The sequence below is a fragment of the Sceloporus occidentalis genome, unplaced genomic scaffold, assembly GCF_023333645.1.
Source record: "Sceloporus occidentalis isolate IW3139 unplaced genomic scaffold, rSceOcc1.0.p SCAF_1, whole genome shotgun sequence".
NCBI classification, from domain to species: domain Eukaryota; kingdom Metazoa; phylum Chordata; class Lepidosauria; order Squamata; family Phrynosomatidae; genus Sceloporus; species Sceloporus occidentalis.
In genome coordinates this window covers 124,895,619-124,967,707 of record NW_028316981.1, presented here as the reverse complement: position 1 = coordinate 124,967,707, position 72,089 = coordinate 124,895,619, and the positions used below count along the sequence as shown (strand labels likewise).

The 72,089-nt window shown below is 41.4% G+C and overlaps 1 protein-coding gene across 1 annotated transcript; it reads left to right on the top strand.

Moving 5' to 3' along the window:
• The first annotated feature begins 29,776 nt into the window (after positions 1-29,776).
• TRIM16 (tripartite motif containing 16) lies at positions 29,777-70,490 on the top strand. The gene is made up of 7 exons (XM_089534304.1): positions 29,777-29,823; positions 52,059-52,911; positions 58,538-58,633; positions 63,900-64,133; positions 66,442-66,613; positions 66,719-66,814; positions 69,747-70,490. The coding sequence occupies exons 2-7, from the start codon at positions 52,342-52,344 to the stop codon at positions 70,409-70,411; spliced, it is 1,833 nt and encodes a 610-aa protein (XP_089390430.1). The 5' UTR covers positions 29,777-29,823; positions 52,059-52,341; the 3' UTR covers positions 70,412-70,490.
• Positions 70,491-72,089: the final 1,599 nt, after the last annotated feature.

Below are 72,089 nucleotides of genomic sequence, written 5' to 3'. Positions count from 1 at the left end.
AACAGGTATCTGCAAATGAAATACATTCAGCAAACCAACATGTTTACTTGAGGGCATGTCAGGATTACTAGAAAAGATCCCAACCAACAAATTAGTTATTCAGTGGCTGTAGCCTCTGTGTAACTAGATCAGACAGTGTGCACCCCAAGAACTTGCTCCAGGTTTGCACAACATTAATTTCTGGTGTGTTCCGTCTCCCACCAGCAGCCCCATAATCTTCCAACACGTGATAGTTGAAAATTAGGATGGGTGTGGACAAGCAATATCAGTGTGTGTTCAAGATGGCAAAAGTTATTAATAAGGAAGAATACACAAGCTGGAAGAGGCTGCAGCAGTTTGCTTTTGCCTGAATCTTCTAGGAATTGTAAGATTGTGGCCCTCCTGTTCTTTCCATCCTGCTGAGTTGAATGAATACAAACTATTTTTGCACTTTCAACCCTGTTTTAGAGCAATTGAAGGAGGCTGAGCACAAAGGGAGGAACGGGGAGAAAAAGAAATGGGGACATTTTGAATGCAGCTGAAAAGTGGGAACCCAGAAGATTAATTGAGACTGTGCCTGCCAAATTGGGAGAGTTGGAGGTTATGTGGCCCATGGCACCCTTGGTGGGCAGCCACATTACTCCATGCAGCTTTGAGTGGCTAGGTTTTGCCACCATTTAAATACAATTGGTATTACTAATATTAATCTGATAGCACAAACAACAACACAAGCACAACCACAAAAACACATTTAAGGAAGTAAACATGATCTAGTCTGAAATAATGATTTAGGCAGAAACTATATATAAGGGGAAGGAAACATGTGGTCTTCCAGATGTTGTTGGACTGCAGGTATCAACAGCCCTAACTGACATAATGTTGAAGCATGCTGGAAACTGCAGTCCAACAACATCTGCAGGGCTGTATAGATCCTACCTTTGGTAAAGAGGGATGAAGAGCTTGAGCCCCAACACTATAATGGTATCTACATCATTATAGACTTCACAAAAGATTGGAGAAGTAAGGCATCCATATTTACTCTATTGCCAATTTCCCCAATGTCTTTCCTGTATAGACTTTTATTGCATTTAAAATAAACACAAATGCAGCTGTTCCCATGGGAAGCAGCTGGCCCTGTTGAAACAGGGGGAAATGCTATGCATTCATTAGTGCCAGGTGGTATGCTTCTTTGTAAGCGTGATGGGAAAATGCCCTAATTGGTAAGATTTACATGTGGCTTCACCCATCTTACTTTGGCACCGCCCCATGCTCTTAGCCTTGCTCAAGTGGGACGAGTAGGACTACTACTGTCAGATTGTCATTTATAAGGCAGTCTTTCTCAAACTGGTGTTCTCCATATATTTTGAACCAGAAACCCCAATTAATTCCAGCCAGTATGATGAATGACCTGGAATGGTGTTTGTAGCCCCAACAGATTAGGAGGTTATTAGTTTGAGGCTCAAAAATCCACATTGTCCTTGGGTATAATATTTACATGCTCCTGACAGCATTTGATGTCAATAGGGCAGATAGCATGTGATCCAGAAGTACAAACTAGAGACCAGCACTTCATATTATGGTAGCAGCAAATGTAAATTGTCACATGGAGTCCAGTTCTAATACATTAAGAAAACAGAATATAACCAGCTGTTGACTATTTTCTACACTATTCATCAACCCTATGACCTTTTAGCCATTACCATTTGTAAAGAAGATATTGTAACCATAAGACTGATTGTTTGTCCTTTTTTGTATCTTATTTGGACTAGTTTAATAGTTTTTGTCAATGCTATCACAAGATATTTGGCGCAAGATCCTATTTAAAGCTGGGGTAGTGCTGGAAGGAAAAGGACTTGTGGAAAAAACAGAGTGTACCTTTCTCCCTGCATATTTAAGTAGGAGTTCCAGGAGGAGGATGGCTGCCAGGTAGGTAATAGGGTGAGCAGGAACGTAGCCAGGATTTTGGAAAGGGGGGGCATACTACATATTTTGTGATTAGCTTAGGTTTGGTTGATATTGTTTTTAACATTAATTAATGGATGGGGGTTCCGGACTCCCCAGACCCCCTCTTGTCTACGTCACCAGGTGAGGGTGCTTTCTCTGCGCATCTTCTGACTAACCAGTAGTCCATCAGTTTGGAGAAGGTGTAGAGCTGCATTCCATTGCTGTCCAGTAGACATTGTGCCACTGGGAGACAAAAGAATTGTGTAAGTAGATACTTGATACCTCCTTGTACAATGACTGGGGGGATTAGCTTTGTTAGCATAAGCCCTGTTTCTTCCAGCATAACCCACCAAGAGGATTCTGGTCTTGGTTCTCAGAAGCAAAGCCCAAAGTTTTACCCTCCTCCCCTGGTGGTACTGCAGCCAGAAAAATGGGAGTTGGAACCTGCAGGGCTCCAGGTTGACTCAGCTTTCCACCCTTTCGTAGGTCAGTAAAATGAGTACCCAGCTTGTTGAGGGCAATGGCAACATTGTAAACTGCTTAGTTCATTATGCTTAGTTCATTATGAAGTGATATAGAAATGTAAAATGCTATTTCTATTGCTCTGGTCAACACTCTAGACAGTCTTCCTGCAAGATGCAAAAATCAGTGTCAGATTTGATCCATTTTACAGAAAACAAGTTGTTTTGTTTTGTTCTTTAGGAGGCTGGTCTTTTATTTTTCAGAAATCTACATGTTTATTGGATCTGCTGCAGGTATGTAGCTATTGGGGGGGGGGGATGTGAAGGCATGGCACCTCAAATAGGAATTTTGCTATCACAATCAATTTTCCTTTGGGCCTCAAATTTCCAGTGCTGCAGAGAGAGAGACTTGTGACCTCTCTATTCATGATGGCGCGTTACAGACCGCTGAAAAGCAGCAGCCTGCACCCGCCCCTTTCCCCGCCAGATCGGGGCCTCAGCGGCCAGAGCGGCAGCCGCTGAGGCCCCGATCCGCCGCTTTCCAGGCCGCGGGGAAGCAGCAAAAGGCCACTTCCCCGAGGCCTGGAAAGGGGTGTCCTTGGGGCTTCAAGCCCCAAGGACACCCCGCGGTGGTGGGGAGGAGGAGAAAGGGGCCACTTGGCCCCTTTCTCCTCTGCGTTGTTGGGCACAGCCATCTAAAGGCTGTGCCAGTGATGCAAGACCAGTAAGGAGCTCCTTCCTGAACCGACGAAAGGGCGCACTAAGCGCCCTCGTGCGGCGTGACGGTGTCACGTCCGTGCCGCCTCGTTTGGAGGCGGCGTCTTCGTGACGCCATCATGGCGGCCCCCATGTAGATGGGGCGCCACCATCTTGTATGTCCTCAGGACGTATTAGGCTTGGGGGCATCAAGAAGTGACACCCCTTTTAAACCTAGGACGTCCTGAGGACGTCCCTTATGCCTGTCTGTAACGCGCCATTGAAAATCTTCTATTTCTTCTGTAGACTCTTCCATTTCTTATGTTTATATTTCCTTGGTCACTTTCCCTGGCTCTTTTTTTTTGGATGCATAAACTGTATTGCTAAATGCTCAAATGTCATTTTATGTTGCTGCTAGGATAGAAATTTGGAGACTGAAGGGAAATTTAATTGAGGGCAGAATTCTTATTTGGGGGGGCAGTGCCTTCATTTTGCTCCCACTATTGCTACATTCCTATTTCATTGTATTGCTATTTGCATATTTCTCAACCACTGTTGATGTGAGTAGGTATTAGTGTGGCCAGATGTATCTCAACAGAAGCAAAGCTGATTTGGTCAATGTTCAGATTTTTAAAAAAGTCTTAATGTATAAATCAGATACCAATTCCATTTTTAAAAAATCTATTCCCAACTTCCCACAGTAGTGCCTAAAGCAAATTGCTTCACCCTGAGAAGCAGAAGATGAAGCTCTTGGGAGTTTGCCCATGGTGGTTCTCTCATGTTTGCTGGTGGGCATTTGTCCTCTGAATAGCTGTGGGTGGTAGGCACAGAGGCTGAATGACACCAAGTACTTCAACTATTTTTGCATTATTAATGTAGGAGAAACCACACCTGCTAATTCCTCCTTGCTATGCAAGAATGTGACTCTAGTAACTGGAGGCAATACCCTGTGGATGACAAACTGGCAAGCCAGACAGCCAGAAGGTGCTGAATGAGCTCCCAAAATACATTCAACGTATGCAGTTGCCTCTCTCAGCACATCTTCATTTTGTGATATCTATTCCTCTTTAGAGGCTATCTGTTGGGCTTGAACCTCCCTAAGTGAGCTTTGATAAGTTACTTTTTTGGACCACAGCTCCCAGAATTCCCCAGGGAGTGTGGCTGAGGACCATGTTGTCTAGGGGATTCTGGGAGCTGAAGTCCATACAAGTAGCACTGCATGGACCAGGGGTAGGCAACCTTTTTGAGCCGGGGGCCGGGTTGCTGTCCCTCAGACAACTGGGGGGCCGAATCCAGGGGGTGGAGCTTCCACCCTCCGGGGGCGGAGCCGCACACGGGGGTGGAGCTTCCACCCTCTGGGGGCGGAGCCGCATGCCAGGGCGGAGCTTCCAGTATCCAGGGGCGGAGCCACATGTCAGGGGTGGAGTTTCCACCCTCCAGGGGCGGAGCCTCATAATAATAATAATATTTGCAAGAAGCTACTAGGCAATGCCATAACACAGGAAAAATGCATGCACACTGTCTCAACCCAGAAAAGAGCAAGCAAGTCCATGTGGGGGGATTTTGCAAAGAGAATACCAAAGGATAACAACAACAATAATAATAGCAATATTTGCAAGAATGGAAGCGACTAGGCAAGGCCACAAAACAGCAAAAAATGCATGCCACTGTCTCAACCCAGAAAAAAGCAAGCAAGTCCATGTGGGGGGATTTTGCAAAGAGAATACCAAAGGATAACAACAACAATAATAATAGCAATATTTGCAAGAATGGAAGCGACTAGGCAAGGCCACAAAACAGCAAAAAACGCATGCCACTGTCTCAACCCAGAAAAGAGAAAGCAAGTCCATGTGGGGGGATTTTGCAAAGAGAATACGGGTTGCCGACCGCTACAACCACTTTTCTGTGCTTCTAGAAGCAATAATCCTACGCAGCCCCATTCCTCCCTAGAGGTGTCCGGGAAGGTCTCTGCCATCTGTGCATTTGCTCTAAGACTAAGACACACACTGAATAATCCTAACTTGTTTAGCAGGAAAGACAATTCCTCCATCAGGTAATTTGCCCTCCTGACTTTTGGCTTTTGGGCTGGGTGGGGCTAAAGAGGATTTAGCATGTATTCTGGTGACTGACAGTAATGAGGCGATGACGAAAGATGTGTGAAATCAGCCTGGTGATGGGTGGTGACAGATCCGGTTTCAGGTGAGTGGGGCAAAAGGGGAGACAATGTCTTTCCAAACAGGATCCATGTTTCATCGAAATGCAGATGCAAAATTTGGGGGGGGGGGGGGTGGTGGTGGCTGCCTTTCTCACCACACTGTGGGCAGGGTTCTCAGCAATGCCAGTGCTATCTATGGCTCTTATCACATGAGAGGTTTTGCAGCTCAGATCTGGAGTCACTTCTGGTCCAACCATGTGAATTCACGTTAAAACGTGATGTATTATCACACATGATTGCTTTCTATGGGGGGTTGTTCTGAGGCGGATCCACAGTCAATCCGAAGTGACTCCTCATTTTTTTGATTTCGGTAACAAGCAAATTCACAAAAATTGTTTCCAGGCTCACTTCGATTTCAATTTGAATTAGTCTGGTGTGGAATGCAACTTTGCTTCCTTCCTGGTACACCCCCCCCAAACCTCAAAGATCCCATATTTCCCATGATGCGGTGCTGCAGTTTTGCTCCATTTGCTTCCTGTACTCCATCTGCTTCAATTGCTGCCGAGGGGGAAATGCCGCTGGGGAAAGGGCAGAGAGCTACTGGGGAATGAATGTATTCATGTTTTACCATGGACAGAGCTAAGGGTGGGCAGTGGGTGCTGGTTTGAATGCAAAAATGGACTCCAGAGCCCATAGAAAAGGCTGCTGGTTAGGATGAAAAAACTGACTCCAAAGCCCATAGAAAGAGTGCTGGATGTTTCAGGGAAGAATGGAGGACTGTCAAGGAGGGCACATTTGGATGATGCTGGGAGGGTTTGGGGGGCTGGCAAGGATGGCACATTTGGATGTGTCAGGGAGGAATGAAGGACTGTCAAGGAGGGCATGTTTGGATGAAGCTGGGAGGATTTGGGGGGGCCAGCAAGGATGGCATATTTGGATGTTTCAGGGGGAATAAAATAGAAGGGAAGAGCAAACGTGAAGCTGTCCTTCACATGAGGCTAGCATTCATGTGAAACTGGAACCAGGAAGGGCCCCCTTCTTCACCCCGGAAGTGCAAAGGTTCTCGATGCATTCAGACCACCACTGAGCAGGTGCAAGGGTGCCAATTTGAATCGTTGAATCCGCTTGGTACCGGTGTGGTAATTCAATGTGCACTGGCTCCACTTTGACTCAGGAATCACCACAATTTCATTCTTTACGTGTGAGAATTCATCAGATGAATTGCCTTGGATTCGAACTGACTTTGCTTCTCCTTCACTTCAGATTGGCTCTGGATTTGAGTTCCAGTCTCACGTGTGAATAAGGGCCTATGACTTACTTATTTCTCCCCTCCCCCTCCCAGCTTTTCTTTCCCCACTGATATGTTTCAGCTGTGACTTTTTTAAATATTTAGAATGGCTTTATGATGTAATTTACACTGGAAAACCATGCTTGGTCTCAGGTCATGCCGAGCTTCATGCTTCAGGGCCAACTGGGAATAGAACAGTGGTTTCCAACCTTGGGTCCCCAGATTTTGCCCTACTGCAACACCCAGAAAACCTGACCACTGTCCATGCTGGCTGAGACTTCTAGAAGCTCAATAACACTTGGATATCCAAGACTGAGAGGCAACTGAATTAGATCCTGGTTCTCCTCAGTCCTACTCCAATAGTCTTTGAGCCTCTCTGCCACAATGGGTTTCTGCTAGTTTCTTCTTCTTCCTTGTTGCTGAAGCTACATGATGCTTTCTGGCAAAGCTGTTCTCTCTTCTCTGTGGCTGGAGTATTCACCTCATTTCAATGTAAATGACAGGCAAGGCCAGGAGAAGAGATCAAGGTGTGTCATTGTGGAAAAAGCCAGGGTTCAAAGCAGGTAAAGTAGCATCAGTTGTTAAGAAAATAATTCAGGGGCTCCTTTGTTTCATATTATATGTGGTTATTCTTCAGGAATGCATGCATTTCTGGTTAGTCCTCTGTTTCTGCCCAATCTCTTCTGAGTGTAGAAGGCATTTGCTTGCAAAAAACAACAACAGAACACTCTTCACTCTTCATTGCTCTGATCATTACAAGGTTTGTAGTGATTTTCTGAGCAGTAAGAGGCTTAGACTCTTATCATACACTCTGTACTCTCTTGTACTTTGGATATATCATGGGATGACATGATACATTAGAAAAGATGATAATGGCGCGTTCCGAATGGGCCCTATGAGGTGCCATCGTTATGTGCGAGGGGCGGCGCTTCCTGATGTGCCTTGCCCCTCGCGCGTAACGAGTGGCGGCGCCGCATACAGATGGGCGCTGCCATTTTGATGTCACAGACACACAGCGTCCAGACATCATGCACCAGAAGTGGCGCCGCGAGTGCACGCCTCACACCTTGCGGCGCCTCTTCCAGGGCGCAAGAAGAAGTGCCAGTTTGGCGCTTCTTTCTTGCTGCGCCCAGTAACCGCGCAGTTTGGCTGCTGCGGTTCCCGGACATAGCAACCGGCAGCGGCACGAGACCACCCGTTTTGGGCGGTCTGTAATGCGCCAAAGCCTGGCAAAGTGGAAGGCAGTAGGAAGAGGAAAACCATATCGCAGATGGATTCATTCAGTCAAGGAAGCCACAATTTTGAGTTTGCAAGATCTTAACAGGGCTGTTACCAACAGGGTTACTTGGAGGTCTCTCATTCATTGGGTCACCATAAGTTAAAGCCAACTTGACATCAATTAACTACAACAAGGAGAGAGATATATGCAGAGAATAGGTTTGTGAATGCTAATGATAAATGCAAAAATTCTACAATAAATTTCAAAAATCAAAACCAGTCTTTTTGTAAATATCCAATAGACTATACATTAATCAATTTCATATCTAATGAAACAAAACAATGAATGAATTGTACAAATAATGAGTTTGAGTAGGTGGTAAAGTTAGTGAACCCCAGGCTGTTTAAGCTCAATTAAAGCGAATAATTAGACTCAGGTGCTTTAAAAAATAAGTAGGTCTGTAGAAGTGAATTTGGGAGGTTCCACCGATAAAAGGATTAAGTTCTTTGTGAGTCTAGTCTTTACCATATGCTTCAGATGCCTTTTCAAACACGGAAAGTCACTGTTGAATCACTTGTAGGTAAATAAACTTTGAAAATCCATCATGTTTGTGTGTTGTTTGTTTAATCAGGCTATCTTTTGTTGATTATCTGGGTCAAGATCTCATAACATCTTTAAATTGGAAATATGTGACAGCTCTAAAGAGTCCACAAACTTTTCTTGCCACTGTATAAATCCCACTAAAGACTCTTGAAATATATTGTGAAAGTGATAGTGGCACATTTAATTTTATGATCTCAGACCTGCATTCAGCAGTGATAGGACTCCATGAGGGCTGTATACAAGCTTGTTCTCAAAGTGCAGATAATCAGTTTTTAATCTACTCTGAAGAGGAAAATAGGTAGCATGCTTAGCAAGTTTGGATACCACTTCCATAAGGGGAGAACTTAATTTAAGAACATCACATTCTGGTCCACTTTATCAATTTCTGTAGCATTCATATCCCATCTTGTTCAATTTGCCAAAACAGCCATTTTTTGGTAAAGACAACAGCAGTAATCTGGAGAATCTCTTAAATATTAGCATTAGAATTTGGAAAAGATACTGTCCCCTTCCCTACAGCTCAATGTAAGGCACAGTTGGGAAGCCCATGGCCCTCCAGATACTGTTGGACTCCGCAACACATCTGTGCAAACATGCATGAATGAACAGTTGTTTTTGGTGTGGGGTGGGTAACAACAGAGACTAAAGCAGAGAGAGCAAGCTGAAATCACCTTGTGGGATACATAGTGCCTCTATCTGTGGTTCTAACAGGTGGTGGTGGTGGTTATGAATCTTGTTCCCTATGCTAATGTCTCCACTTCTCTGTCTGTCCAGTAAGTAAACCAAATATTGTGCAAGTCTCTAGTGCTTTTTATCCAAAGGAAATCAAAACTGGAGCATTGCCACTAAGAAACATCTCTTCGGGAAGTGGAGAGCAAGCAACAATAAGAAGTAACTGGAATCCCATCTTATCGTGTGAATGGCAAAATGTGGCTGAACTACCATGAATTCTTTGTCTCTATTCCTGCCACCTCTGGAGCCTGTGCCATTACCACAAAAAAAAATGGTCCAAAAAAGGAGACTTATTCTGAAAGACTGGAGAAAATGCCCCCATGTGCCTTATTTACAGTGAAAGATACCTTCTGAAATGACCAGGAATGGACCAGGTCATTCCAGTTTGGCCAGAGGGAATGATACTGGTGTCAGGGATGATGGGAGTTGTTGCTCTACACCTCAGGCTGTAACTCACCACCTTGTTAATGAAGCTGAGCTGACCAGCTTTGGTCAGTGGTTATTGCTTTCTCCCAAAGCAGCAGAGTTTTCTGAGAATAGACTGAAGACCCTGACAAACTTCTCCAAGCCTTCTCACTCTTCTTCTTCAGATGTCACCAAACACCATCAGGATTCTGCTGGTTCTTGAATCTTCACTCAAGACACCAACACAACTCAGTAGTCTTAGATAAAAGATCTACTTTATTCTACTATATACAGTTACTATCTCTATATGCCCAACAATCCACAATATCTCTACACTCTACCAATACTCCACAACTACCCACAAGTTACATTAGCAAAACTGGCAATTATTATAGCAAATGTTTGTTACCACCCACTAGACAATTACCACCCAGTGGGTGTGTACATTCACAATGATAGATTGACTTTTGTTCATCCCATACTCAAGTCCAACCCATGAACATCATCTGATCACCTTGTACATGTAACAAGTCTCAGGTGTTACCAATGTACATTCTTTAATTTTGTCCTTGGCTCCCAAGACTTCTAAATTATATCATCCTTTACACCTGTGTGATTTCTTAATTGTTCATGCTTAGTCATTCTGACTCTCACATACATATTTTATTTCTATAACTGCATGTCCCATGTTGCATTTCCTTGACAACTGCCAAGGGTGAGGTCGCATAATTGTGTGGGAAATGGCTCCTAGAGTTGTCAAAATCACCCACCTTTCTTTTGTTATTGATCTATGTCCTAAAACCACCTAGACTGATAAGGTTCACCTCTCTTGCTAAGGTCTGGGACCATCCAAAAGGCCTAGTGGTAGTACTACTTAAAAGGGCATGGTTTTCCTACATGATATCAATTTTATATAGTTTCATTTCAAGGACAGCAGAGTGCCTCTGGCTATTCTGCTTCAGAGAGCTGCTCAGCTTGGGCACTTGATGCAGAAGGAGCTTTCCAGAATTTCTCTTAAGTTGAAACACCAAAGCCAGCCAAAGTGGGAAAGGGCCAGGTTGGCTTGATTCATGATTACCTGGCTCTACAAAGCCACAGGGATATTTTGGTGTAATTTATTACATGTTTGTTTGCTGGTACCTTGACAGTCAGAGCCAATATTAAATTGAATCCTTTTTTCTCAGCTGGACCTTGTGATGTGTGCAGCAGAAACAGCAGCATAGCTCCCACTGAGCTTTTGGAGGGGCACACAAATACCTTTAGCCCTTTGCTTCTCAATTAAAGAGTGGAATTTGCCATTGGATAGCTCTGCCTTCTCCTGGCGTGTGCCCCCCACTTCCTCCTCCTCCTCCTCCTCTTCTTCTGCACAGCCTGGCAGGAATGAATATCATCTGACAGGATGTGTACACACTCTCAGGAAAAACACAGAGAAGGCTTGTTTTACACGCAGGCCTGGAAGTCTGAAGCTTTCCTTCCTCTAGACCCTTAGCCTCCCTCCCTCCTTGCCCCTTGCAAGGGGCCTGCAAATTGATGGTGAGGTGAATAACTTCTTTGACACCAAGAACTAGACCGAAACTATGTCAACGGAGACAGAGTTGGATGGTGGGTGGGTGGGTTCTGGCTTTTCCTGTTTATCCTGTTTGAGCTTTTGAGCTGCGTCCTGAAAGGTCAGTTTGTAGAGGAGACATTTTCATCTGGGGGAGAGGAGAAAAGAAAAGAAAACAGAAACCAAAGAGGCCGGGAAGAAAGAAATAAAGAAGTTTTTAGCAAACGTCTTGGCCGTGACATGCCTCAGAAACCATTCAGTGTAAAAATGTCAACCCCAAGGAAATAAAGATCTCTGATGGGCACGCGGGACAGTTCCTTCAAGCCTTGAGGACACAGGGTTTGCTCAGTGGAGGGGTGGCAGGAGCAATCTGAAGGCCAAATCAACTAAGGTAGCCATGGAATGTATTGCACAATATCTCCTAGAAATGTTAATGTCTGTTATTTTGCAATACCCACAGTCATGAATGTATTTTTGCACAACCTGCTTTTGACAAGGAAAGGCAACCTAAGTCAGGACTGTGTGCTGACTATCATGCATATTTCATAATGAATGATGATGATAACGATGATAGGGACACAGCGGCTTAATGGTTAAGACACCAGTTCTGAGGAGCGTAAGGTCAAAAGGATGGCAGTTGAAGGTCCAAGTGCTGTGTGATGGGGTTAGCTCCCATCACTAATCCCAACCGATTATAACTAGACATTCATGTCAAGGGAAACCTTTACCTTCACCTTTATGTGTTTCATAGAATCATAGAATACAATGAGGCAGCAAATACACAACAAGAGATATTGGGGCATGGGAATGAGCTATTGTGTGTACTCACAGAGCCTATTCAAATGACCCAATTATAGCACTTTGATTCCACTTTAACAGCCATGTCAGCATCCTAAGGAATCCTGGGATTTATAATTTGTTCAGAGGCTCCAGAGGAACTCTGTGGCTGATGATTCTAAAGGCCCCTCCCTCTATTACCAATTCTAGGATCCCATAGGAGGGGACCATGGAAGTTAAAGTGGAATTAAAGTAATATAATTGTGTGGTGTGACATGGCCCATAGGGATACACAACAGACTGTCCACTCATTTCAAATTTCAGATGATAGATTTTTTTTTGTGGGTGACATCACATGTTGACCTCAACATGTCTTCAACCATGGACCCTGAGAAACAGGACTGGCATATCATTGGTGTTGGTGGGAGGCATCATTGCTTCAGGTGGCAGTTATTGTGGAACACCAGGATCATCCTTGCTGTTCCTCCTGAACTCCCACTCATTTCCCTCTATTGATGGGCCAAGCTGTTTCTGCCACATAACATTTCCTTGGATTCCTAAAGTGTATGTGTCTTCAAATTGCTTGATGACTTATGGTGACCCCATGAATTTCATAAAGTTTTCTTAGGCAAGGAATACTCAAAGATGGTTTGATCAGTTCCTTCCTCTGAAATATAGCCCACAGCACCTGGTATTCATTGGTGGTCTCCCATCCAAGTACTAACCAAGGCTGATCCTGCTTAGTTTCCAAGATCTGATGGGATCTGGTGCCTTTAGAACTACTTAAATGAACTATTTCAGTTTAACTGCAGATCCAGTATGCTTCTGTATGTCAACTGGGAAAAAGACAAAAAGACATCATCTTTGCCTTCACTTCAGGCAGAAATATATTGAGTCAAACATGTTTAGAAGTCAGCCAGGGGAATGTATACCAGTGGGAAGCCTTTAATGAATTCCATAAACCTCACCCCTGAGTCTCTCCAGTTTTAGCTAAATATAGAACAGGTAGATGTGGTAGCATTATCCACCTGCCTTGCATTCTGAATGTAAGCAGTTAGCAGGTTGGGTCTGGAGAGAGAGGGAAAATGAATGGGGCAGTGAGGAGGAGGAGGAGGGGGGCAGGGGATCCATTTAGAGAGAGGCAGGCCCCCTGATAGTGTTTTTTCCAAGGACCTCCCAAAACCTATAGCCAACAATTCTTAAGAGGGTAGGTGTATATTATATATTATATACCATGACCATTACAGAGAAAAAAGTTAGTCAAATAAAAGGATCTTTCCAATGGAGATAATTATGAGGAAGTGGTGGAATTTGTTCCCAATGTGTCCCACTTTTTTTGAAAAAGAAAAGATCCTAGTAATTTCCTGTCAATCATGTGATGTTCTGGACGATTTTCTCTCCTTTCTTTCAGCATTTCAACTTGTTTTGTATGAAATTTGATTTTTAAAACAAACAGCAACCAATGCATTTGGTCAGTAGCTGACTTGTGACAATTGAAATATGTATGTCCAAGATATTAAAATCCCACCCCAAAATTAAAGATATTTCCATGCTCTTCTCTATTTATCATATATTTCCTCCCATTCCAAATGATTTCACTCATGGGGGCCTTAATGATACCTGATAGATTCCAGAGCTACGAAATTAGGAATAGTCTCCTGAGCAAGAAAAGACCGATCTCCCTGCCAACTCTTTAATTTCACCTTGGATCGAAGTTACAAGATTGGGAAAGGGAAGTATTCCTCAAGGCTGATCTTTTGCTTATGAACCTACAGCATTAAAGATCTTTAAAAAGATGGTAGAGATTTGTTTTATTTTCAATTCTGTATTTATAGTGTAAAAGTGTAAAGTGTACTGGTGTTATTCCTGAGACAAAATGAGTGGAACAATAGAAAATAAAGAAGTATGGTCTAAACATACAGTGATGATGATGATGATGATGATGATGGTGACAAAATGAGACTGGCATCCTACTAGTGACATAAGCATTGTATGTTGCACTAGGGGTGTGGTGTGAATTATTCCTCTCAACACAACAGAATACTTTGCTGACAGCAGTGAAAGAAGAGTCGTACATTTAGCAACCCTGCATTTTGTGCATCCAGCAACTTTGTGCATTGCGGTTGAGCACTGTACATTACTAATTGGGATTGTGCATTGCACACTGTAGTTGTACATTGCACAATGGCACCCAGTAATTGTCCTGTGTTGTACAATATTGCTATTCTGTGCACGGCTTGCATAGTCCTGGTATAACATATCTCCCCATTCAGATATTTATGGGATGTAGCCGGGAGGGGGGGTTCTGGGGGGGTCTACCCCCCTTCCATTAGCTAAAAAGAATGGTGTGCGCCGCTGCACCCAAGCCTCATTATAATGGTGGAACTTAGTCTGGACCCCCCTCCCAAAATCCTGTCTATGACCCTGTTACAATGAGGGGATGTTGGAGTACAGCTACAGACAGACAGCCATACAGACAGACCAATTTTTTTTTAAAAAAATCTATCTGCCCCAGAGCTTGGAAAATTTACTCTTTTTGACCACAGCTCCCAGAATCCCCATGATAGGTTGGGGTGAGCATCGGGGTGTGCATGAGGAAACTGTCCAAAGTCTAAAAACTTTTCCATGCCCTACTTACATACTGACTGACCTACCTACAGAGGTGAGAATTGTGTGGCTTTCCACATATTGTTAAAGTGCTAGCAATGCTCATCGTTGCCAATGCTGTCTGGAGATGCAGTTCCAAACTATCTAGAAAGCTGCATGGTCCTCACCTAGTTGCAGGGACGTAGCCAAGGGGGGTGATCTTGGGGTCCAGACCCCCCCTTCCATTAGAAAAATGAATGGTGTGTGCTGCTGCACCGCCGCACCCAAGCCCCATTATAATGGTTGCACTTAGTCTGGACCCCCTCCCCCTTCCTAAAATCCTAGCTACGTCCCTGCTAGTGGCATATTGGAAAGCTTTGTATTTGAGCAGTGGTTGGGAAATAACTTTTAAGGATGGAGAAAAGAATCCAATGCCATGCAAATGCTATCCTAACTGACCAGTGGTAGGATGATGCTCTGGCTCCAGAGTATCTGTCCAAGTTCTGTTCCTACATAATGAACTCAGGTAATAGAGAATGCTAAATAAAACTCTCAGCAACAGATGAACAAAGCAACATCTCAATTTTCTTTTCTTGTCCTTCTAGTGACACCTAGTGGTTCATTTGCAAACATTAGAAATGCAATGTAAATTGCAAATTGAGATTGTTGGAAAAAACAACAGACTATATCATTTGTATTTCTGGAAATTGTTACAGATTATATTTATTCTGAGTTGACTTTATTTTGATTCATTATGTCTCTAGACAGTGTTCTATGTTTGTTGAATTTCTTGTTACAATTTAGGGAATTACTTTCAGTAATGCTCCATGTATGTTTACCTTTTTGTTCTAAATGGTGGTATTCTAGTCACATCTGTATTTGTGCATTCATGATGATTTGTTGTTTGCCATGGTTGTAGCTATTACTCTCAATATATCTTGTAACTACATTTTGTAACATTTATTGTTTCATTTGTTCATGTGTCTTTTTTAGACCTTTCTGTATTTGCAGGCATACGTTGCAAATTGTACACCTTGCAAATTGGTCACATCACAAACCCAGTTTCTAGAATGACTAGGCTCATAAAGTGCTTTTTCTGCTCATCAGTTCCTTGCCCATTGGTAGCTCACCTCACTATATATATCGATACATGGAACATTCACAGAGTGCATATATATCATATACCAGTGCTGCTCAAGGTGGCAGTCACTGACCCATTGGCTGCCAGTCCTTGGCAAGTTTCCAGGAAATAAATAAACAACTGGGTGCAAATTTAGTGCCAGTCCCAAGCACATGGGGAGGGGAGGGTGGCTAGATCATATAGCCTGAGAAGTGCTTCCTATACCTCCCACTTGTAGCTTCCTATTGGAAGATTATGGAGTGAAATTTAGAAGGCAAATGGCATGACTCTGGCCCTGTCTGCACAGGCCAGGATACTTCAGGTTTCCCCTGGAGTATCCTGGCTTCTGTCCTGCCCAAACTACACTTGTTACCTGCCCCTTCGTTACTACACCATGATGGTTAGCATCCATCTGAACCACCCAGCATGTCTGCTGCTGTGGCAGGTTTCTCACATCTGAGGTCAGAACAAGTGCCCAGTGATGATCAGCTGGCTGGACACCTCATTCTGACTTTAGAGTGAGTGGCCCATAACAGTGGCAGACATGCTGGGACACACAGGAGGATGCTCATGTAAACTACTGCCCTGGCACAGGAACAGAGGGCTTGGGATCTTCCCAGAATATCTGGAGTAAGAAGTAAGTTTTTAAAATTTGTTTTAATGATGTTATACTCTGGTTCTGGTGCTAAACATGCCAGACATAATCCAGACTGTTCACACCATAACCAGGCTATGTGTTGCCTGGACAAGACTCCACCAGAACAAGGCAGTGGTGGTGGTGGGGCTTTTGGCCCATGCAGTCAATACTGATGGGAAGGCGAAGGCTTTCATGGCCGGCATCCATAGTTTTTTGTGAGTTTTTGGGGCAATGTGGCTATGTTCTAGAAGAGTTTATTTATTTATTTATTTATTTATTTATTTATTTATTTATGCATGCATTCTCTGAAGATGCCAGCCACAGATGCTGGTGGAACATCAGGAAGAAACTCTTCTAGAACATGGCCACATAGCCCAGAAAACCCACAAAAAGCTATGGATGCCAGCTGTGAAAGCCTTCGACTTCACAGTGACCTGCATGTTAATCTGTGTATTGTTCTGTTGTTGATAGCCAGGCCTCAGGGTAGGAGGATATGCAAAGGAGGATTAGTGTCTGCTAACTGGTGATTATTGTCTGCTGCATATCCTCCTACCCTGAGGCCTGGCCATCAACAACAGAACAATACATAGATTAACATGCAGATCACTCCTCACCCAGAATCACACAGTATATATATATATATATGTACCCAACTCCTCTCCAGGCAAGCATTCTCTGAAGATGCTGGCGAAACGTCAGGAATAAACTCTTCTAGAACATGACCACATAGCCTGAAAAACCCACAAAAAACTAATACTGATGGGACTTTTAATGTGTGAAACTGCCTACTGAAGAGCAGAATAATCTCAGGATACATTATAGATTAAGGAATCTTATAAATTAAAGGCAGCATCTATTGCTAGACCTCCAATGACAGAAGAGCAGAGTCTAGAGTCGAGAGGAAGTGTGCAGGTAGGCAATCTCTCCTCTTCCTCACTGTGGAACAAACAATTCACCTTCCACACATATATTGATGCAGTCTATGTTGGATGTAACTATCCAAGTAAAAAATCCTGGAGCCGTGACAGAGATCAATGAAATAAACATTATATACTAATTAACAGGCACATTATGTTCAGACAGAGTTCCAGCGTGCCTAAAAGAAGCTGTGGTAAGGACTTTACTGGAAAAAAACCACCTTTGAACCTTACCATACTGGCCAACCTCCAATATTCTTTCTTTGTTCCAGATTCCAGAGTGCGTGGTGGCCTCCTAGGTCCAGGTGTTCCTGGCTGAGACAGAGACAGTTTTGGTCACCTTGGTGGGTGACCCATGCTGGGAAACAGACATGTGGAGTGAGTTGCTGAGTGGCTCAACAAGCTTAGTGCACCACTGTTGACTCTGCTGGACAACAATCAACCATGGTATTGTTTCTGGGTCTCCTCACTGCAACAAGACTTGTAGGTGCTGTTTTATATTGGTTTCACTCCTTCTCAGAAGGATGAATTCAGAAAGTTGTGTGGGGGATTTTCATTCAACTCCATGGCCATTGGGCTGTGGAGCACTTCCAGGCTCAATTTTGCATCCCTTGCTGTTTATCATGTACAAAAAAGTGCTAGGCGCATCTGGCCACAAGATGGGATTTATGGGTGCAATTCTGTTATACTTCCCCACCCCTGCTGTAAAAGCCTAAATTGTTACATTTCTTGATGGAATCAAGAAGGTCATCATCTGAGGTCCTCCTCCAGGTGCTACTATCAAATGAAGCAAGATAGGTAGCTATAAAAGAGAGGGGACTTTTCAGTGGTGATATCTTGTCTTCAGAACATTGTGGCCTAAATATTGTTAGTTCTGCCTTGAGTATACCCATTGAATCAGTGGGCTTCACCATTAAACAAATGATTAACTGGATCTACTCTAGACTAACTGCATGAATTAAGCCTATGTGTTGCAGGTGGGACACATGAAAGTGCTAAGTAAATGCTAAGTGTGATCATTAAAAAAATATATATTTCTAGCAAAGGGGAACAATGGTAGCTATATCCAGGGCTCCTGGACTACTGGAGTTCATTTGGAACTTATTTCAGGTGCTGGGGCTCTTTTCTGAAGTATGTGACACTTCAGGGAAAATGTCCCTGAAAATGCATCCAATACTCTTTCCCTCTCTGTGAGCAACACCACCCTCTTTTACGTAATTGTGGTTTAGAAGAAAGTCAGATGTGAACTCTTGAAAAGAAACCGTTTCCATATCAACAGGGCAGTGAATATGTTCTGTGTTTTAGTATGAATTTTAAATGAACTATCCCCAAGTTGCTGAATCATATACCTATAATAGTCAACCTACAATGCCTTTAAATTTTGCACTAAAATCCAGAACAGATTCACCACCACTGTAAGGAAGTTGCCAATTGCCACTAAATCAGGGTTCCTTCCACTCTTTCTTGTTGGTGTTTGTTCAGTAATGTGTATCCCTGCACTTTCCAGGTCGTGTTTTGAAAAAAAGAAAAGAAAAGAAAGCTATTATTATTATAAAGGGAAGAATGGAGAAAGATGGATTAGATTTATGGTATTAAAACACAGGATTTAAAAAATTTTTTTTTTAGAGTTTATTGCAATTTTGGAAAACATACATACTATCTGCATTTCATTTTTCATTTGAAAGACGTGATCAGTAAAAGTTTTCTCACAACATACAGACCTGTTTTGTGTTTTCTCAACAGAAAGTTCTATGATGTCCTGAAGTTTTTTATCCAGAGCCTACAAGTCACTACAGAGCTAAATATGCTTCAGGGCTTGGGAAAGTTATTGGTTTTGGACTACAGCTCCCAGGATCCCACAGTCAACAGGTGACCAGGATTTACTCCTCTCCTTCTGAATTCATTTGACCTGGGGAAATCTGCCTGCCACCAACATTGTTTCTTTTACATCTCCAGGTTGAAACTTTTTTTGTTCTCACAGGGTTTTAAACCTTTGTCATTTCAATCATGTTTATAATTTGGTGGTTTCTGATCCAATATCTGTTTCTACCCTCATTCCTTTTTACTGTTTCTTAATCACATTGGCTTTTCCTGTAGTTTTGGCATGTCGACTTTCTATTTGCCTTTCTGTTTTTCTGTCATTTCAGATGTTTATAATACCTACAGAATATGTTTGATAGATGTCATTTACTTCTAAATAAATAATTCGTATTCTGTTTTTCATCCTTCTGCTCTCTCATTGCAAAGACACATCAGCTAACCTCCCAGTTCTGAGCTCAGGTGTATGTTATGCATTTTGCAGTACTGCAAATGGGAGTTATAATATCCCCATTCACATGATGCTTTCTCTCTGTGAAAGTGTGTGTAATCTGATATACCAAAGTCAAACATTAATAAGAAGGAGCATCATGGATGTACACAACCAAGAGCCGGGCTGGGCAGTGGCATTACTAGGGGTGTGCGGCATGTGTGGGGCACACTAGGTGACACCCTAAAGCGTGTGTGTGTGTGTCACCACTGCTTCTCAGACATCTGTCTTTGGTCAGAAACAGGCTGTGGAAATCACCTGTGCCCCTTTAAAACATTGAAGAAGGTGGGAGTGGGAGGAGAAAAGAGAGGCCACAGGGTTTTAAAATTTTTAATATTTTAAAATTTTAATTTGTAAAATTTTCAAAAATATTTTTACTTCTTTTAACAATTAAAATTATTCTTTTAAGATTTTCTTCAAAAACATCACATCTTTCCAAATATTCACTTAAACTGCACAAAACTATGTACACATAAATACATTTAAGATGTGTGTATGATATTGTAATTTAAAGATATATTTTAATTTTGCTACTTGTTTATGACACACCTATTACCATTATATTCAGTGATATATGCAAATCCTGATTTATGAATAACATTTAAAACAAACAAACAAACAAAAACACCCCCCCCCCCCAAAAAAAAAAACATTCTTAAGGATCCTGTATGGTGTGGTAAGGGGGAGTGACACCATGAGTTACTGCATTGGACGATGCTGACCTGAGTGATGTCACTATGGTTGGGCAACTGTTGGAAAAAAAGGGACGGCTCTGGCAACCCCCTTCCCTACTGCCCACAAAAATTTATCATTTTGCTCCTAAATGAATTCTACAGGTATGGGGGCATTTTCACCATGTTTTTGGCACCCTCTGAGCCATATTAATCCAGAATACTTTGAGCTGTTCCTAGAATATTCTGACCCAAAAGCTGTCCTGAATTCCCTGTTACCTGCACATCCCAGAGTGACACTGGGCAGCTGTCTACACATGCATTCTACTATGCCACCTGGTACCACTGCTGCCGCCGGGGTGGGGCACCTTTCTGAGGCTGAAAATGTGGCACCAAGTATTGATTATGTGGCTGGGCACCTTGTGACCTCAGGAGTGACTCATATCACTAGGCAGCACAGTGGGACACTGTGTCAACAGCTGCCCAGCAACACATCTGCGGTAAGTTTTCCCTTTTTATTTTTCTCTTGCTTTGATATTATTGCAAAGGAAAGAGTTCCAAAACTTTTTGCAGTGTGAGTAACAAAAATATCAAAAAGAGGAGAGAGGAATTAAGCGAGTCCTTTGAGAAAGCCACAGTTCTGTGACTTTGGCACATTACAGAGCACCCAAGAAGGGCGCTCTGCCAGCGTTGCCGGTTGCTGCGTTTAGGAACTGCAGCGGTCAAACCGCGCAGTTCCCGGATGCAACAAAAAGAAGCCCCAAAATGGCACTTCTTTTTGCACCCCAGAAGTGGTGCTGTGAGTTGCTAGTCACGCGCTCGCTGTGTCACTTCCACCGCGTGATGTGCGGACGCTATGCGTCCACGATGTCAAGATGGCGGCGCCTGTGTAGAATGGGCGCTGCCATTTTGTACGTCCTCAGGACATACTAGGGTTAGGGGCATCTGGAATGGACGCCCTTTCCTAACCCTAGTACGTCCTGAGGACATACTTTATGTCCGTTTGTAACAGGCCTTTCTTATGCTTATTTATGGTATAGAGCTCCACATTTTCTTAAGTTGTAAAGATAACTAATGCCTTCTTAATTTTGCAAGTACAGTTTTATGTTGAAATTAACTCTTTGACAGATAATAGTAGAATTCCAGCTATTAGGGGCTATGAGTAGAAGTCATAACCCCAAAAGAAAACTTCGACCTTTCCAAGCTTGTTTAAATTGGCGGCGAACCTTCACGGACTCACCTGCTGCACTTAACACAGTTGTGGCTGGCTTCTCCCCTCTACCTTCTTCCAGTATGAAAATTCCTGAAGGTATATGAGGGAAATTTAGCCCCCTCTGAAAACCACTCCTTGTGGAATATTTTGCTGCTTGAGTTATAAATTTGAAGCAGCTTTACCCGCGTTGTGCCGACTTGTTTGCAGAGCAGCTACAAATGCATCCTCAAGGTTCACCAGACCAACTGGAAGTCCATTTTTTTTTTTTAAAAAAAAATGTCTTTTTTTTGGGTCTGAAATGGTCAGGGCGCAATCCTGCCTGGCTCAAACTACAACACACTACAGTTCCCAGAATTTCATAGTATTAAGCCATAGCAGTTAAAGTGGTGTCAAACTGGATTATTTCTGCAGTGTGGATGAAGTCCCAATCAATTTCAAATTCTTCATCTTAAAGTTATTAAATATGTGTAGCTTGGAAAGCTCTTTCAAGGACTTTTTAACATGGTGCCATGGCAGTTGCAAATTATGCTGATTAAAGCTATAAGCTTTAAACTGTAACTTCTTAGAATAGATAGAACAACTCTGAACAGTGTTTCCTGTGGGCTTATTTCCCTCTATATGTCTGCCCCCAGTTTTGTATGGAACATTTCAGAGAACTGTAAATATGCCAATATCATTACTTTCTTGTTATAACAATGATTTTGAAACTGCAGCAGTAAAAATTTCTTATTGAAATGCAATCTCAACAAAATTCTGCCCATCTTAGATTAAGACTCACCAGGTCTTATGAAACTATTGTGGCTAAGCTAGATCATCATTCAAAGAGGAGTTTATTTTCAGTACAAGGACCTTACATAGGTTGCTGCTTCCTTTTTTGGACTATTATGTCAGATCATGACCCCAGTTTGCCTTGGGGCTTTCATTCCCTTTCAGTCCCTCCAACAAAATCTATGCTGCCTTGGAACTTGACCCCACACTTGCTGTTGGCTTATTGATCCTTGTTTCCCTGACCTGGTGCTTGACCTCATGTCCATCACATCTAATCTCATCTCTGACATTTCTGACCCCTTTTTCTCTGCACCAAGGACCTCAATGCAGCCTATACTGAATGCAGTTAGGCCACCAAGCACACATTAATGAACAAGCCTGATTCTTTGCCTTGCAGGAGACATTTTGGTTTGTAGGAGGAATAGCAAAGATCATCACAACACACTACAACACAGCCCAGCAGCCTACCGAAGTATTAGACTACAATTGTTGTCATCTTTGGCCACTATCAGCAATATAAAGGTTGCTTTATACTAGGGAAGGACATCTTGTCAATTCTTTACAGTTTAAAAATAACAGTGACCACAAATATAATACTTATCACCAGAGTGATGGAATAAATCAAGAACTTGGCAAGCATTATTAGATGGGAAGATAATTCATTTTGGCAAATGTTTCACATCCTCTGATTGGTTAGTTTCCTCTGTGCTCCCCCTTAGGCATTTAAGATACGATTGACCACACAAGATTTTGTTAGAGTCAGAACATTTATGATTTATTCAGTGTGGATTTTCTGATATATCACAAGGGTGCTCCTTCAATAAAAATCATTCAGCACCCCATATTTTTTGTCTCTTTATTACATGTGCAATGCAAATTAAGACTGTGAAATCGAAGGCGTTCATGGCCGGCATCCATAGTTTTTTTGGTTTTTTTCAGGCTATGTGGCCATGTTCTAGAAATTAACTCTTCTAGGATATGGCCACATAGCCCGAAAAACCCACAAAAAACTACAAATTAAGAATGCTGCTAAAGAAACATTCTTTCTACCCAATGGAAATTTCTATGCTTTGTCTTCTGTATGGATTCTCTGGTGTGACATAAGGCATGCCAAAACTGCTCCCCATGCTTCAAATATTTATATGGTTTCTCCCTCTCATGAATTCTCCAATGTAGCATCTTTTCCTATTTTTAGATGGAAGTTCCTGTAATAAAGTGTATTTACTCCTATTTGCTTTTTAATCATGTAGACTCTGCATTCACTCCTTTATTTCCTCTCCAGAGAAGGGAAATGCTTTGAGCAGGTCTGAGTATATATGGGACATCCAAAGGAGAATTCTCCATGCCCACTAATGGGGGATTTTTGACAATTCTTCCCAAGATACATTGAGGGATGCCATGAGTTCTCTGGGTAACCCTTATGCTATTTTTTTTATGTCGGGGTGTGTTATTGTTATGTTTTCATTATGTTTGAAGCATGTTATTATTATTATTTATTATTAACCTTTATTTATAAAGCACTGTAAATTTACACAGCGCTGTACATACAATCTTTTTAATTGGACGGTTCCCTGCCCTCAGGCTTACACTCTAAAAAGACACAACACAAAAGGAGAAGGGAGTGGTGGTGGGGAAGGGGCCTTTCTAGTAAGATAATACATATAAAATACATAGCAATACAGGAAATGATTCAATAAAACAGACAACAAAGAAACATCAAATAGCAAGTGACAGTTATGCAATGCCTGGGAACACTTCTCTGAACAGGATGGTCTTCAACTCCGTTTTGAAGCTGGTTAAAGAAGTGATGGCCCTTGCTCGCGGGGGAAGAAGGTTCCAGGCGTGAGGGGCAGTGAGTGAAAAGGGGCGAATCCGAGATGGGGCAGAGGAAATCCTGGGCTGGGACAGCAGGCCTTGACTACCAGAACGGAGGGCCCTAATGGGAAGGTGAGGAGAAATAAGGTCTGATAAGTAAGGAGGGGCCAGCCCATGGAGGGCTTTAAACGTTGACAGCAGGAGCTTATACTGAATGCAGAAAGGAAGGGGGAGCCAGTGAAGGGATGCCAACACAGGAGAGATATGGTCAGAGCGGTGGGCGGATGTGATAATGCGTGCAGCTGAATGCTGGACAGAAATTAGAGGTGAGAAAGAGGAAGCCCAGCCAGGAGGACGTTACAGTAATCAAGTCGTGAGATCACTAGGGCATGGACCAGGATCTTGGCAGTAGAGGTGGAGAGATATGGTCGGATTTTGGCAATGTTGTACAAAAAGAATCTATAAGCTTTGGCTGTGGTCTGGATCTGAGGGATACACGATAGGGAAGAGTCAAAGATAAAACCAAGACTGCGGGCTTGCTGGACTGGTTCAATAGAAATGTTGTCCACAGAGAAAGAAAAGGAGTGTTGAAGGGTGGACTTAGGAGGAAAGACAAGAAGCTCCGTCTTGGACATGTTGAGCTTCAAACGTTGGTTATTATTATTTTGTGCTTTCATTTTCTACTTTGAATGCCCCTGGTGAGGTGGAAAAGCTGGCTAGAAATTTCACTATAAATGGAAATAAACATGAGAGTTACAGCTTGGTATTTCATCAGTATAGATGGAGGGAAGTTGGCTACTTTTTGTGAAAGTGTATGCTCTAATAAATTTGCTGGTTTTTATAGTGCCCCAGGACCCTTGGTTGTGCCGTTGCAACAGCATAACTTGGCTACCGCTTTGGAAAATATTTAGTATCTTGATACCCCAAGCCATCCCAAATCTTTTTCTCCCATAGACCTTCCTGGAAAGGAAAAACAAGAGTACTGAACTCGGGTATGTGGTAGAGGAGGAACTGCAGAGTCACTGGCTAGAACTGCTTGCTCTTTGTAGCCTGAAATGTCGGCAATGAATGGAAAACCAAGGCCAGCCTGAACAGAGGCATCAGACAGACACCCTGGTACTGGATTAGGATTGCTTAGCAGGTTAGCTAGATATCAAAAAAGGTAGAATAGACCAGAAGAGGTAGGATATAGAGCAATGAAGCTCACAATCTGAGTGTATGGCAGGCAGGCACACAACATGGTATATGAGGTGCACAGACCTCTAGGGTTGCCAGGTCAGGACTATCCCAGGCACTAGGATTTTGGGGCCAAATCTTGAGACCCAGGGACAATTCCTTGGGATGTCACAGGGAGGCAAGGCCTGTTGATAATACAAGAGTGATATTACAAGGGCAGCACCTTGTGGTGTTCTTAAGTATGACACATGAAGTAGCACTTGCAGTTATATCAAGCATGCCATTCAAATACAAAACACCAAATTTAACAAATGAGAAAAGCAGATATGCACACATGTTCTAAGGAAATTATTAGATGGGGGGCAGGAATAAAAACCATACTCCTGGCAAAGTTGTGTGATTGTGCTGAAAAATTCAGACATGTTATGCTTATGCAGGACCATGAAGTTCCAGGAATGCTCCAGCAACAAACCATTCCCGAAAGTCCCGGAAATGGTTTGTTGCTGGAGCATTCCTGGATCTTCATGGATTAAGTCCTGAATAAGCACAACGCCATCTCAAAATCTTCAGTGTGATTGCTTGACTTTGCCAGGAGTATGATTTTTTCTACCCTGATTTTTCCCCATCTTATAATCTCCTAAATCAGTCCTTTCACCCTGAGATTCCTCTCCTTTTTTTCCTAAGAAGAGGGCTCAGGCCCTGAGATCTGGAAACCTTACAGGTGTCACAGACACATTTGGTAGGGATGTGAAGGAGGGTCTTTTCAGTGGCTGCTTCCTAGACAGCTTAGGCTGGCTCTATCTTTGCTATCCTTCTGTCAGCATGTGAAAACCTCCAGAAAGCTTTTTTTTTAATTAAATTTTATTTCATAAAAAAGTACAATATACAATATACATTTACCACAGTACATTGACATGGACATAACATTTTCACAGACATCCATACATCTAACATTGCCCTATATGTCCCACCACCCACCTAAAATAACATTTGTCAAACCTTCTTTCGTACACTTAAAGACATACAAACCATACACATATACTCCAAAACAAAACCACCTTCCTGGAGTCCATTTCAAACTTCCTTAATTTATATTCTTTTTCTGATTTTTCTAATTCCATATGTCGTGTTATATGTTCTTTGTTAACCTTACTTACATCATATTGTTCAGTAGAAAAAAAGAGAAACCAAACTATGTATTGATTTCTAGGGGTCCACTGTATCTTCTATAGTAAGATAATTGAGCACTTAAAGGAAGCATTGCATCTTGTTAATATTCAATTCGTTTTCTGTCTTTCAATCAAATACTTTAAAAGGTAAAGTAAAGAAACAAAATAATGTTACTATATCAAGATTATATACACTGAATAAGCTTTATATTTGTTTTGGAAGCAATGCTTCTATAACCAAATTTGTTAAATTTGTAAAGAACTAATTTGTATTTCTTTATCTAAAAAAGTAAATAAAGGATTCCAATTTTTTTTGCAAGTTTCCCAAGAGGCTCCCCCTTTTAAACAGGTAAGTTTATCCATCTCTATAAGATCTAGCATTTTTAATAGCCATAAATTACAGTCAATGATGTCTTTCTTTTTCCAATTTGCAGCATAAATTAATCACACCGCGGATGTTAAATAAAATATAAGCTTTCCACAGTTCTTTTCTAATTCTTCTAATAATATCATTCCTAATAAATAAAATTCTGGTTCCATAGAAAATTTATAATTTTAAATTTGCTGAGTCCATTTATGGATCTGTTTCCAAAATTTAACTGCGTAGTGGCAATTCCACCAGACATGAAAAAAAGAACCCTGGGCTCCATTGCATTTCCAGCAATTTGGGCTTAGATTTACATAAATTTTCGCTAGCTTTGATGGAGTTAAGTGCCATCGGAATTGCATTTTGTAATAATTCTCTCTGAGGGCATAGCTGGCAGTATATTTGATCCTTATTGTCCAATTTCCCCCCCATTGATTTAAGGGGATATTATGCTGCAAATCCTGAGCCAATTTAACCATTCCTTTTTAATATGTTCTTCTTCCAGCTCTAAGGATAGCAGGATATTATATAAACTGGCTATTTTTCGTGGGTTTTTTGAGAATAAAATATCATCTAATTTAGAGTTCTCTAAGTCAAAATCTTTAGTATTTTTATCGTTGATGGATCTTTAAATTGTCTATAGGTAAACCAGCTAATCTTGTATCCCTCTTTAATAAATTCTTCTTGGGTTTTCAAATTTATGCTTTTAGTTATATTATCGATGTTTAACAAATGTTTGTAACTAATCCAATTTCTGGGTATAATTTCTTGATTTTTGTAGAATGCTTCGTTTGTAGATGCCCATAAGGGTATTCTGCTATAAAGCCTGGGTTGATAATTTTGCCATGTGGTAAGTAATGCTTTGTGAATGAAATGGTCTTTAAATTCCTTGTTGGCTTTTAATTTTCCATAAAAAAGATATGCGTGCCATCCAAAAACATTATTGTGGCCTTCAAGGTTTAATAAACTTTTATTTTCTAATTTACACCACTCCGCTATCCATTCAAAGCAACAAGCCTGAAAATTTAAGATTTGGAACTGCCAAACCTCCCTGTTCAGTAGAATCCTGCATCTCTTTCATTCTCACTCTGGCCTTTTCCCCACCCCAAATGAATTTGGAGATATTGGTTTGCCAGATCTTAAAAGGTTTCTCATTCATTAAGATTGGGATGTTCTGAAAGAGGAACATTATCCTGGGTAATACATTCATTTTTATCGTGGATATTCTACCCAACCAAGATAGACCAATCTTATTCCATCTTTCCATATCTTTTTTGATGAGTTTCCATGTTTTTTCATAATTATTTTTGAAAAGGTCAATATTTTTAATTTTGTTTAGTAATTTCGAGTAAAATCTGTCTTTTTTATCGTTAGGAGCATTCCTATATTCCTATAATAAGGGTTTTCTGGTTTTGAATTTGTGATAATACAGCTACGTAATGTCCATTAGGATCATTCAAAACCTCTTTCGCAGGTAAGCTTTGTTTAATATATAAAGCTACACCCTTTTTTCTTTTATTTGCCCTGGCTGCGAAACATTGGCCAAGTTTAGCATTATTAAGAAACTTTGTATCAATTTTTCGAATATGAGTTTCTTGGACACAGCATACATCACATTTTTGTTTTTGCAAGTCCAAAAAAAAATCTTTTTTCTCTTAATCACTCTATTGATACCTTTCACATTCCACGTCAAGAACTTAAGCTTTCTGTTCATCCTCGTAGTTTAAATCAGGATCTTCTAAGTCTGGGATAGAGTCGTCATCGGATCTAATATCTTTATATTCAATTGGAGTCCTTATGCTCAGTGCATTTTCTGAAGTTATCAAAGCTGTCACGGGATCAGCAAATATAATTAGAGAATCTGCTGGGAGGTCATTGTCTAAGACTTTATGTTGATTTGTTCCTGGCTGGTCATTTCCTCCAGTTATAGTTTTCAAGTCATTTTTATTTTTTTGCTCTGGGATTTTGGATTTCTTCTTATCTTTCATATATTTTTCCCAGAAGAATTTTGCTTGTTGTAGAGTTCTCAATTCGATTTTTTTCTTCTTAAACCAAAAGATAATCACTTCTAGTAATAGCCATTGGTAAGGTATGTTGTTAATTTGTAAATCCTTTGTTAAGAATTTGTATTCTTTACGCATTCTCAATATTTGAGCAGAGACATCTTTGAAAAGAATAACATTTTGTCCGTCAATAGTTAGAGGAGACACACTGTGCATTCTCATAATACGATCCCTCATTTCTTTCCTCATAAAGTATATCACAATGTCTCTAGCGATTTTTCCTGCTTTGCAATTTTCGAGTTTAATCTGAAGATTTTGTCCGTCTCCATTAAACAAAAGCATTCTTCAATTTGTAAAAATTTTGCTAAATCCGGAATTATTCTTGTATATAGGATCTCCCCTTCTTTTTCTGACAAGCCTCTGATTTTAATGCATTTTCCCTAGCTTTTGCATCCCAAATTAGTTGCTCTTCTTCATAGTAGTTTTGTCTTACTTTGATCTCTTCTATTTCATCTTGAGCATCTAATTGTTTGACTTCCAAATTTTCAATTTTGTCTTTCATGTTCTTCAAGTCTGTTGATATTTCTTCCACTGTGATATTAATCTTTCAGATCATCCCGTAGTTCTTTCTTTATCTCAGTCTTAAAATGTTTTATTTCTTTATTTAAGTTATCCATTTGTTGATTGAGTTGAGATGTTATTTTATTAATTTTTTCAAAGTATGAAGCAAAATTTTCAGATGATAACTGTTGTTGGTCAAGAGAGGGTCTCCTAGGTACCTGCGAGTTCATTTTTAAATTTTGTGCCTGAAGCTGGGTTTTCTTCCTAGTGTCCATAATCTATTTACTTCAGTCTCAAATTATTTCTGTCAATAGGAGTTGCAAATGGGGGAGGGGGGCACTTATAGACCCGTTTATATTCCTCTTTACACACAAGAAAAATAAACTTAAAAGAAAGGAAACATCTGTTATCAATGCATTTTTAGTTGCTTTTCGCTGTATTAAATAAAGGATTTACAGCAAAAAAATCCTCGTTCTCCACTGCTGTTTAACTTTAGCTGGCCTCAGTTTATCAGCAATGTGGGAAGGTAAGCAGGGGAAGAAGCAAAAAAGACACTGTAGTGAGTCTTGAAGGGAACTACAGTTCCCACCATGCCAAGCGTTTCTTCCCAAAGATGCTGTGCTGATGTTACTTCCTGTGTTTGTTTTCGCAGCCGAGCCCCTTGCAAACGCTGAGGAGCTCTACTTGTGCAAAGCAGTTTCTCCCAGGTAAATTTACAGCGTATCTTTACTTTGTTATTATTCTATTATTATTATTATTATTATTATTATTTTAAATCATTATTATTATTATTATTTTAAATCATAGATCACTTTTTTTTCAAATCACAAATTATAAACATTTAAAAAGTTAGAAACTACAAATGTCTACAAAGATACTGTAAAAGTACTATAAACAGCAGCAGGAAATGATGAATCAACATTTGCTAATTCCCTGAAATCTTGTACAAATATGTTTTAAACTGATGTTTGAAAGACAAGAATGTCTAGGACAACAAGATATTGCTAATTTTACAGCTGCAGAGAATTGGAAACATTGTTAACCCCCACCCACCCCAATATTTTGAAGCAATATAAGCCATTCTTTTGCTTCACCATTCTGTCATCTCATTCCCATGCCATGCTGGCACATTTGAAGACACAGGCTCTTTCACTTACTGAGGAGGTACTATTTGTGATAGTTGCCTAACAATTGTGAATGTTCACGTAAGAAGCTAAAGCCAACTACCTATTATAGAGCTAACAGCAGGTGCTGGAGAGATGAAAAGTGCATGATCTAGACTGGAGGAACTATCACCAGTGTTCGAGTCAAACTCAGAGCCTTCCAAGTTTTGCATTACTCCCCCCTCCCCCCGCATCCTTTGTTTTGGTTACATACACAAACAAGGGGTGCATAGCTCTTTACCTAGAGGATTTCAGAAAGCTTTTTAAAAATAGAATGATCTCCATATCTATTTTTTTTACTTGTTCTTATTATTTTCTTTCTTACACCTTCTAAGAGGCCAAAAGCTTTCCCACTTCAATCCTTTTGGCTCTTTCTTTAAAAAAAAAAAAAAAGACGTTACGAGGATCCCCTCTTTAAGCCTAAATAAAGCACAGAGTTCTTATAAATTTAAATATGTAGGCAAGTATTTATGTTGGAGTTAGTCAAGTGACAGTTTGTAATGGAGTTTCCAGCTTAAATAGGGGCTGAGAAGCCTCCCAGCCTCACTTTTACCTTCAGTGTTCTTTTTTTAAATTGGTGGCTAGTCTCTGCAGACTGACTGCTGCAATTTGGTGCGGTTGTGGCTGGCTAATCCCTCTACCTTCTTCCAGAGTCTAAATTTCTGAAGGTATCTGAGGAATAGGGAAGCCCCCTCCGAAGACCACTTCTTGTGGGGTATTCTGCTGCTTTAGGTGGAAATTTGAAGCAGCTTTACCCGCGCCTTGCAGACAAGTTTGCAGATCTTCTACAAACGCGTCCTTTTGACTTGCCTACCCAACCAGAAGGGTAACCAGAAATGAAAGATGTTTGGCACAGTGGTGGGAAAAGGGGGGGACCTAACCTTCCCCTGGTTAGATACTTTCCAGTATTTCACAGATGGAAACTGGGACATATGTGGCCAAGCAATATCAGAGTGGGATCAAGATGGCAAAGTTATTAAAGAGAAAAAACACACCAACTAAGAGAGCCTGCAACAGTTTGCTTTTGCCCAAGCCTACTGGGAGGAAAAGTAATAGGAGGAGAGAAACTGGGATGAGAGAGGATTTATCCCTGCCAAATTGAGACAGTTGAAATGTATGCAATTATCAGAAATAAACAGATGATTTCGGGAGGTGCCTGATCTTTCATCCCTGCATTCTATCATGCAATTCTAAAACACATGAATGCTGGCAACCTTTCTCTGGATGGCCTGGTTCAAAACTATAGGGCATAGGTTTCCCCCAGTATGTCCCTAGGTGATAGGCAATACTGTCTGGCCACATCTGCTGATCCCTTAGACAAACAAATCTTGCACATTTTTGCTATTCTCCTTCCTGTCTGGGCATGTGACATGCTACCATCCGATGCCCTTCTACAACTGGGATGGTAGCACTTGCAGTCCATGGACCCTTTTACACTATAGAATTATACCACTCATGATTTCACTGTAAGTGCCATGGGAACGTTCTATGGAATCCTGGGTTTTGTCATTTGGACAGAGGCACCAGATGAGCTCCCTGGCTAAGGAGTCTCAAACCCCATCTTAAACTGAAGACTCCAGGATTCCAAAGGATGTTGCCATGGCAGTTAAAGTGGAATCATAGCACTAAAACTGTATAGTTCAGAAAAGCTCCAGGGCATCCAGTGGACACTGAATTGAGGAAAGCTGGAATAAGTGGTTCTGACCTGGATGGACCTGTGGTTCGCTTGTTATGATGGACAACAATCATACAGTAACAGTGAAGCCCAAACGGGGCTAACTAGCAGGAGGAGCTTTATCTGGATGAAATGTCCCCAGAAGACATCTCAGGTAAATAAGCCAGTCCACATATGGCCATCCAGAGAAATGAAATGTAGAAGAGGCAGATGCAGCTTGGTTTTTTCCCTCCAACACAAGCAGTTCCTGCCCAAAAAACACCTTCTTGCATAAAGGAGCAAAAGTCCAGCTGGGTCCCTGTTTACCCTAGCCTAGGGCTGCCACATTTTGAAAAGCAAGAAAGAGGACACATTTACCAACTGACTACTTCAAAATACCGATTTCTGTGATGGCTCTTTACCTACTATAGAAGGTGTGACAATTGCTACTAGAAATACTCCTAACCTTCAGTGTATTTAAACAATTTTGTCCTCCCTTTCTCGCCTTCTGCCTCTTCTGAGAGTCACCTTATGTGCTCCATCAAGCTGCCCTGTTCTATCACCCCCATGTAGCCAGAGGTTCCTTCACCTGCCTTGCTGAGGTAGCTTGCATCCCCCCTCCAGGTCTACCTCCCCTCTCCCCCCCGCATCCTAAGTTGCCCCTCCTCTTTATGACTGTTCTGCCAGGCTACTAGCATCCATCCTTTCTCCTAGTGAAGTTCTTGGTGGAGCTGGCAACATTGCAATGAGGAAGTGGAATTGGTGGGCAGGAGATGAAACAGCAGCAGACATTTTAAAAATCACGGTACACTTTAAAAATATCCTCCTGGACAGAAATTCAGGCTCTGACAAAAGAGACATGTCCAGAAAAAAGAGGACATATAGTAGTAACATTACCCAGGCCATCGTTTTTAATTTCCATTCCCCCTCCATTAACATTCTAGACTTGGAACCCATCTATACAGGTGTCACCTGGACCAGGACTTGGAAAAAATTACCTGAAATGGCTGGAGGTTTCTGGGGGTTGTAGTCTTAAGAATGTAACTTTTTTGAGCTCTGCCCTGAATTCTTAATTTTTGGTTGAGAGCCTGCATCATGTGAGTAGAACAAAGGCACAAAATTCTAGAGCATGGAAGCTTTTTGCTAAGTTGGCCCAAGTGAAACCATATTCGTTTCCACCTTTCATCCCTGGAAAGCAGCTTCCATGTGTCAAGGCACACCTCCCTGGCCATTTACTGGCTTGACAAGGCAGAGGAAGGCAGCAGGACATGCCCAGGCATGGAAAGACAGCTAATGTCATCCTTCCAGATCTCCAGTCAAATTTTGTTTTATTCATAAGTTGCTCCTCAGTTGCTACAAACCTACATTAAGTAGTGGATAAAAATAATCTGCAAGAAGTAAGCATGAATCATCCTTGACTGTAATTTAGGAACACAGGCTGCTTGCTTCACCCTGCAACCAAGGCCATCTATGCCTTGCCAGCTCTATGTGAGAAATGCCATAGCTCACCTAGGAGGTTATAGTTTCCATCCTGGTCAACCCCCCAGTGTGGGGTAGTGGTCTGAGTGTTGGACTGTGACTCTGGGGTTTGAATCCCAGCTCATCCTCAGATAGCAATAACAACCACCACCCCTTTGAAGAAACTTGTGAATAAAAGCCCACAACAGGTTCATTTTATGATTGCCTAAGTCGAAACGACTTGAAGGCATATAACAACAGCAACAATAGCCTTCAGTAAGGCTGGAAATGGCTCCTGTTCTTCCTTTTTTTAAAAAAAATCATCTTCTATTGCTCATGGCAGACTAAATGGATTTATAATTGGTTGAGTGGCCTAACCCAAAGTGTATTCAGCAATAGCTCCTCTTCATCATGGAGAGTAGTGAGCAGTGGGGTGCCACAGGGTTCTCTCTTGGGCCTAGTGCTATTCAATGTATTTGTCAATGATGTGGATAAAAGAATAAAGGGCATCAGGGACGTAGCCAGGATTTTGGAAAGGGGGGGGGGTCCAGACTAAGTGCCACCATTTTGAGAGGCTAAGAACCCCCCCAAGACACAAAAAGAGGGTCGAGTGTTTATCTCAGGATGGCACCACTTCCGTTATGGCTCTGTGCTATGGAATCTTGCGATCTGTAGTTTTGAGGAGCTGTTTAGCCATCTCTGACAGATGTCACAACAAACTACAAATCCCAGCATTCCACGACATGGAGCCAAGGGCAGTGACATCAAACTGGATTATTTTTTCAGTGCAGATGCAAACTGAGTCCTTCCTCTGAAGGTGTTTACATCAGATAAATCCAGGTCGATAAAGTAAAGTGCAGCTGCTCAAGCAATTAGCAGCAGCCACTCTGTTCATGCTCAGAGACACTCTGCTCATGCTTTGAGACACTGCATTCCAACTTCTGAGCTGAGCTAAGAACCTAGGCTGCATCCACACAACATTTCATTCCCACTTCCAAGAGGGATTTTTAATTCCAAGACACACACACACACACACACACAATTTTTAATTCCAAGACTCATCTATCTATCATCTATCTATCTATCTATCTATCTATCTATCTATCTATCTATCATCATAATTTTAAATTCCAATACATTATACGTTCCTTTCTTTTTATAAAAAACAAATCCCTTTAAGAGAATCCTATTTTGGGATAAAGGCAGGGTATAAAATCAATCAATAAAAAATTATAGTGCAATAGTCCATCAGTGCATGGCTTACATTATAAGACTTTATAACTTTAAATCTTTATAATCTTAAAAACAATTAAAATCACAGTAGGATCAGAGTGCTATAGAATCATGGAATCACAGAGTTGGAAGAGACAGCAAGGGCCATCCAGTCCAACCCCATTCTGCTATGCAGGAAGTCTAAATCAAAGCATCCCCAACAAATTATGTAATGGTGTCCATCTACATTGTAGAAAGACATACTTTAGATTAATGCTATCGAAAATCACCAACTTGAGTCCATATATTGGGAGAAAGGCGGAATATAAGAAAATAATAATAATAATAATAACAACAACAATATCTGGGTATTGTAGTTTTGTGAGACATTTAGCCTTCTTTGTCAGAGAGCTCTGGTGCCACAACATACTACAAATCCCAGGATTTTCCATAGCATTAAAGTGGTGTCGAACTGGATTATTTCTGCAGTGTGCAGCCTTATTAGACTTCAGTTCCCAGCAGTCTGTGGTGCTTCTGGATGATGGGACCTGCAGTCTAGCATTGCCTGGAGCAGGGCCATAGGACTCAACAGTCCCGATTCATTATCTGGCAGAATTTGGAGGAAACCCGTTTAAAAAGGTGAAAATAAAGAAAATAAAAACTCCTTGCAAAGTAAAACCTAGAGGTCTGCCAATGGACTTTGCTTCCAAGGCAGGAGGGCAGAGAGGCCCAGACCTTTGCAGCCGACCTTTCATTGGTGACCCACAGAGATTGATTCCGTATGTTAATTAATAAATCATAGACTCATAGAGTCGGAAGAGACCCCAAGGGCCATCCAGTCCAACCCCATTCTGCCATGCTGGAACTCTCAATCAAAGCATCCCCATTGACATGCTAAAAAGGGGCCAGTTAACTGTATTTTATTTTATTTGTCTTTTAAAAAAGAGAAAAAAACAAGGCTGGAAGGAAGCTTCTTGCTTTTTTGCATCACAGACCCTCCTCTTTTTTGTTGTTGCAAACATCCAGAAATGACCGTTTTTGAAAACCTGAGTTCATTATCAGAAGAAATGTACATAGTAGAGTCCCAGTCTCCTTTATCTGGACTTCTGAAATCTGAATTATTCCAAAATCCAAAACTGACCATGAGAGCATCTGGTCTGACCCCAAATCAAGGAAACTTGGGAATCCTGAAGGTTCAGAGAAATTACTGAATTATTGAATTATACAAGGAACAGTGGTCTCAGGATTTTGCTGACAGCTCATTTAAAAAATATTGTGTATTAAATTACCTTCAGTCTATATCTATGAGATGCATATGAAACAAAGATGGATGTAATGGCTGGACTTGGGTCCCATCTCCCATTATATCCCATTAGACATATATAAATATACCAAACTCTGAAAAACTCCAAAATCCAAAATACATTTAGTCCTCAGCATTTTGCGTAAGGGAGACTCAAGCTGTAGTTGATAAGATGATATTATTATTATTATTATTATTATTATTATTATTATTATTATTATTATTATTCCATATTGTATATGGATATAACTGCTGAAAGGAAAGTCAGAAGTCACCTTTTCTTTCTTTTATATTTCCTTTTAGAAGCTTCCTTCCTTCCTTCCTTCCTTCCTTCCTTCCTTCCTTCCTCTTTCTTTCTTTCTTTCTTTCTTTCTTTCTTTCTCCCCTTCCTCTTCCTTCCTTTCTTTTCCTTCTTTTCTTCAGTTCTCCCTCCCTCCCTTCCTATCATTCTTCCTTCCTTTTTTCCCTTCCTTCCTTCCTGTCTTCCTTCCCTTCTTCTTCCTCCTCCTCTCCTTCCCCAGGAAGGAAGACTTTTATTCTGGCAAAAGCACAGGGGAGGAGGAGGAGCAGTGGAAGGACTCAGATGGAGAGAAAAAGAAAGGGAGTCACAGGGAGGGACCCCCACCCCCACCCACTCCCCCTCCCTTCCTCCCTCCCTCCCTCTCTCTGAGCCTCCCTGCTCCCTCACTGCAACTGACTGCTGTCTTTCCCCCTTTCCCTCTCCATCGGAGTCCTCCGCGATTTTGATGGAGGGGAGGGGGGAGGAAGGAGCTTGAACCTTCCCAAGCCTGAAGGGGGGATCCGGACCCCAGAACCCCCCCCCCCCTTGGCTACATCTCTGAGGGCATGCTTATCAAATCTGCAGATGACAACAAATCAGGAGGAATAGCTAATACCCCAGAGGAGAGGATCAAAATTCAAAATGACCTTAACAGATTAGAAACCTGAGCAAAAACTAGCACAATGAACTTCAACAGGGAGAAATATAATGTGTACTTAGGCAGAAAAAACGCAATGCATAGATATAAGATGGGGCTCACCTGGCTTAACAAGACTACATTTGAAAGGGATCTAGGAGTCCTCGTAGACTACAAGTTGAACATGAGTCAACAGTGTGATGCAACAGCTAAAATGGCCAGTGTAATTCTAGACTGCATGAATAGGAAAATAGTGCCTAAGTCTAGGCTTCATCCATCCAAGTATAGTGTCTAGATAAAGGGAAGTATGTAATAGTGCTGCTGTATCCTGCTTTGGTCAGGCCTCACCTGGAATACTGTGTCCAGTTCTGGGCACCGCAATTCAAAAAGGAAGTTGACACACTTGAGCATGTCCAGATGAGGGTGACCAAAGTGGTGAAAGGTCTGGAAACCATGCCTTAGGAGGAGAGATTTAAGGAGCTGGACATGTTTAGTCTGTAGAAGAGATGATTAAGAGGTGACATGATAGCCCTGTTTAACTATCTGAAGGGGTGTCATATTGAGGATGGAGCAAGCTTGTTTTCTGCTGCTCCAGAGACTAGAACCCAGAACAATGGATACAAACTACAGTAAAAGAGATTCCAGCTCAACATTAGGATAGTAAGAGTTGTTTGACAGTGAAACACATTCCCTTGGACAGTGGTGGAGTCTCCTTTGGGGGTCTTTAAACAGAGGCTGGATGGCCATCTTTCATGGATGCTTCAATTGAGAGTTCCTGCATGGCAGGGGGTTGGATCTTGTAGTCTCTTCTAGCTATGATTCTATGATTCTACGAGTTCTTTTGGCTCCCAATCAGTTAGGGTTAATAGTGCAAATCTTTTTTTTAACATTCTTTAAATTCTACTGGGATGTTCTTTAGATTTTATTTTGGCACAATGTTTAGTGTTCTTCTTTAGTTTTACTCTAATTTTTGATATTAGCAGTTCATTTTCTGTGCCACAATCTGCTGCTAATCTTGTTTTTGCAGAAACAATGGAATTTATCAGTCTTCTGCTTTCAGTTAAGTAGCCTATTAGATTTCTATATTAGCTATCAGGTAATGTCTGTGTATAGAGTAGCCATTACATAGATGTTAATGGTCCAAAATGTGTGTTAAAAAGAAAATGGTGATTGTGAAAGAAAGAATGGTAACATATCTGAAAGTGTGTGTGTGTGTGTGTGTGTGTGTGTGTATAAGGTTGTACAATGCCAGTTCTGTTTGCAATGTTTCATAAGACTATTGTGATCTTAGAATACACCCAGAACACTGCCCCTTATCAAATATCTTATCACTTCCATTTGTATTCTAATTTTGACCAACGGGACCAAAAACAAGGTAGCCGTAACCCAATAATCTTATAAAACTTCCCAACATTCATTATGTTAGAGTGCCAAGATAAATGATTATAATCAACTGGATGATGTCCAGTAATAGTTAAAATGTGTCTAATAGTGGACTAAATAGTGGACCAGTCACCATACTATTAATTTCCATATTTGCTAATGTTTCCATTCAATGAATCTTGCTTCATCTCCCATCCATCATTTTTGATTATGATTTATCCTATAATGTGCAACGTACCTCTACATCAAGAGCAGAATCATTGTTAGGGTACAATTCCTTTGCATTGGTTACAAAATAAGAAAGGAAGGGGTTAATGTGCTTTTCTCTTGATAAACAGGATTCAAATTTTTGCAAGGGATTTATATGATTCCCTGGAAAGTTTCCTTGCTTTGCTTTGCTTCATGTGACTTCACTTTTTTTATTAGCAATATAGAAAGTGTAGGTTTCCTCCATTTTGCAATGGACCAGGAAGGTGCTTTTAATTCTAGGAGCCTTTCCAGATAATAATAAAATCCAGATTTTACTCTTAGTTCCAAGGCAATGCAGCCAGAATATTCCATCCCTATATAGTGCCAGTATTCATTTTGTTGATGTAGCTGGAGCTGTCACTGGGAACTTGCTGTCTAAATTAGTGCTTCTGTTTCCATCTAACTGTCCCCCATAAAAAAACCCCTCCCTTTGAAATCAGAATAGAGGTATCCTAGCTCGTACTATTTTGTAAAGTGAAAAAGGTTGTATTAAAGAGGAGGTAGGGAGCCAGCGTGGTGTAGTGGTTTGAGTGTTGGACTATGACTCTGGAGACCAGGGTTCTTAACCAGTTTTTAAAACAACACCTTGAGTCAATGAGAGGCAGACTATGGATGGTGCCACACTGCAGAATTAATGAAGTTTGACACTGCTTTAACTGACATGGTGCAATTCTATGGAATTCTGGGATTTGCAGTTTGTTGTGGCACCAGAGCTAATATCTCAGAAAAGTACAAATTCCAGAATTCTATAGCACTGAGCCATGGCAGCTGAAGTGGTGTCAAACTGCACCAGTTCTACAGTGTAAATGCAGACTATCTTCTAATTTGCACTGCAGGAATAATGTTGTTCGACAAAGCTTTAACTGCCATGGCTCAATGTTATGGAATTCTGGTTTTGTAGTTTGTTGCGGCACCAGAGCTCTTTGACAGTGAAGGCTAAATAAGTCACCAAATTACAGATCTCAAGATTCCATAGGGTAGAGCCATGAGAGTTAAAGCAGTGTCAAATTGCATTATTTCTGCAGTGCACATAAGACCTATGTTAGTTGATTACTTGGTCCTCCAACAGAAGCAATGGACAGGGGCCTCCGAGCCCTGCTAGGAGGCTGGTATTGTTTCTGCTGCTGCCTCTGCAACTTGCCCTTTCCTCATCTGCTGTCTAAGGGGGTGTTCCCACTTGGCAGATAAAACAGATTATATTGGTGCGATTCTGATTCTGATTATGTTCCAGGAATAATTCGAATTTTTTCCATCGTTTCCATTACGAAAAGGGACAAATTACCTCAATTCATTTAGACCCTGTTTTCGTTCCCATTTATTTTAAATCGCTTTATTTTAAAGCAGATTAACTTGCTCCGCGTTCCCATTTGTGTCCACAAACTGTCAATCAAGCGCCTAGGCTTCAGACGTCATAAGTCTTGGGGTTTTTGTTGGGGGGGGGGGCAGCCAATGAAAATCGGCTGCATCCAAGACTCTTCTGTTGTGTCTCCCCAGACTAGAAGGAGCCTCTATTCATCCTCTTCTGTGTCTCCCCATATTAACTACCATAACTCAGTGCCAGGGAATCCTGGGAATGGTAGTTTATTATGGCACCAGCACTCTCTGGCAGAGGAGGATAAATGTCTCACATACACAACAGTTCCCACAATTCCTTAGTACTGAGCCAGGGCAGGTTAAGGGGTCTCAAACTGTATTATTTCTACAGTGGGTTTGGAACTACAGATGAGGGTTTTTTCGTAAATTAAAAAAGTTGTTACTTTATAATTTACTTTAGAAATACACACACACACACACACACAAATATACATTCATATGTGTATATATATATATGTGCGTTCACACACACACACACAAATATGTATGTGTGTATATACCTATATGTTTGTGTGTGTGTGTGTGTGTGTGTATGCATGTGTGTGTGTGAGTATTCATATATAAACATATGTGTGTGTGTAAAGATATATATATATTGTTAGTTTGTCAATTTCTAGTTTAAATGTCCAGTCCTCCATCGTTGGTATCTTCTTAATTGTCCAGTTTTTGGTGCAGATCAGTCTTGCCGCTGATAACATATAAAACAGTAGTTTACCAAATTAATTTTCAATGGGTTCTTCAATCATATTTAACAATAAAATTTCCAGGGAAAATCTAAGGTTATCTAACCTTGTAACCTTTTAAATTTCAAAGTAAATTTGCTTCCAAAACTTCTTAGCACTAGCACAATTCCACCACATGTGGTATATTATACTCCTTTCTTTACCACATTTTCAACATAAATTGTTACAATTTTTATACATTTTCCTCATTTTATCAGGGGTCAAATACCATTTAAAAAATCCCTTATAATAATTCTCTTTCACATTTTGGCTTCAAGTATATTTAAATCTCCTCTTCCAAGTTTTTTCCCCACTGGTCCATTTCAAGTGAAAAACCAAAGTTTTGGGACCACTTGACCATATTCTCCTTAATTATTTTCTCTTCTGTATAAATTCTCAGAATACATTTAGGAAAACACATATTTCCAATGGTCTTAGGAACCGAGGCACCACAATTTTATGGTTCAGGATAACCACAACATGAGAAAGTGTATTAAAGGGTCGCGGCATTAGGAAGGTTCAGGACCACTATGCTAAATCCTCCCCCCTTCTCTTTGTGACTGATTATTGTTCAGCTTATACTTTCCTAGTTAATGATTAATGTATCTCATATTTCACTACAGACCTGCACCAGTGGTGACACTGCAGTTGGTATCATCTGGTGCAGGTGCCTGGAAAGCACTGTGGGAGGGGGCAACACAGGAGGACTGCCCCACTTTCTCTTTTTCATTGCCTCACTTGGCTGCCCCCTGGCCAGTTGCCTACCATCTGGCCAGACTGCTGCTGGAGGGGTGGTGCTGCAGCCTCTGGACAGCCAGTTCAGGGTATGATGCAGCTACTCACCCACCAGCCATGTAATACCTAGAGAGGAAGTCACTGCATCCTCCCGCAGCAGCAGCTGCTGCTGCTGAAGAAGGCAGTGCTGTGGCCCCCAGACAGCCTGTTCCTGTTTTGGCATAGCTGCTGGGAGAGTGAGAAAGGGAGGCAATGCCATACCAGTCCCATCAAGAGTAACACCCCTCCCTTGGGTATCATTTAGTGTGGACCACACTCCTGCACTCCTCTAATGATGCCCCTGCCCTGTCTTGCAATATCATAGGCAATATGCAGTGCAAGTTTCTACAACCATTTTCCATATAGTAATCAGTCTCATACATGCTAGGCAATAGTAACATTTTTGACAGTAATACAGTGATTGTGACCTGAGTGTTGCCACTCAGCTAGATCTGCTCTATTAGAAAATTGGAAGGCTTTTCTACATATGTTTGATATTCCTGAAACATCTTCCCCTTTTCAGAGTCCAAGAGTAACATTAACTAACAAAATAACTCTGGAAAATGTTTTCTCTGTTATTTGGTTTGCCTGGTTCACCTATTTAGAGAAGCCATGGCTTCTTAAGGAAGCATCTCTGAGCTGCAAACTGGCAAACCTATCTGACAGTGTGGTTTGTAGACTTTATTTATTTTTCACATCAACTAACCGGTCAAGCAACTCCTGAATTCTGCAGCTGATTTGTGGGCCATGCTAGGGCATGCGTACTGTTAATGTGGGGCACTGATGGTGGTTAGAACAGGGATACTGTGTGTCTCACCGGAAATGCCTTACCAACAAAGCCGAGAAGTTATTAAAGTGAAAGAGAGGGAGGAACTCTGGCCTTGGAAATGTGAAGGAGGTATCATAATAGGAAAAGGAGGCTGATAGACATATCACATGGAATGGGCTTCAGAATTAAGCAAACCCTGAGCAGTTCTTGGAACAGACACTCTGGAGTTTATCAAACGGGGTGGGAGGCTCTCAGTTTCAAAAGAGAAGACAACGAGGTCAATTTAAAAATTCATGCAACTACGTGATTCCTTATCACACCTTAAATTCACTGTAATGTCTTCCCCGAACGTGACCCAGATTCTGTGCAAAGTAAGCCATCACATCGGTGGGTTCTTAATTGCGAATTGGGACCGTTATGCATGCTCAGTAGACTCCAGATGACTGGAGCATAGCATATTTAGGCAAGTGAGAGAGAGGAACCAAGGAACCCCACAATTTACAAAAGAGGTTGCGGGGGGGGGGGGGGCGGGAAGAGTGGTTGAAAGAACATGCGCTATTCACATTAAAACGAGCATATATTCACTCTTGTCACATTAAAACGTGAATATAATGGTTATCCAATAGCTCCGGGTCCATGCCTCTTAATGAGCAGGCAGTAGCCCCCCCTCAGCAATGCTGAAGGACAAGCAGAAACAAAATTGCAGCGGAATTGCAGCGTGGCTTCATGGGAACCCCCTCTTCCAGATTGGCGAGGGGGACCAGGACCAAAGGAGACATGCATATCACACCAAACAATAGCACACTGAGTGCGAAGTTGCCTAGAAGTAGGGTTTGTGACTTCGGTAGTTCACTGAATTTACTCAACTGTGGATTGACGCGTGATTGTGTTCAGAGTGCGTTTGGACTACCAGGTAACCTTTCGCGCAATAACATGAATACGCATGATTGCATTCAGGATGACATTAGATTATACTTCCAATTTCAGTTGTGTGATATCCTCCTGTGCATAGATTCCCATGATGAAGTGAAGAAGAAAAGAACAATGAAAGAACATACAGGGGGCCTGAATTCAAGGGCAGTTATGAGAATAAATGGAGAAAGATCAATGTCTCTGGGCTGGACCAGTGGCATCACTAGGTTTGGTGTCACCTGGTGTTGTAACTCATGCTAACTCATGGTTGTAAACCCCCTCCCCCCCATTGTCCTCCTGGCATACCACACCATACAGAATCCTTAGTAATGTTTTTTGTACTTATGCTACTGATAAATAATAATAATAATAGTTGTGACATAAATAACTAGCAAAATTAAAATTATAACTTTGAATTACAATATCATATGCACAGCCTTAGTACACTGACATATACATAGTTCCATGTGGTTGAAATGAAAATTTGGTAAAATGTCATGATTTTAATTTTTTTTAAAAAAGAATAAAATTTTCTCTCTCTTTCCCCGCCCCCCCCCCCCTATATATATACAGTCCACCCTTCCCTTATACGGGGATCCATTCCAGACACCCACCCCCCTGCGTAAGGGGAATTCCACGTATGCTCAAGCCCCATTTAAATGAATGGGGTTTGTGCACGCATGCCTGCCATTACCACTTATGGAGTGTGCCACCCCTTTTCCCAGCACAGCTTTCAGCATATGCTGAAAGCTGTGTAAGGCACGCCTGCATATGACGTGGGTGCACTGTGTATATAATTTAAAATTTAATTAAAAAAATACACCTCTGGGACCTTTCCTTTCTCCTTCCACTCAGCCTCACCCCACTCACACCATCTCTTCAGAATTTTAACGAGACACAGGCAAACATCAACACATTTCTGCCAAAAGGCATATGTTTGAGGAGCAGTGGTGTCCCCCCCCTGTTAGGGTGTTACCTGGTGTGGTCTGCAATGCCCGCATCCTTCTGATGATGCCACTGGGCCGGTGTAGAGGATAACTGGCAGAGTGGATTTTTCCCCACAGTGACTCAGTTAGGCTGGCTGCAAAGGCAGGGGCTGCTTGAGGAGTGACTATAAAAGGAGAGGAGCTGTTGAAAAGAGTTGAAGTGTATGTCATGTACTGGTAAACAGAGAAGAAGTTTCATACACTGCCTCAGTGGGATTCAGACTCCTGTGTAAGGAAGGAAAACAAAAGAAGTCCAATGAAATTAAGGGTGTTTCATGTACTTTGAGAAGTGAAGAGCTAGTTCAAGGGGACTCTTAAATTAACTGCCTTGTTCTGGGGGAATGTTATTTGTGAACTGAGCCAGACTTTCACAGAATTTATACTCCTGATTCATGGAATTTCCCCATGAATGATTTGTTGCTGGAGCATTTCTGATTCTTCCTGGGATAAGTCCTCTCTAATCATGCGAAAATCTTCGCTGTGATCACGCAACTGTCCCAGAAAAATGCCTTTTTAAAACCCCAGTTTCCCCTGTGTGATAAAGTCCAAAGACAGTTTGTAACAAGTGAAGTGATGTACACATTGTAACAAGAAGTTTTGGGAACCAACTGTAAAAAGGTACTAACATAAGTTCTGTCTGTAAATAAAAGTTATATTTTTTCTTGTTTACAAAAGAGTGATTGGAAGTAATTTATAACTAACAATATCAAAGGCACACTACCAAAGATATTAAAACACTTAATAGATAGGGATACTGGGAATCCATCTCAGAGTCACTTGTTAAGTGAGTGAACTAGGAGAAGAATTGGTGCCAATAAAAGCACCAAGGGTTAAAGAGATAGTTATGAAGAGTGGGGAGAGCCTCAGACAACTTATTTTAAGAAGGGAGAAGAACCCATTGGGCCTAGTGGGTATAGCTGGACTTAAAGATGGCTTAAAACAAAGGAACCAACTGTTTCACTTTGGTGAATGAAGGGAGGCCTCAAGAAGGTTCTCAACTCAAATGACACAGTATATTTTGCTGATATATCTCAGCTGATATACACTGAGAAACCAAGTCTATGAAAGTTCACATTGCCAACTTCTTTCTTTCAGTTAGAAGATTATCACACCCCCGCATGCTTATCCTTTTCTTGTCCCATCTGTAAGCAGTAATGGACCTGTCATTTGGTATTAATGGGAGTTTCTGTTAATAGTAAATGATGCATCCATTACTGTTTACAGCAGGGACAAGAATGGGATAAGTACGTGGGGTGTGTGATAATCTTCACTCGATAGCACAATTAACATGATTTAATGATATTGTAATAATGGGAGAAGGATGCTTGCCTCCCATGTGATAAAATTCTGGGTCTCAAAGGTGCTACAAGATCTCTCTACATACTGATTTTACAGACTAACATGGCTATATCTTTGAATTCTACCAGCACCCAGTTTATCTGGATGCAGTGGAAATCCTTCAGTCCCTTCAAGAAACTTGCCCAGATAAAAACAGACATCTTCTTTGGCCCCATACAGGCAGGCCAAAATAAAGCTGCTTTGGGCCACTTTGGAGGTATGCTTTTTAAATGATGCATGCATACTAAGAGTCCGGAAGCTGAGCCAAAGCTGTGCTCCAGTCCTTAGGACTGGATCATGGCTTTGACGTAGCTTCCAGAGTCTTAGGACGCCTGCATCATTTAAACAGCATACCTTCAAAGTGGCCCGAAGCAGCTTTATTTTGGCCCATCTGTATGGGGCCTTTCTCAACAAATGCATCTGAGGAAACAGACTTAAGTCTACGAAAACCCATGCTGCCAACTCATTTATTTCAGTTAGTCTCAAAAGTGCTACATGTTTTCTCTACATACAAAAGCTGTAGTCAAGTGTGCAGTGTTGGTGGCATGGATGGCTCTGGGGATCACATCATATTTGTCTTATCCAAGAACAACCTCCTTTAGCACAGTGCATCTTAAGCTATTTGATTTAGGGGACCAGCATTATTTTCCCAGAGTGCCAGGAGCCAGTACCTGATTTAGGACCACAGGCCACAATTGTTTCTTTCTTTCCTGGAAACTTTCCCTGAACCAATGGTTTAGGAACCATCACTGGTCCAGGGACCATCATTTTGAGTAATATTTTTCTCACAGAATCTCTGAGCCCAAACATAAAACAACAACAACAAAACCCTGAACACATGTTACACAGCAGTGCTGGAGGAAAGAATTTTTCTTTGCATGCTGTTTTTGTTATTTCAATAACCCTTTCCTTTGATGCTGTGATTAACTCAGTAGGGGATTTCCCCCCCAATTTATTTTCCTTGCTAGGCTAATAATAGCATTGGGAAATAATCAGGGCAGCTGCTAATGCTTCACCTCCCCCCCCCCCAATGCTAAATATACATATTTGCTTTAAAATGTGAATATGCTAATTTATGTGTAAAGTTGAAAATCTGGAAATGATTACTAGAATTTAAATAGAAATGTGTTTTCCACAATATATAGCAGAGAAGACTGTGACTCCTAGGTGAGTTGTGCGCCTGTTTACTTTGTTTGTGATTTAAAGACAAAAACAAGGCGCTTGGTCTCCCATTTTTCAAAACCAGATTTAGGCTGCATCCACACTGCAGGATTAATGTAGTTTGACACTGCTTTAGCTGCTATGGCTCAATGCTATGGGATCTGTAGTTCTGTGAGATATTTAACCTTCTCTGTCAGAGAGCTCTGGTGCCACAGCAAGCTGCAACAAAATGGTGTCAAACTGCATTAATTCTGGAGTGTGGCAGCAGCCCTGGATTACACAGTCCTTCAAGTAAAAGATTATTATTATTATTATTATTATTATTATTATTATTATTAACCTTTATTTATAAAGCGCTGTAAATTTACACAGCGCTGTACATACAATCTTTTTAATTGGATGGTTCCCTGCCGTCAGGCTTACAATCTAAAAAGACCCGACACAAAAGGAGAAGGGAGTGGTGGTGGGGAAGGGGCCTTTCTAGTAGGATAATACATATAAAATACATAGCAATACAGGAAATGATTCAATAAAACAGACAACAAAGAAACATCAAATAGCAAGTGACAGTTATGCAATGCCTGGGAACGCTTCTCTGAACAGGATGGTTTTCAACTCCTTTTTGAAGCTGTTTGATGCCTTCAAACAGAGATTTGTCCTACAGCCATTCAGAGAGAGGATTAGCCACATGGTCACTATTTGGATAATTGAGATCAGGCTAACAATATGAAGGCAAACAAAGGGATTCTCTCTCCGCATCCTCCTGTGTCTATTCTGAAGCAAGCTCCCCTAGCAATACATTATATTAAGGGAACCAGTTGCAGGCTTTCCGTATCACATGTTGCTATCTCTAAGGAGCTTCAGCTTTTCCCAGGTCATAGGCTGAACAACACAACCATATGGGGACTGCTGGGGGTGGGGAACAACAACATTCAGTCGATTAAGCAATGGTGAATAAATCAGTATAGGTGGCGGCTGCTTGCCTACTATGTTCATTACTCAAAGAGTCTGGGAGCTTCAGGTAAAGGCTCAATGAATTTTTTGTGCAAGCAGTTTGGTATTAGATTACAAAATAACATGCTAATTCTGTCCCTGCCTTCCTTGCAACTTTTTTTTAAAGAACTCCTTTCAACAAATGAGTCATTATTGAAGACTGTGCAATCACCCTTTAGAAATATATTCACCTTGAAATGTCATGTATAAGGTAGAGTTAAATATTAATCATCAAGTATATTAATCAGCAACAGCACCCACAGCATGGCTGGGTTCATATAGCAGGTTCTGGTACCTAAGCATGATAGACAAAGATGATGCAAAAAAACTAGTCTTTGAGGTTTTTATAAGCAATTTGTTATTTTTGTTGTGTGCCTTCAAGTTGTTACCAATTTATGGTGACCCAAGATGACCCTATCATGGAGCTTTCTTGGCAAGATTTGGTCAGAAGGGGCTTGCCAGTTGCCATGATCTTCCCCTGAGGCTGAGAGTGTGACTTGTCCAAGATCACTTAGTGGGTTTCCATGACTGAGCAAGGATTTGAACCTTCACCTCTGGAGTCCTTATCCAATGCTCAAACCATTACACCATGCTGACTCTTGCAAGCAATACAAAATGACAATTGCCAGGTTGTTTTTGCCACTAAGGGTTCTATCTGAATGAGATAGAGAAGATCCATCAAGAAAAAACAGATTTCTGTATGCTAAAGTCCACACTGATAAAATCATGATTCCACACATATTGATACAGTACTAATAAAAAAGAATAAAGCTTGGAAAGGTTACTTTTTTGAATTACAACTCTTAGGGCTTTGTCACACCAGTCCCTTGGTGTGCTGCTATGGGAGGGAAGTAGTGTTGTGTGACTGATGTTGCTGATGCTGCTTCCCTCCCAATGAAAATGTGGTTTAAAAGCCACATGTGATAAAGTCCATCAGCATGGGACAGTGGCTGGGGGATTATGAGAGTTGTAGCCAATAGTAACTTTTCTTTTAAAAAAATTGAACATATAAAAGCATAACAAACAAAACATAACCATCTAAAATCACATTCCAATTAATTGTCTCCCTTTAAAACATACCATAACACAACATAACATATTCATCATTTCTTATTCCACTTTCTACAAACATCTTCCTATCTTCTTTCTTTTATTCTATATCCTTCTATTATTCTCCTTTATCTTTCTATCCTAACACTCATTCTTTATTTTTCCAAGCAGTCACTCAGGTAGTAAAGCTGCTCTAGGTTTTATCCTGAACTTTAAGGTTCATAGGGGGAAATACAGTACTTCAGATAGCCCATGCCTAATCTGCATAGATTTTATAGGTCATTGTTGTGTGTCTTCAAGTATTTTCTGACTTATGGTGTCCCTAAGGTGAACCTATCATGGGGTTTTCTTGGCAAAATTTTGTTCACAGTAGGGTTGCCATTGCCTTCCTCTAAAGCTGACAGCATGTGACCTGCCTAAGGTCACACAGTCTGTTTCATGGATGCATTGGGAACTGAATTCTATTCTCCAGAGTCATAGTCCAACACTCAAACCACTATGCCATGCTGGCTCACTTTACAGATCATAGCCAGCATTTTAAATTTTGCCCAGAAACAGGCAGGGAGCCTGTAGAACTGTTGCAACAAGTATGGTCCCTGTAGCCATTCTCAGCTAGAAATCTGGATGCAGCTCTTTAGGACAACTGATGTTTCTAAGCACGTTTCAAAGGCAGACCTATGTAGAGCACATTTGTTCTCCTTGTTGTGTGTCCTCAATTCATTTTTGCCTTGTGGTGACCCTAATGTAAACCTATAATGGAGTTTTCTTAGTAAGGTTTTTGCTCAGAGGGGGTTTGCCAACATTTGCCTCTAAGGCTGAGAGAGTGTGATTTGTCCAAGGTGACCCAGATAGTTTCCTTTCCTGAGCGGGGATTTGAAATCTGATCTCCAGAGTTCTAGTCCAACACTCAAACCACTACATCACAATGGCTCTCATTACTGGTATGTAACCAAGGATACCAAGTTGGCAGTGACAGATTACTCCTGTAGTCCCAATTTTTCAACTGCTGTTAAAATGCTCCAGCTTGTCTCTCCTTCTCCCACTTTCCCCCTTTGCCCTCAGCTTACTTCAGTTGTTGCAAACTGCTTTCAAAGTGCAAAAACAGTTTGTACTCGGATAACTCAGCAGCAAGGAGAGGAGAGAGAAGACTCTGGCCCATCTCAGTATGCTCTTTTAAAAGGAAACTGTTGTGGCATCCCCTAGGTTACGTTTTCTCCCTCTTTAATAACTTTTGCCATACTCTGATGTTGGTTGGGCACACATGTCCCAATTTTTATCTGTGAAATATTGGAGGGTATGAACCAAAACATATGTTACCATTGGTAGATTAAATTTCTCCAGGAACTGGAACAGATGGTGCACTAGCTTTAACTTTGCAAATGCACTCCTCAGTATCTTGAGCTTCCAAGTTCAAGGTCGAATCCAGGAATACACCTGATCTGCAAAGCTGCATCTCCAGGGGGAGTGTGATCCCATATAGTATAGGGGGAATCTCTATTCACAGATCAGCCTTGTGACTGACCAGGAACACCTCTTTCTTATCTCCATTAAACTTCAGTTTGTTCATGCTCATCCAGTCCATTACAGAGGCCAGATGTAGGTTTAGCATGAAAATGGCTTCCTTGGATTTAGATGGAAAGAAGTAATAGAACTGGGCAATATCAGCATATTGGTGACACCTGACCCCCAAACTCTACACCATCTTTCCCTGTGGTTTCATGTATATGTTAAACAGAACCATCTCCAAAGAACAACACTGTGCAGAGTTGTGACGGACCCCACAGATCAATGGCCACAGAGTTGAACAGGAATCACGCCGCACCACCTTTTGAGAATACCTCTCTAGGAAGAAATGGAGACACTGTAAAAAAGTGTCCCCAAGCCCCATTTTAGTAAGCTGACGAAGAAGGATACAATTTCTATGAGTCTGGACAGCTTCCAGAAAGGAAAATCCAAACTAGAACTTGGGGAAGTTACAATTTTAGACTGGTATTATCAGAGTGCCATATCCATCCAGCATGGCTAACAACCACTGCTAGCCTTGGAGGACTCAGGAGCATCTCTGTTTTGTCTGGAAGGCTGGGTGAGCTTGGGATGGGTGTAGAAATGCAGACAGGGTATACAGCAACCTGGCATGTTCATCCACATTCATGGACAGAGGCTATTCTAAAAAAGGAGAGGTAGGCCAAGGAACAGTAGGCTTTATTGTTGCAACATAATTCCCCCCCCCCCAACTAGTTCTTTTACCAGAATAGAGGGATTGCTTCATTTCCCCCCTTTTACAGAAGAAAATAGTATGTAGAATGTCAGAAAACAAGCTCCAGGATGGAAGAGTGTGAAAGAAATGGAACAGATGGTTCTGCAGGTCTCATAAAATCAGGCCTGTTAAGGGCTGGGAGGTAAACATGAGCATATTTACCCCACTTCAGCTTACTTCTCAGAGCTTCTCCCTGGAAATGCCAGGGATTTTGAATTCTCAGAGCTGTTGGAGGGTACATCTACACTGTACAAGTAACGCAGTTTGACACCATTTCAACTGCCATGGCTCCATCCTACAGAATCCTAGCATTTGAAGTTTTGTGAGGCACCAACACTCGCAGAGAAGGCTAAATACTTTATAAAACTACAGCTCCTAGGATTCTATAGGATAGAGCTACTGCACTTAAAATGGTGTCAAACTGCATTATTTCTACAGTGTAGATTCACCCAGAGAGAAAAGGTATCACGTTGTCTAGAGCAGTGGTTTCCAAGCTTTCTAGATCTGGTTTGACTACAGTTTCCAGGATCTCCTACTTCTGGCTAAGATGGCTATGATTTCTGGGAGTTGCTCCAACAGAATGAAATCATTGATGCTCCCTCTTCCTCTTTGCAAAGCAGTGCACATCTGGGGTGTGTATCCATCTTCTCTATGACAGCAGGGGATAACCTTTGTGTCCAGTACAGAGCAGCAGTTGAAAAAGTAGTTGCTTCTAATTCCTAATAAATACTTTACAACACTCCCCCAACTCTTCATCACTCTGCCACATTACAATAAAAATGTTCCTATAATGTTTATAATATGTATTATGTATTATGTAATTTGTGAAGAATTACATCTTAAATAGGTTCTGTTCCATTCCATTCCTTTTTTTTTTGCTCCACATCCCACTTTTCATTTTCATTTCATGTTTTCATTTAGTTTCAATTGTTTTTTGTACAGCATTTAGTAAAGCTAATGCATAATAAATGGCAATAATAGTTGTCATGTATGTGGAAATGCATATGGAAAAGAATTAACAGATGGACAATTTCACATTCATTACAGTAAGTGTGTCAGAGATGGTAGAATGCACATTAACACAGTTTTTCTCCCCTTCATTTCAAATCCTTCTCTGCAAAAGAAAGGCTTGGCCTGTCCACATTGCTAAGTGCTAGGCTTACCGAAGGAATGAGTAATAGTGCCAGGTACTTGCAGAGTGGTGGATCAGTCTCTTTAAGTTAAGGGGAGGAAGTTTTTAATCTTTCCCCACCTTTTCAAAATGCAGGAGAAAAGCCGTGGGCTGGCACTTCTCTACAGTTCTCTTGGTACGGAAGAGGACAAGCATGCCCGTTGCTTAGTTAACTGGATCACAGGTTGCATAATTTTCAGTCATGCTTCTGGAAGGTAGAAGGAAGGAAGGAGTTAATATCTTAAGGCGTCCAGCCTCTCAGGAGCATTCAGGTGTGTCTGTTCTTTCATTTCTTGACTGTGCAGTTACAATGCAAACACCTTGGAAAGCCGCAGTTCTCGGAGTTACAGAAGAGGCTCTGTTTAGGAGAGATTAGAAAATGGCTGATCCTGAACTAAGTCCTCCCGAAGAAGTATCTCAAGAACTGGTGCTTAAGGACTCCATACCTGTGCTGAACAGACCACCAATCTGTGAAGAAGAGTGTGAATGTGTAGGACTAAAGAATGACAGGGAAACTCTGTCAGAATCTGAAAGAAAAGATGGCCATGACAATGGTGAAGAGCTGGGAGACGACAGAACTAAAAATGGAACCAAGGAGGAGCCTCCAGGTCCACCTGGCTCAAGTGAAGAAGCGGATGCAGTGGAGGAAGAAGAGATTCTTTGTGATTTCTGCTTGGCGGAGAAGGTACAGGCAGTGAAATCTTGTTTGACCTGCATGGTAAATTATTGTCAAGACCACTTGCGGCCTCACCTGGAGAATGTCAAACTACAGACACATAAGCTTATGGACCCACGGAAGGATATTGACATAGAGAGCTGCGAAGCCCACAGGGCACATCTCAGTTGGTTCTGCCACATGGATCTTGCTTGTGTCTGTGAGGAGTGCCTTGCTGAGGGACACCAGAAACATAAAGTGGTTACTTGTGAGGTAGCCAGAAAAGAAAAGGAGGTAAATGGTGGTGGTGGGGGGGGGGTGTTATATTTATTATTGATATATTGGATTGTATGTATTCTATGGGGGCAGGGAGAGTGACATGGCACACTGAATTGCAAGGAAATATGAGGGCTAACAGTTTTATTTTTCACTCACAGGCACTGAGGTGGGTGTGTCTTATTTGACCATCAGAGGGAAATAGAGCAGCTCCTGTTAGATATTACTGTGGACTACAGTCTTAACATGTTCACTAGGGAGTAGCCCCACTGAAGGGAGTGCACCTCCTTCTGAGTAAACTTGCATAAGATTATGATATCAATGTGGGAAATCTGCAGACTTATGATTATGTAGCTGGAGTACTATCCTTGCAAAAAGGATTATTGCTTTATATGGGAGATATCTAGCAAATGTAGATGAACAGAAGTAGGGTTTCCTTGTGTTTTGTTAGAGAAAATGGCAGCATTGCCAAATGTTATCAGCACACACACCAACCTTGGCCATGTTGCAAAGACTGAGCCAGTTATGTAATGCTATATAGATCATCTGTTGGCATTGGGATACAGATGCATGGGAATCTGTGTCTGACTGTCAAAATGTTGATCTATGCATGTATTTTTGCCAGGCAGATAACCTGCTCAGTCCTTAGGCATATAGATGATGCAAAAATGTAACTGTAAGAAGGCCACAGAAATTAGAAGAAAGGCTGTTGATTTAGTCTTGCACTGTTAAGTTTGATTCCCAAAGTTTGACTGATGGACATGAAGTTGAATACAGTAGTTTTAAAAGTGGATTGAACAAATTCATGGACAATGAGGGTTATCAAAGGTTTCTGGTTATTAGCTCCCTCCCTCCCTCCCTCCCTCTCTCTCTGTCCTTCTCCTCCTCCTCTTGCCCAGTTTATCAGTTGCTGGACTTGTGTCATTGAACTTGTGTCTGGTTGATGGACTTCCCATAGACAACCAGTTGGCCATTGTGTGAATAAAATGATGGACTAGATGGACCTCTGATCTAATCATAAGTTTCATTATGGTTTACAAGATGTTGCACAAGTATGCTCTGGCTCCAGCTGACATTTTCCCTGCTCAGCATGGGGTTGCTGGAATGAATTGTCTGTGGTTTGCTTCTTTCACATCAGACTCACCTAAACCACTGAGCCTTGCAATTCATATTAAAAGTCTGAAAATTTTGAATTGTTGTCACTGAGAAAGATCTTTTGCCACGGAGGGACACAGAGGGGGAGAGAAAGAGAAATACAGTGGATCCTTGTTATACGCTGGGGTTTGGTTCCAAGATCCCCCGTGTATAACAAAATCTGTGTATGCTCAAGTCCCATTAAGTATAATGACATAGCAAAATGGTGTCCCTAATAAAAAATGGAACATCAAGGTAAATTTATACCTTTTTGGAACGTTTTCAAACCGTGTATGCTTAAATCCGTGTATAAAAAATCCGTGTATAAGAAGGGCCGACTGTACATTAGTTTAAGTGTTATTACATATTCACTTTTCATATTAATTTTATCTCACATTTATGTCTTATTCTATATTCTTAAGCATAAGAAGAAGCAAGTCTTCACGTGCCTGTTGATCGTTAAATTTTATTCTTTGAAAAGGTTTTTGATTATTCTGTTTTTTTTAAAAAGCCCAGATCTTATATCCTATCTGAGATGGAAGACCATACATCACCTATTGAGCTTTATGGTGTAAACATGTGTCTCTAACTGAAACTCAACATTTAAATAGCTATATTACCCCTTGCAGTTTATGTACTAGAGAGGCAGCATGGTACAGTGGTTTGGGCATTGGACTACAATTCTGGAGATCAGGGTTAAAATTCCCTTTGATCCATTGAAATCTACTGGATGACCATGGGCAAGTCACACTCTCTCAGTCTCAGAGGAAGGCAAAAGTAAACTTTCTCAGAACAATTCTTGCCACGAAAAGAAAAAAACCTATCACATGATAGCGTTGCTGTAAGGTCACCATAAATCAGAAACAATTTGAAAGTATACAATAGCAACAACACATTTATTTACTACAACACATATCCACCAAAATGTTTGAAAAGCTTTGAGGTTGGACAGTGGTGCTGAGATTAAAGAGAGAAAGACAAATCCTAGTATAGGGATTGAATAGGAAGTCAAAGTCATGGAATACAGAACAGTGAATCATGGGTCTTGCCACGAATAATCTTGGCAAGGAGGAGGCTGTTTGGTTGGATAGATCAGTAGGCCTAATTCATAGGCCTTGGAGCAGAAGACAAGAAATGGGAAATTGGAATGTTCTCAGTGGGGTTTTCTCATATCTACTACTACATTGGAACGAATGGCCAATATTATAAGACATGTTGCCTTTCCCCTTAATAGAAAATTAAGTCTGTTGTGGCAGATGAGCACATGGTCATTCTTACAACACAATTATAATTTCCTCTTTCACATCTTTCTATCTCATCTTCATCAGTTATGTCATATGATGCCTCTAGCACTTATGCCAAGAAATGAATATTATTTTAAAATAACATTTAAATTGCATATCCCCTGCCTCAAGTGTTGAAAGTGAACCATTTGATCTTTCATTCAGATGTTTGGGCTAAGCCAAACTGTAGCAAGTGATGAGAGTTTCTAATAAACTTTGCAAATATAGAGTGAGCTGTTATAAATGATCACTTCTAAGGTCTGTCTGTTTCATTTTAGACTGAATTCCAATGCAGTTCTGAACAAAGAAAAGGCTTTAGGTTTTATCCTTTTTCACAATCTTTTCCATATTCCCTACTCTATGCTGAGACTTCCCAAACCTGAGGCTTTTATAATATGAAAATAATTCCAGAAATGGCAGTGAATCATAGTTTTGGTGGCGCAGACAGACATTCCTAACTGTTATTACTACTTACGTGGTAGGTGTGAATGCCTTGCCATTTCTGTCCATCTTCCCCATCTCCAGAGTATGATAATTATTAGAATTGTATTTTAGTGAAATGCTCAGGAATTCATGCTATCATTGCTATTTCCCAACTCTAATTCTACCTTGCTGCCTTTCAGTCCCAATTGGTGAATCATTCAAAGTGATGATTCCTTAACACACACACACTATTTTGAATTCTGTCGGGTGCACCAAACTGTTATTTCAAAGACAAGGTGAAAGATGTGTGGTCTAGCAATAAGTGTATCTGACTGGGGAAAGCAAGGCTCAAATGCCCACTCACCTGTGAATCACAGTGATCTAGGGCCAGTTGCTTTCTCTCAGCTTCACCCGGAACACATTACTTTTTGGACTATGGATGCAGTTGAAGCAGTTGAAAAACATTCCTATTTACAGTTGCTACCTGATCTTCTATCAGTAAGGCTAGGTCCAGGAGTATCCCCAAATTGCTCCATGAAGGAAACCACAGCTGTATCCAGAACACATTATCATGGATTACTTTTCCAAGTGCCTTTCCCTACACGTTGGCATGACCACTGTGTGTGTCACCTATTAACATAAAGTATGCAAAGAGGATGGGAAAGGTTGGGTCCCCCCCCCTCTAATTCTTTTAAATTGGGCCTGCATCCCCAGAAGAGTGATGCAAGGCAGGAAGTGTGGTTAGGCACCAAACCCTGCCCTGATCTACCTCACCAATGCAGAATGAACTTGTGTGAAGACAAAAATGGCACAGGGAAGAAACCAGGTATGCTGGTTTGAGATCTTTGGAAGAAAGACAGGGTACATATGTGGAACCAGTGTAGTGTAGTGGTTTGAGCACTGGCCTACAACTCCATAGTTGGAACCTAAAGAATAGAATGTTAGAGTTTATTATATTAATAATAATAATAATAATAATAATAATATGTTTTATTTTTATACCGCTTTTCCGAGGTGATCAAAGCGGTTCACAGAATCATTTAAAAACTTACACATCAAAAAAACCTCACAAAACCAATAAAAACCGAACAACATGCAATAAAGACAAGCAAGATGGTGGTCAGGATCATGCTGTGTCTAATAAATGCATTTCTGTTGTTGGTTTAAACCTTCCTCTGCTGGCTGTCAAGCCTGAATTGGAATCAGGCCACACATGCTAAACTAACCCATACAACAACACAATCACAAGTCCATATTTATAAGGGTCACCTTGAGGCCCAGTAACTCAATCCAGAAAAGAAAGAATAAGGAAACAAGGGCAGAGTGAGTGGCAGGATTCATTAGGGGCTGGGATCCAGTAGGCCAACTGGGAGAAGGGATTGGGCACATCTAGTAAGCACTGTCTGGTATTATTTCATGTAGGGAAAGGCAACAGACTTCATGCATAGACTGGTCCCAGAAACTAAGCTGCGGCCAGACCAGATCAAGCAACTCTGGAGTTACAAGCTTCAGATAGTTTTGCTGTTGTGTTTGCAGAAGATGAATTTTTTGAATACTTTACAAAGATAGACCCATGCAGAGTGGACTGCAATAAAGTAATCTAGGCTGCTGCTACATTACAGAATTAATGCAGTTTGACACTTTTAACTTCCATGGTTCCATCCAATGGAATCTTGGGGTTTGTTATTTGTTGTTTGTTGTGGCACCAGAGCTCTCTGGCAGACAAAGGTAAATATCTCACAAAACTACATATCCTAGAATTCCATAGCATTGAGCCATGGCAGTTAAAGTGGTGCCAAACTGCATTAATTTTGCAGTGTATATGCAGCCCTAGATGGATCAAAGAATGGGTAATAATTTCAGACAGTTCTTACATATTGCAGAAATAAAGCAGTTTGATACCACTTTAACTCCACCCTGTGGAACCCTGGGATTTTTAGTTTGGTGAGATATTCAGTCTGGTCTGTTAAGAGAACTCTGGTTCCTGACCAAATTATAGATTCCAGGATTCTGTAGGAGAGAGTCATAGCAGTTAAAGTGGTGTCCAGCCTACACCCTGAACCTGCTGTGTTCAGGAAAGGATGCAGGTGGCACATCAATTGAAGCAGTTCAAAAAACATTTCTATTTACAGTTGCTGCCTAATAATCTATCAGTAAGGCTAGGTCCAGGAGTATCCCCATGAAGGGAACCACAGCTGTGTCCAGAACACCTTATCATGGATTAGTTTTCCACGTTATGAACACCATTCCTGTCTTATCTCAATTAACTACTCAGGCGGGTTACAGACCGCCATTTGGGACGTCCTTAGGATGTCCCAGTTTAAAAAAGGGGTGTCTCTTCTAGACGCCCCTACTCCTGTTACGGACTCTGTCCATAACAAATGGCGGCGGCCGTTCCACACAGCCACCGCCATTTTGACGTCTTGGATGCCTAGCGTCCAGATGTGTCGCAGCGGAAGTGATGCCGCGAAAGCATGCCTTGTGCTTTGCGGCGCCACTTCCGGGGCCCAGGAAGGAGCGCAATTTCTGCGCTCCTTCCTCGCAGCGTCCGGGAGTCCCGTGGTTTAGAAGCTGCGGCTTCCGGATGCTGCAAGCGGCGCCAGCAGCAGACTGCCGCAATTCGGCGGTCTGTAACGCGCCTTAGCAGATTACTCTGCATTTAATGTAGCAGGGAATGTGGCCCCTTTGGGCTAGAATTCCCAAGTGGGATGTTCATAAAAGAAAACTTAAGGTAAAATTTCATTCATTAATTTGAAAACTGTTGCATTGCTTCTATCAATAACTTTTGCTTCATCTATCCACAGTCTGAACTTCTTCAGCTCCAAGCAGAATATGACTGGAAACTGAAGTCAGCTGAAAATGCAATTGTTAAACTGCAGAAAAATTCAGAGTCCATAGTGGTAAGAATTTAGTAGCGCCACCTAATATGATGCTGATATCATGGTGGTTATAGCATCCAGCTAGGTATATTATGCATTATATTTACTCCCTTCTAGTAATATATTTGTGTGAATGTTACAGGCATGCAGTTTTTCTGTGACCTGCAGGACCATATTATGTCCCTGAAAATTTGGCCTCGAGTGAGCTCCAAGTTTGAGGAGGCCTTGTACAAGCTACCTTCTGGTTTCATCCCTTTTAAATGGATATCCCTCCTCCCCACGTCCTTAACAGTGGCAGCAACAGCAGCAAAGTTCCAAGTTTAGTTAGTAATTGGATTTCTTTCAGTGACCCAGAATACTCAACATAGCATCATTACAAGAGCTTGGAAGTTCCTCATTATATTAATAGCTCTTACCTGCACTCAGGCTGCTGCCACACTGCAGAATTAATGCAGTTTGACATTGCCTGAACTGTTATGACTCCATCCTATGGAATCCTGGAATTTGTAGTTTGTTGCAGTAGCAGAGTTATCTGATAGAGAAAGCTAAATGCCTCACAAAACTACAAATCCTAGAATTCTATAGCATTGAGCCATGGCAATTCAAATATTGTCAAACTGCATTAATTTTGTAATGTAAATGGATCCCCAGTTGATGGAAAGGAGCAATAGCAATGAGATTATTCCCTAAAAATGCAACACCATTGAGTTTTATGAATATTGACTATATCATATTCTTTTCTTTTTCATTGCGGGGACAGAGGGGTGTTGCTTCTTAACATATTGATATGGGATGTCACAGAAAGCCCTACATGGCTTGGGTCCTGACTTCTTGTGGTAACGCCTTCTCCCATATCATCCTCCCCACACTTTTTGTTCTGCTGGGAAGAATCTGCATCAACCAAAGGACTGAATTATTTCTGGAGTGTGTTTTGGGCTTTAGTTACAGGAGCAGCACAAGGCCCTACTGCTTGCTTCCAGTCCAAAATAACTGGCAACACAGTTCACATAATACAGCAGAGTTGATGTGTTGATATATTCAGCATCTTGTAGATACAAATCAAATTGTTTTGATTTTGCACATCCCTCGGATCTCTTCCAACTTGGATGCCATACAGTCCCAGTGGATATAACCTTGACCCTTGTTTGTCCAGTAATGATGGATTCTTTTCAATTTGTGCAGCCTAAGGATGTAGACAGAATCCTTGGAGAAGTGAGAGCCACCATTTGTGTGCTAGACCCTTGCCTTCTTGGCGCATTAAATAGGCTAGAAAGGTGGAGATCAGCCAGTGTTTCCTTGCAGCACTAGTTCCAACACGCCTAAAGGAGGCAGTTGTAAGGCCTCTTTTTTTAAAGCCTTACCGGAACCCTCCAGAGTGGCCAGTATCCAACATTTCATTTTTGGTCAATGTAATCAAATTTGTGGTGGCCTCTCAGATGCAGGGAGTTTTGGATGAGATGGATGACATTGGGTTTCACCCTAGTTATGTGACAGATATAGCTTTGATTGCCTTGGTGGATGATCTATGTTAGGAAGTAGGCAGGGGAAGTGTCCCCCTGTTGATTCTGTTGGACCTCTCAGTGGGTTACACTGCCATTGACCATTGTATCTTTCTGGGCTGCCTTGCAGGGTTGAGACTTGGAGGCATTATTTTACAGTAGTTCTGATTCTTCCAGTTGATGCTGTGGGATTCTTGTAACAAGAATCTTGTTCTGTTCCTTGGTCATTGGTCTGTGGAGTTCCTCGGGGCTTTGTTCTGCCTCTTGTGCTGTTCATGATCTACATGAAACCACTAGGAGAGGTTGTTCAGATGTTTTGGGTCTGGTGTCAGCCATATACTAGTGGAACACAATTCTATTTCTCCTTTTCACCCAAACAAGGACACTGTTTCAGTTCTAAACCAGTGTCTGGCATCAATAATTGATCTGAATAGGGCAAACAAATTGTAGCTTATATCGCCCAGACAAGACAGAGACGCTCCTAGTCAGTCCAAAGGGAGATCAGGGCATAGGTTGTACTCTTGCAGAAGACACAGATTCACAGTTTTGGAGTATTCCTGGACTCAGCCTTGAATGTACGGCCCCAGGGTTTTGGAAATGGTCAGGAGTTCTTTGGCCACTTAAAACAAGTGCACTTATTACACCTTTTCCTGGAGATGTCTGTTCTGGCCATAGTGAAACATGGCTCAGTAACACCCCATTTGGATTAGTGTAATGAAATTTACATGAGACTGCCTTTGAAGACTGTTTAGAAACTTCAGTTCAGCTGCAGCCAGATTGTTAACTGGTTGGCTAAAGAGCCAGCCTGCTCCAACAGCTGGCTGCTTGTCTGCTTCCAGGCACAATTTGAAGTTCTGGTTATGATCTATAAAACCTAAATGGCTTTGGTCTGTTGCTGTTACTGTTACAATATTTGTATCAACATCCTTTTCCCATTTTGGGACTCAAGGAAGCTTACAACAGGTAAAAAGCATAGTTAAAATTCATAGCATACAGAAGTTAAAAAGCAATTAAATCATAATAAAATTAAAACCAGTTAAAAGCATAAACCATTAAGCAACAACAACAAGTAAGTCCAGCATATTATACAAGGCCTGTTTCTCCTGAAAAGTCATTTCTCAAAGGTCTGCTGGAATTTTACCTGTTTGTGGAAATATAGTGAGGGTGTGAGTCTAACTACTCTGGGAAGGGAGTTCCCGACCCTGGGGGGCAGTCACTGAGAAGGCCCTCTCTTGTGTTCCCCCCAGGAGTACATGTGATGGTGGAAGGGCAATGGAAAGGGCTCCCTGGAAGATCTCAAAACACAGACAGGTTTGTTAGGGAGAACTCCATCAAATAATCTGGATCTCAGCCATAGGTCTAGGCTATCTGATAGACTGTTATCTCCCATATGAACTTGTCTGGACCCTAAGAAATACAGGAGAGGTTCTCAATTCAGTCACACCATCTTCACAGGTATGGTTGGTGGGAGCATAAGAGAGGACTGCCCACTTTCCATCCAAAGTGCCCTTGCTGTCCTTTCCTTGGTAGGCAAAGCCTCTTTTATTCAGACAGGCTTTTTGATCCAAAGGTTTTAATGGAAAGGGCTTGTAACAGAGTGCTGTATTGTTTTAACTGCTTTTCATCCCTTTTATATTATGCCTTAACTCATTTTAACATAATCTATTTTTATGTTGACTTTTTTCATGTTCTTAATTATATAATCATTTTAATTTGCAAGCTGCCTTGAATTCCCAAAATGTGGGGTATAAAAAATTTAATAGTAACAACAAAACAACAAAGGTGAAGTGATCCAGAGTGACATTCATTGTTTTGCTCTGCTGCTGATTATTTTAGACTGAAGCCAAATAGTAAGGCCCTGTGCTGTTTTGTGTCAGAGGGCCCATGTGAACATTTAGCAACAGATAAAAAACAAACCAACCTCTGGCTACTTTTTATGTAATTATGGCACATTACAGAGCGCCCAAAATGGGCCCTCTGCTGGCGTTGCCGGTTGCTGCGTCCGTGAACCGCAGCGGTCAAACAGCACGGTTCCCGGACACACCAAAAAGCAGCTGCAAAAAGCAGCTTCTTTTTGGGCCCTGGAAGTGGTGCTGCAAGTGGCCAATGGCGCACTCGCAATGTCACTTCCGTCGCAGGACGTGCAGATGCTATGCATCCATGATGTCAAGATGGCGGCGCCCGTGTAGAACGAACGCCTCCATTTTGTACGTCCCCAGGATGTACTAGGGTTAGGGGCGTGCGTAAAGCATGCCCTTTCCTAACCCTAGTATGTCCTGGGGACGTACTTTAAGCCCATGTGGAATGGGCCTAAATAACTTTAATTACATAATTAAGGTAGGAAGCAATGCCGTCCCCAAAGAATGTCTAATACAATGGGACAACATGGAATGAGAGATCTGAATGGTAGTTTACAGCCCCAGCAACGTGGGATATATGCATTGAGAGTATGTTTCTGTCCAGGAACTAGGCTATCCAGGAGCACTTCTCGTGTGCTGTTCTAGTTCTTGAAAGGAAGAACAAGCTTGTCCAAAGCAGACTGCAAACCTGTTCCTAGATCAGTGTTCCTCCTAACCAGCAGCACCTCCTACCTTATCTAGATTTAAGTCTCAAAGTCCAAAATGTTAGAAAAGAGCTGCACTGGAATGGCATTCGTCCATGTGGAGGTTTTCGTTGCGGAAACATTTTGATGAGATCACCCAGCAAATAAGCTTCTGACTCAGATTTCTGCATAGCAGATGCATTCTCACAGGGTTGGTCCTCATTAAAATAACAGAAGAGTGACTAATGTAATTCTTTGCTATCTTCTGGAAAGCTTGTTAAGCCACACAGTCCTTCTGCTAGCTTTAACAGGATCCCAAGGAATGCAAAACATTCCATTGCTGTCTCTGTTGGGCTCGGTTTTGACTGTTTTCACAGTCAACTGGAACCACACTAACCTAAAAAGCTCCTACATTTGATTAGCAGTGCTCCAGTATTTCACAGTTGAAAACTGGGCCACATGTGGCCAAACATCAGAGTGTATTCAAGATGGCAAAAGTTTTTAATGAGGAAGAATATACAAGCTGGGCTACAGCAGTTTGCTTTTACTCTTAGCCTACTGCAAATGGCAAAATACCCATAATCCCCTTTCCTCTTCCCCCCACTTCCCTCCTGAGTGAATTGAGTGCAAACTACTTTTGCACTTTGAACTCAGTTTGGAGTGATTGAAGTAAACTGTGGACAAAGAGGGGAAGTTGGAGGAGGAAAGAAAAACAGATATTTTAAACAGCTGAAAAATGGGACAGCAGACGACTAATTGGGACTGTCCCTGCAAAATCAGGACAGTTGGAGAGTATGATTTTCCTCTTAAGGGCATGTCTGCCTCCCTGCTGATTAGCTATGGCACTATTACTGCCAAAATTCTATGATACAGTTGTTGATTCTATGACACAGTTATTGATAGAAGGGTCTACTAAGAAGCTGTTGTGCTTGAGTCTCCTAGGAATAGGGTGTTAGGTGGCATTCTCTTTGTCCATTATGTATGCTTATTCATTTTCACAATCCCTCCTGTTTTCTTTCCTTCATTAGCTACTCTCCTTCTTTTACACTTTCATATCACACAAGAAGTGACATGAATTAATGCTTCACATTATTCTGACCAGTCCTACCATTAGACAGAGTGAAGCAAATTCATTAAGGCAGCATATTGTGGGTATCATGAAAAAGGTAACAAGTGATTAGTTACTTAGGCTGGATGAGGGAATCACTACAGGTAATAAACATAGTGGATATTTTCATTCCTGCAGAGTTCAGTATCTGAAGTGAAAACTTTGGTGGAAGAGAAGTTTGAGGAACTGCTGCAAGCGGTCAAGAAGACTCACTCTGCCATTTTAGCATTCTTAGAGGAGAAGGAGCGTGCTGCAGTTAATCATGCAAATGGAATAAAGATACACCTTGAGAACAAGCGGGTGACAATGGAGGAATGTAAGAACAGGTTAGAGAAGATGGCCACACACACCAATAACATCATCTTCCTAAAGGTACCTTCCTAGGTAAAAGGTGTAAATGGACAGTCAATATACAGTTGGCCCTCCATTTCACGAGGGATCTGTTCTGGACGCCCCCCCCCCCGTGAGAATGGAGGCTCACATATATTCAAGCCCAATAGGTTTGGATGGGGTGCATGCCTGTGTGTGTGCCCATGTATGTGCACAGGGCGTGCGCCCCATTGAAAATAGCAGAGGTTGCCCCTCTGAGGATTTTCTAGGTTGCGGATCCCAGATCCGCGAGTTAGGAGGGGCAAGTGCAATTAGTTCCAAATAGTCACAATGAATGAAACATGGATTAAATTCAGCCCTTGTGTCTGGTTGCATTTTTTTATATTAATATCTCCTCCTCCTGTGAGAGCTCTTCTTGTTTCTTTGTATTAGGGACTAACTCCTACTATCTGGCAGAGTGAGTGCCTCAGATGGCAGTTTTAGGAAATTATCACACCTGCAAATTCTGCCAGGATGACACGGGATTGAAAAGTCAAAAATGGATGTTATCGCATGCAGTTGAGGCTAGGCAAGTCAACTGATCTGCAGGCCAGACCCCAGCCCCACTTAACCAGCAGCTTTTCAAAAACGGAAGCTGCTGGATAACTGTGGCTGGGATCCGGGCTGCAGATGGGTCGCACTCACCCAGGCTTGGCTGTGTGTAATAACACCCAGTTTTGACTTTTCAGTCTAGCATCTATCCCAGTGGGATTTGCAGGTGCAATAATCTCCTTTGATATCTGAATATCATGTGGTATTTATTGCAATCAGGGAAAGTAACTTAGATGATTTTCTGTCCTAAATAACTCAGCTGATCCTAGGGTAATTTAAGGAAAGTGGTACCATTTGCTATTCCCTCTCAGGCATTGAACTGTGTTGTATTGGACTGGCCCTGGTTTTTATAAACTGCTGTTTGTGTTTATGTGAGTTTGTGCTGGTATATTTGTATGAGGAACTGCTCCTAGATGCATTTCTGAATCTAACTGTTGATTTGCATGTGCATCTGAGACCGTGTTTGCATGGCCCAGAAGACTCCAGGAGCAGCCTGGATCATTCTGGCCCTGAAGTTGCCCCAAAATCTCCCTGTTACCTGAGAACTCTGGAGTGACATGAGATGGCTGTTTGCATGTGCAAACAGGTAGCGGAGGCAATGTGGCACCCAATGTGATCACTTGGCTGCATGCCTCATTCTCTTTTCAGAGGGTATGACTTGCATTTGTGATGTGCTGTAAACAGCTGCCCCATGTCACTCCAAAGGGCTCTGAATTTTCTGGGGAAAAGTGAGTTTTTAAAATCCATGGTTAGGGTGGTATACCATGGATTTGGTGCTGAACTGGCCATACATTATCCAAACAGTTTGCAGGAGAACTGGGAATTGGGCCCTGCCTAAGGATGGAGGGGGGATTTGTTATTTGGCTCATGTGGACACAGCCTAAATGACTTGCTGCTCTGCATGAGTCATTTTTATGGCATTCCTGAGGCCCAAATTAGCAGAGGAACCATCCAGCCATGGTTGCCAGCCAGGACCAGGTTTTAACATTGCACCCCTCCTTCCTGGAGTACCAAGAGGGCCTTGGCCAGCATGCAGTAGCTTGTTTCCTTCATTCTAAGAGATGAACATCCTCCTGTTCCAAATAAGTCTAGTCCTTGATCATTTCAGATGTTTTCAAATGTGAAAACAGACTGAAAACAAAATTAGAGCAACCAAGCAAGAAAAAGAAAAGTTGCTAGACCACAATGCTGAGTCATGTGTGCACCCATTTATCTAGTCCAAAGCTGCAGAAGCTGTAGGCCTCCAACTGTTGATGACTAATTGTCCCTATGGTTCCTTTCCATTAGCCACAGTGACAATGGTTGATAGGAATTAGAGTTTGACAATATCTGGAGGGTTAAAGATCTCCCAGCTCTGATGCAGCCACTGCTGAAAGGTAGATAGTTACAGGGTAATGTGAGGAAGGTAGCCAGGTGGTCTCATCATAGGAGTGTCTACAGTTTTCTAAGCTGCTCACCCCTCCCCATACCACATGCTCCCAACATGGCTATAGCATGGCTAAGCAGGCCTAACTTAACCTGACAGAGAGCTATGAAGGGAGAATCTAACATGTGTTATCTCAAGATGATGATTGCTTTACAATATTGAAATACTGAAGCTGAGAGAAAATTAATTAAAAGAACTATATATATTATTTCTCCCTATCTCTCCCCTCCCTCCCTCCATCTGTGTGTACAAAGACACACACACACACACACCCCTATTACTAAGAATACTGTGAGTTAAAAAACAGATATTTATGTATTCATTAATTAATAGGAATACTGTGAATTCAAGAAGAGTGTTGGAGATGACACACTACCTAGTGTTTACATTGGTCTCAAAGACAAATTGTCAGGGATCCGAAGGGTGGTCTCAGAGTCCACAGAGCACATTCTACAGTTGTTGCAAACTTCCTATAAGGAAAGGTTACAGGAATTTGCCAAAGATGGTGAGTACTCATAATTCCATCCATCCCAATAATTCTTTCTTCTCTGGTTCCTACAGTTAACCAACCTCCTTCCCTCCCGCCCTCTTCATTTATTTCATTTTACAGAGGATGCTGGCATAAAAACTATGGTGTCTGCAATTGTTCCATCCAAGCACCGCCTGTCAGCTCCAGAACCCCAAACAAGAAGTGACTTCCTCAAATGTAAGTCATTGGCTTATTATTATTATTATTATTATTATTATTATTATTATTATTATTATTTTGGCAACTTTCATGAGTGTATAACAGTTCCTTTGTCAGGCAACCAGATGTTCTAATGGAAAGTTCAGAAGCAGGACATGAGAACAAACCATCTTCCTGTTAGGCATAGAACATGGAAACCATAGAAGCTTTGTTGAGCAACTGGCACTGAAAAGCATACTGCTGCCAATATTGTATGGAATATATAACAATCCCACTTATATTTAAACTGGTTTGTGATTCACCTTCACTCTGTATAAATAAATCAATTCCAAAAGGTCCGTCGTTCCCACTATGAAAGCGGATATTTTCATTATCCCCTTGTAATCACTTCATTTTTGGCATGGTTGTCATCCCCACTAGTTTGCGCCACTTCAGAATATATTATTATTATTATCCTTTATTTATAAAGCGCTGTAAATTTACACAGTGCTGTACATACAATCTTTTTAATTGGGCGGTTCCCTGCCCTCAGGCTTACAATCTAAAAAGACACGACACAAAAGGAGAAGGGAGTGGTGGTGGGGAAGGGGATGAGGGCCAGCAGTTCTTCTCTACCTCTACATGTCAACCATCTGTGCATCATCAGTGACGTAAGGGGCAGCCTGGTTTGGGAACCACACACACACACACACACACACACACACACACACACAGAGAGAGAGAGAGAGAGAGAGAGAGAAGAGTTGATTCATTGGTTTTGCAACTACTTGCCTCAATATGAGCTGCCACCTGATCACCCAGGTAATTGCAAGTACTTGCAAAACCAATGAATCTAATCTTCTATCAATTTTATTTTTAAATAAACTGATAGAAGATTTGATTCACTTTCCTCACTGACTGTAAGTAGTTGCAAAATCAATGAATTGAATTTTCTATCAATTTTATTTAATAAAAATGCACCTATAGGTCACATCACAAGCACAAAGGCAGCGCTGAGGGATCAGGTCCTCCATGTCTCACACTCCCTGTTGAGCAACTCTCATGCCCCTCCAGGGGTCCTAACCCACAATATGAGAACCACTGTCCTAATATTATTGTTACTGTTATTGTTATTCTTGCCTTAATACAGTGCTGTGTGAAACAACCACAATAAAAATGAACATACTCTTTCTGCCATTTCTCCACATATATTTATGTACTGTAAGTACACACAAGTACACAGAAATGCATATTCATGTAGACATAGATACAGTACATACAAATACATATCCATGGAGACATAAACACAGAGATGGTATAATAGGATCTAAGGATTTAACAAATCAATACAGAAAAATGTACCCAGGAGAATAGAATAAGTTTGGACTTGGAACAAATATACTTTCCTTTAAAATGGGAAATCTAGTTTTTTTATGGCCACAGTGAGAAAGCTATATTCTGTGTAGTTTTGATGTCAAAAATATAATTGAGCATAAAACCAATATCAGTTAACTGTAAACTGTTAACTGTAAACGCAATACAAAAATGCAAAACATTTTAACACTAAAAATATAGTACTGAAATGCAGTACAAGGAGAGCTTTTTCAAAACTGTTAGCAGAACATATTAAAAGCTATTAGTCATAAGTTTTCATTAGCTACCTAATAAGCACTTGGGTGAAAAAGTGCAGGGACCATGGGAGATGTACTTCCATGTAGAAAACACAAGAATACCATAGTCCTCTAAACTTTTCTCCCTTTGCACACCATTACCCAGATTGCATGTGTCCAGTTTAGGAGAAGGTATATGAAAGCATGCTTGCAAATGGTCCTCTTTATATTTATAGTTTTGGAATCTGATGGATGCCAAGAAAAAGAATAAAAACTACTCTACCAATATGATAAGAGAACCTCATCACTTGCATTCAGTATAAGGCAGGTGTCGGCAAATATATACCCCTCCCAGATGTTGAACTGCATCTCTCATTAACTCTAGTCTGCATGAACATTGGGAACTATAATTCAACTACCTCTGAAGGGCTACACATTTCCCATCCTTGATAGTGTTATGGATTGTAAAATCAACACAATCCATTGATGGGGAGCATAGTGAACCACATGAGTAGTTTTAAACAAGTACTTGCTAAAGTCAGCATTAGAATAATTAGTTCAATGGAAATGGTTGGAAGAAATTAAAATTTCATCTCCACGCTATTTAGGATAAAAATAAAAAAGGCTGCATCGGTTTCAGAAAGCTAAATTACCCCCCAATGAACAAGGATTATTTTTGTCAGTTTGTGATATGAATTTAATGGACTATGAATGTTTGAATGTTACTATGAGATTATTGTATTTGTCTTCTTGGTACTAAGAGGGGAATTACTGAAGTGCAGAAAGCCAGTAATCTAGTGAGCTGTGCATATTATACCAAACAGATGTACAAAGCACCACATTGCTTTACATAGCAAGTCATACTTTCCTACCTTTTCAGTACAAGGAATATGTGCAAGGAGGGTTCTCTAGTGACCCCATGTATTTCTACATTTTTAACTAGCAGGCAATGTTATTCTCTCCTAGCTCTAATGCTACTCCTAACCTTGCCACATAGTAGAATGTTAAAGTTCATTTTTTAAAATGTAAAGAAATGGGGATTTTTCACATGTGCTTCAGCAAAACAAAATGTATTTTATGAAATTATGAAAATATATTTCTCTCATAAAAAGGGACACTTGAATCTTTTTCTTAATCCCAATCAGAGTAGACTCAGTGAATCAATGGGATTTACTTATATGTTGACTCACTATTCAATGGGACTACACATATTGAAACTAACTAATAATATTCAGGCTGAAGTTGGATCTTCTTGGTGCAAAATACTATATTATGTCTAGCACAAAGATCTGTTCTTCTACTTACATATATGCTTCTGTGTACGTATATGTCTACATCTACATCTATATCCATCTTTGCAGATACATGCCCACTGACATTTGATCCAGTTACGGCTCATCGTTATTTGAGGCTCTTGGACGATAACCACAAAGTGACAAACACAACACCATGGGAGCACTCATACCCTGATCACCCAGAGAGATTTGAGCACTGGCGTCAAGTGTTGTCAGGCAAAAGCTTATATATTGGGCGTTACTACTTTGAGGTGGAGATCTTTGGAGCTGGAATTTACATTGGTATGACCAACAAGAGCATAGATCGGAAAGGGTCAGAGAGCAACAGCTGCATTTCAGGGAATAACTTCTCCTGGTGCATTAAATGGAATGGCAAGGAGTTCTCAGCTTGGCACAGTGATATGGAAATACCCTTGAAAAGCCAGGGGTTCAGTAGGATAGGAATCTACCTGGATTACCCCAGGGGTACCCTCTCCTTTTATGGAGTCACTTCTGAAACCATGCCTCTGTTACATAAATTTGAGTGCAAATTTACTGAACCTTTGTACCCAGCCTTCTGGCTATCGAAAAAAGAAAACAGCGTACAGATTGTCAAGCTGCGGGAAGAGGCTGAGCAGAGTCCAGGACTTCCTCTTGCCTCTGGAGAAGCATCTCCAGCCATCACAGCTCTGGCAACAGAGAGTGACATAGTGGCAAGTATAAAGGCGGATGATCTGGGAGTAACCAAGTAACTGGGTGATTTGACTGTGGACAATTTCCTACCTGCTTGTGTACAATTTGTATATCGTTAAATAAATTGTTCTTTGCATATACTTAAAAGTTTTGATTGCTTGCTGTCTACTAGATATTTAATCACCTCTAAACTGAGAAACAAAATAACAAATGGTTGGTGCTTACGTTTCTTTAAGTGGTGGGATTGGGAAGATTTTACTTATCTCTGAAATGAGCTTCCTTCTGAGAGAAACATGCTGGAGTTTTGTGTTTTTAAAAAATGCTGTACAGTGGGCCCTGGGCATCTGCTGGAGATTGGTTCTGGATCCCCCATGGATACCAAAATCAATGGAGCGTGTTACAGAAATCAAGACGAGATGTTACCAGTGCATGTACCACTGCTTCAAGGTCCTTTCAGTCCAGATAGGGATGCAGTTAGCGTATCAACCAAAGTTGATAGTAAGTACTCCAGATGACAACTGCAAAGATGAGTCCAGGAGTACTCCCAAACTGCAAATGCAGTCCTTTAGGGTAAGTGACCCCATCCAGGACTGGTTGACAAATTTCCTTCCCTGGACTTGGGGTTCCTACTGCAAGAACCTCTGTTTTCTCTAGATTCAGCTTGAGTTTGTTTTCCCTCATCCAGCCCATTACAGATTCAAGACAAGCATTCAGAGGAGAGATGCCATCCTTAGTCACTGCAGCAGTCGGAGAGATAGAGAAGCATATTTGGGTGTTATCAGTGTACTGATAACACCGCTTCACATGTCTCCAGATTATCTCGCCCAGCGGCTTCATGTAATTGTTAAACAGCATTGGGGATAGAATCGCTCCTTTAGGGACACATAATTTGAGCCCCCCTCTTGGCTGAATAGCTGTCCCCAAGCCTCACCATCTGGAATCTGCCTGTGAGGCAGGACCTGAACCACTGCAATGCAGTGCCTCCGATACATTGCTCCCTCAGGCATTCCAGAATGATACCATGGTCAATGGTATCGAATGCTGCTGAGATATCCAAGAGCACCAACAGGGTCAGACTTCCCCTGTCGATGCCCAGACGGAGATCATCGACTTAGGCGACCATGGCAGTCTCAACTCCATATCCTGTCCAGAAGTCAGTTTGAAATGGGTCCATATAATCAGTTTCCTCCAAGACAGCTTGGAGTTGGAAGGGAACTGCCCTCTCGATCGCTTTGCCCAAGAATGGTAAAAGGGAGACCGGCCTATAGTTATTTCTCACCAGGGGGTCTAGGAGTGTTTTTTTCAGAAGCGGTTTAACCACTGCTAATTTTAGGTACACTGGAAATTTCCCCTCCCTAAAGGATGCGTTAATTATAGATCGTAATAGTGTTGGGCGGTCAACCATGATGGACAAGGGTCGAGAGGGCATGTTATCCTCTTAGACTACCAAGAAGCTTGTCTACTTCATCAGTATTTACAAACTCAAATTGATCTAGTTTAATATAGTCCACGGAGTCACTGGACATCTCTCTTGTTGTTTCTGTTGTAATGCCGGTGTCCAGATCAGCTCTTATCTGAGTGATTTTAATCTGCAAAAAAGTCATTAAATGTGTCACATCAGGCTGTTGTTCATTCCAAAAGAGGGTTAAGGGTGGATGGCAGCTGAGTTAGCTCTTTAACCACCCTGAACAGCTCTGCTGGACGAGACCTTAATGTGTGCAGCATAGAAAAAATTCT

Bases quoted from the DNA above. Each gene is read 5' to 3' on its own strand.
- TRIM16 (XM_089534304.1), top strand. From the start codon at position 52,342: ATGGCTGATCCTGAACTAAGTCCTCCCGAAGAAGTATCTCAAGAACTG. The intron at 66,614-66,718 runs GTGAGTACTCAT...TTCATTTTACAG, and splicing joins ACAGGAATTTGCCAAAGATG to AGGATGCTGGCATAAAAACT. The intron at 66,815-69,746 runs GTAAGTCATTGG...CCATCTTTGCAG, and splicing joins AAGAAGTGACTTCCTCAAAT to ATACATGCCCACTGACATTT.